This window comes from Musa acuminata, chromosome BXJ2-10 (genome assembly GCF_036884655.1).
Source record: "Musa acuminata AAA Group cultivar baxijiao chromosome BXJ2-10, Cavendish_Baxijiao_AAA, whole genome shotgun sequence".
Lineage (NCBI taxonomy): Eukaryota > Viridiplantae > Streptophyta > Magnoliopsida > Zingiberales > Musaceae > Musa > Musa acuminata.
The window spans coordinates 5,825,791-5,897,879 of NC_088347.1; the positions used below are offsets into that span (position 1 = coordinate 5,825,791).

The 72,089-nt window shown below is 37.6% G+C and overlaps 2 protein-coding genes across 2 annotated transcripts; one reads left to right on the top strand and one right to left on the bottom strand.

Annotated features, from left to right (window-relative positions):
- Positions 1–8,267: 8,267 nt before the first annotated feature.
- Positions 8,268–52,735, bottom strand: LOC135626006 (villin-2-like). The gene is made up of 22 exons (XM_065131197.1): positions 52,644–52,735; positions 46,432–46,513; positions 46,085–46,321; positions 45,813–45,990; positions 45,597–45,729; positions 37,899–38,058; positions 37,666–37,822; positions 37,476–37,576; positions 37,226–37,384; positions 36,468–36,536; positions 36,324–36,392; positions 36,062–36,199; positions 32,633–32,761; positions 29,127–29,274; positions 28,991–29,001; positions 28,753–28,893; positions 28,546–28,671; positions 27,623–27,688; positions 9,466–9,733; positions 8,852–9,084; positions 8,586–8,756; positions 8,268–8,505 (listed from the first exon to the last, which is right to left on the bottom strand). Exons 1-21 carry the CDS (start codon positions 52,733–52,735, stop codon positions 8,643–8,645), a joined length of 2,811 nt encoding a protein of 936 aa, XP_064987269.1. The 3' UTR covers positions 8,268–8,505; positions 8,586–8,642.
- Positions 52,736–64,834: 12,099 nt separating this feature from the next.
- Positions 64,835–67,464, top strand: LOC135625904 (caffeoyl-CoA O-methyltransferase-like). The gene is made up of 5 exons (XM_065131030.1): positions 64,835–65,018; positions 65,169–65,248; positions 66,507–66,651; positions 66,735–66,866; positions 67,054–67,464. The coding sequence occupies exons 1-5, from the start codon at positions 64,929–64,931 to the stop codon at positions 67,351–67,353; spliced, it is 747 nt and encodes a 248-aa protein (XP_064987102.1). The 5' UTR covers positions 64,835–64,928; the 3' UTR covers positions 67,354–67,464.
- The last annotated feature ends 4,625 nt before the right edge of the window (positions 67,465–72,089 follow it).

The following is a 72,089-nucleotide window of genomic DNA, read 5'->3' on the forward strand; positions in this document are numbered from 1 at the left end:
ACCACCTAGACTGACGATACCATTGCCTGACACAGTTTAGAATACTGTGTCTAGGAGGTACCACCACCTAAACTAGTGGTGCCACCACCTAACACTGGGCGGTACCACCGCCTAGTTTGGTGGTACTATCACCTGACATAGTCTCGGAGACTATGTCTTGGAGACGAAGCCTCTAATTGTGCCACCGCTTGACCCAACTTTTAGGTTATTGAATAGGCCTTTCTCTTGGCCCAAAATAGCCCATTTTGGGCCCAATTGGCCCCTAATTGAGTTTATTTAATTATATTATAAACCAACCCAATTACAACTAAAACTACTTCGATCTAAACAATTATTACAAAGAATTAATCACATATTGTCCAACATGTCATTGGTTCATCGGCGCTTCATCCAATCCTTCAGTGCATTGTCCTCTTTTACGGTCTTTTGCCCAATCGGCATGTTGACCTCCGTAACTCTAATCTCCTTGACCCAGTGTCTGCTCTTCTAGGCTCGACGCCTAAACTCATGACACAAAGCCTTCTACTGATATATCGATTGATCCTTCGGCTTAACGTCCAATCTTCTTATTAGGATCAAGGACGGCACTAAGAGGGGGGGTGAATTAGTGCGGTAGAAAACTTACATCAGTTTGAAAATCTTCGTACGATAAAACTATTTTCGACGAAAACCATTTGGGTTTACTTGAGTAAATTTGCAAGTGAGTAGAGAAGAGGGGATTTGATAGTTTTGTAACGTAGTAAAAAGAATAATCAGTAAAGAAAGAACACACCAGAATTTATAGTGGTTTGGTTGTTGTGACCTACATCCACTTCTGATTCCTCCTTCGTCAAGGTCACCGGCATCCACTAATGTTATTCCTTTAATAGGCAAAGACTAACCATCTATTTACAGTGCTTTTTCCTTTTCACGGGTTTAGGAGATAACCCTTACAAGCCTCACACCTCTTCTTAAATGATTGCAAAGCTAAAGAGAGGGAGGAGGAGGATTCTTCTCACTTTTACAACACTTTTAACACCCCAACACTTAGAGTTATTTTCACACTTTGATTGTACTTTGTTACCCTTTCATGCAGAAAAGAGTAGGGTATTTATAAGCCCCAATGGCTTCAAAATTGAAGCTAAAAACTGTCTCATCTCGGATTTATAAGGTATTGGCGGTACCACTGCTAGTACTGGGCGGTACCATCGCTTGACACTCTAATACTGGACAGTACCACCCCCCAATCTGACGGTACCACTGCTTGACAGGGTGGTACCACCACTTGGTAGTAATAACTACCGATGGTACCACCGCCTAGACCACCTGGGAGATCGTTCCCTAGGTGGTTCCACCACCTCAGTTTGGTGGTACCACCACCATACAGGGTCAGCAACTTGGTTGGGCCTTGAATCTAGCCCAAACTAATCCAATTATAGGCTCAATTGACCCCTAACTAAGTTAGTAGGATTATCTCCCAAACCTAACCCTAATTATGTGCTAACTATGATTCTTAAGGCATACACTAAGCAAAATAAGTCTTGTTAGTTTAGGTTTCTTTCGTCGAGCTTCCGGCGATCTTTCGATGAACTTCCGATGATCTCTCGGCAATGTTCCAGAGGACTCCCAGCAAGCTCCTGGACTTTACGACGATCTTCTTAGCAAGTTTCGATGAGCTTCTTTGGCAAGCTCCTAGACTTCTTGCAGAACTTCCAACGGACGTCCAGACTTCCAACGAACTCTCGAACTCCTAATGAAATCTCGATCTTGACTCTGGTACTTCGTTTTGCTTTATACCTTAATTGCTATCATAGTTAATCCTACACACTTTTCTCAATATATAGATTTGATCAAATAATTTATCAATTGATTTCATCATCAAAATCTAAGATTTAACACTTCTGACATGTTCCACTCCGGCCCAATATTAATTCTTCCTACTTTAATTGTCTATTCATGATCGAAGCTAGTTCTGCGTCACTCAAAACGTAAATTAGATCATAAACTCTATCAATTGATTTCATTATCAAAATCCGAGATTCAATAATAAAAAGTAATCTTGCCCTGTTACCAATTGTTAGGATCAAGTCGACACTAAGAAGGGGGGTAAATTAGTGCTTTTAGATAATTACACCGATCGTGAAAATTTGTATGATAAAACCATATCAGAAAGATATTCGAGCTTAAAGATGTTCATAGAAGAGTAATGAATATGTAAAGTAGTTGCAAAGTAAGTAAATAGAAAAGAAGAGAAGGCACACCACTTTTATAGTGGTTCGATCATCGTGACCTACGTCTACTCCCAATTCCTCCTCCGTCGAGGCTATCAGCATCCACTGCCAGTTTTTCTTCAATGAACAAAGACCAACTACCCTCTTACAACTTTCTCTTTTTTACAAGTTTAGGAGATAACATTTTACAAGCCTCACACCTCTCTTAGATTAATCACAAAACTAAAAAAGGAGGAGGATGACACTTAGCACTTTTTCAATACTTTTACAACCAAAATCTAAAGATTTTTATTTACACTTTTCATACTCTTTCATGCAGGAAAGAGTGGGGTATTTGTAGGCCCCAATGACTTCAAAAATGGAGCCAAAAAGTATCTCATCCTCAGTTTTTAAGATACTAATGGTACCACCACCATTATTGGGTGGTACCATGGTCTGCAAACTGACACTAGGCGATACCACCACTCTGTCTAGTAGTACTACTGCTTGACAAAGCCTTGGAGACTAGGCTCTAGCAGTACCATTGCTTGGCAGCATTAATGGCCGATGGTATCACCGCCCAGTTTGGGTGGTACCATCACTCAAACCACCTAGGAGGTCAAGCCTCAAGCGGTTTCACCACCCAATCCGGGTAGTGCCATCGTCTGACATGCTCCAAGTGGCTAAATGGGTCATCCAACTGGCCCAATTCAGCCCTATTTAGGACCTAGTTAGCTAGTAATTGAGTTAGTTGGATTTCTCCCAAAACTAACTCAAATTAAAGTCTAGCAAACTTCTGAACTTTCGAACTTTCAGACTTTAATTAAAATCCGACAAACTTTCGGACTTTAATTAGGGCCTAGTTGGCCCCTAATTGAGTTAGTAGGATTTCAACCGAACTCTCAGTGAACTTCCGATAAACTCTCGATGATCTTCCGGCGAACTTCCGACAAGCATTCGATGAACTCCCGGTGAACTTTCGGCGAGCTTTCACTACATCATCTAATCCTTCAATGTATCTCCCGATTCATCTAGCCCGATACCCGATCATTAGCTTCAGCCTAATATTTGATTCTTCTTTAATCGTTTTGCCTTTCTCACGATCATAGTTAGTCCTGCATCACTTATCTCAAGATATGGATTAGATCATTAATTCACCAATTGATTTCATAATCAAAATCCGAGATTCAACACGCATGTCATACTATATGTATGCATTTCCATAACACACATTATCATAATATATACATGTACTCCCACACCATACGTCATAATATATATGTGCACTCCTATACTACACATCATAATACATATACGTGTAATCCCACACCATACATTATAATATATACATACACTCTCACAATGCATGTCATTGAAAATATGTGCATTCCCACATTATACATCATCATATATACACGTATATAAGATATTTTTATCATAATCCATATATTTTTATGCTTATAAAATATATACATTCATATTTAGCTTATAACTATCTGATGATCATATCAATTGAAACATACTTTCCAAAATACCTTATGCATATGATAATTTATATGATCACTATTTTATAGTGAATTAAACTTAAACTTGATTAAACTCAAAAATAAAGATGTCAATGAAAGATCACATTCCTATCAAATTTGGAGCATATGGTCATGAAATGCCTTTATTAAAAACCCTACCTCTTGAATTATTGATTTATAATAATTCATTATAATAATTCATGGAAATAACTTGATAAAATCCCTCGTAAAATCAACTATACTTGACATAAAAAATTTATCCAAATTTCACCGTAAGTTTTCTAACAAGTCACTCTATAATCAAATGAACTAGCTAGCATCAATCGAACCATTGCATAATTCTGTGAAGAAATTTTGCTTTACTATTCTACCTGACCAAGTGATCTTGAATAATCATAAACTTTTGTATAAAACTCAAAGATATATAAGATGAAATACATATCAAATTCTAACTTAAAATAGAATCATTTAAAGGCTAAACTACTCTCCTAATTTGACTACTAACACCAATTATGTTTTGCTAAAACTGGGTTAGGATAATCTACACTTATAAACCTCATATCTTAGTATACAAAAGTGGTATTTACCTAATTCTAAATCTTATCAGATCCTAAAATATTTTTTTTTAATATATCAAAATGACATAATCTAATTATATATCTAAGAGAGTTACTTTAGATCAAATAGAATCCCATTTCAAAAAATAGGGGATTCTAAATATCTCATAGTAGGGTAATTATAATTGAATGCAACGATCATAGATTAAAGTTATACTAGAGGTTTTAGAATTATAAGATATTCATACAAAATATATCTAAAAATCATAGATAAATTTGAAGTTTAGATTAATTAAAAGTAGTTAAAAGTATTAGTCTATAATTTATAAAGCTGAAACCCTAAATATAACAAGAGAAGAATTAGGTTTTTCTTAGCTTCCATAAGAAAAGCTAAAAGAATGGCTAAAGAAGAAGAGGAAAGGTTATATGTTAGTGGTTGGTAAAGAGGATGATGCTAAAATAAATTAAAGGTGCTAAGAGATTATCTTGAGATCTAGAATTCAATCTCATTCTACCTCATTTAAAGTTTTTTTTTCAAAGTTATCGCAACCTTAATTAAATCTAATTTGGTTTGACAAAGGTGACATTTTTTGTTTAAACTCATCCTTCAATCTCATTTGTGTATCTTAACATTTAATATAATACTCCTCTTTGATTTGCATCTTCATTTAATTTTTAATTACACTATCCATGCCTAAGTAGCTTATGATCCTCCACATATATAATATTTAAAACCTAAAGTTGTTTGTGTTAATCATGGTCAAATTCATTCAAGCCTTGTGATTCACTTAAAACCGATTAAAATTCAATAATAACTTCTAGTCACTATATACATACTTATTATCATAACTTAACCTCATATTTAAGTCCATCAATATATTTTGATTTATTATACTATACTTAACATAAACATTAATGCTAATATTTTGTAAAACACTAAGAATTATATTTTTTTGTAAAGTATGTGCTTCAATCTTAAAAACCAAAAATATAAGCATATCATTTATCATATTTATGAAGCATAAACATTATAAATCATATTATGAAGTGAGGATAACATATATATTATTTATATTTCTATTGTCATACTAGTTATAGTTCAGAGTGTATATTTACTCCAAGAATTTTATATACTAATTCTTGCCACGAAGTAGTGATGTAGTGGAGACTCTTACGAGCCGACTATTTCAAAAAAGCATTGATTCATTCATCGAAGACGTGTAGCTATATAGTATCAATATAATATCAATCCCGGTAAGGGAAAGTAATACACCCATTTTTTATTATAAATTAAAATTGATATTAATGATGTTATAGTAAGAAAGGTCTATTTATATTTTTTTACAATTAAGTGGTTGTTACAATTTGGAGGGTCTACACTCAATTTAAGAATAATCATGGTCTATGTACTTTCATAAATGATAACATCGAGTGGTTATGAATATAGTTGGTCAACATTTATCTTGTTTCACTCGAAAGTCTACAACAGATTATCATATAGACAACTAGAGAAACATATATATGTCCAGTATAATATACGGTTAAGATTGTAGTGTGTCAAGATAAGAGAGATAAGGGGCCATAGGAATTAGGAACTGATCCGTTTGACCTCCAATAGTATAACAAAGATTCACAATTAATATTGGAATTGGTCAAAGCAACGAAGAACTAAGGAGATCCTTTACTTAATGAAATAGGAGATCCTCCACGTCTTTATTATTTTATTACCAAAATAATAGAAGAGGAGGAACAATATCCCTCAATAAAAGAAAAATCCACCTCAATCAAGATATAGTGGAAATAGCTAGACAATCTCAAATTATATTACTCAGAGGTCATGATGCTCAATTGTTACAGTCGTAGGCACAAGGAAGAAAGTAACATTAGCCAAATAATTGAAAAGAATTAAGTTGGACGATGAAATATCTACTCAAGTGTGACTTAAAAAAACCATTAGAAAGAATTCTAATGATATATGGGCAGGGTGGCAATGTTTTTGAATCTTTCAGTTTGGCCGCACATTAAGATTTTTTATTGAAAGCTCCGATTGTTAAAGCCTCGATAGGCTTGTTGCACTTGGAATTAGAGTCAATCCTGTTTGTGTTTGTTGTAATCGCTTCCATGAAACTATTGAACAACTCTTCCTTCAATGCACTTATGCCAAATATATGTGGGAGTTGGTCTCTAATTTTGATTGTTGGATAGATGGAGAGTGGCTTAGTCAGGGTCGACAGCTCGGATATATTGGCATGAAACGTGTTAGGGCCCTTATTGCTACGGCCCTATAGTTTCTTTGGAAGAAATTATTTTCTAACAGATATACAAATCCTTGTCCCTTCATTTGTAGGATTGTTGCTATATTTCATTCTAACGTGCTCACTAACTTGCTATATTTCATTCAAATCCTTATCACAATTAGTCGAGGGTTGTGGATTTATTCTGAGATATTCTTTGTGGGTGGAGGAAATAGACGAGTAGCAATGCTTCGTAGTGTGAAGCATAGGCAATTCTGAATGGGATGCAAAGGACTCTAGCATTACGAGTTACAAGACTAGCGACGGAGACTGATTCTCAAACTTTTGTGGATATTTTAATAATTGACTCAGTGCCAGCTTGGAACATATTTCTATTGTGATCAATAATATTTTATTCCTTACAAAGCATTTTTTGGATTCTGTTCATTTAATATATATCTGAAGGGATGGAAATCATCCAACTAATTGATTTGCCAACTTTGCTAGAAACTCAAGTCTTGATTGATTGTGTACTTGGCAAGGAGATATCTCCTCATCTATTTTTTTAATTGATAGTGATATGAACGGAGTTGGGTGCATTAGAGGTAGCTGATTTTTTTTAATTATAACATCTTATTTTCTTTGCAATATTATGGTCACTTAATATTAGATGGAGAATTCTTTCTTGAAAAATCTATAAATAACAACAACAATTTGGGATTAGCTTCGTTAATCTTTTACCACTACTAAGATAGATCTATAAAAAAAACTATATGTTTAGCTAAGTTAAAGTTAAGGGTAATTAAATATTTATTTATAATTTTTATTAAGATCTTTTCAGGACTTCCTTCCTCTACCGCTCCGCTCCTTATATCACTAATAGTATTCATCTTGCTTCTTCTAACTATTACATTTATACAAGTATATGTCAATATCATCTTAAATATTCTATTTTATTTTATCCTCTATCTAAATTTTATCTAATTATTTTCAAAAGCTATAGACTGAAAATAAGGAGCCACCTTCCCTAATCTACACTCCCTAAAAAAATATTTTAAAAAATCAACCAGGACATGCTATAACAAACTTTCCATGGATTTTCACATTGTATCAATTTGTAAAGGGTTCCTAATCCAATCCTAATAGCAATCTGAATGAGAATACTAGGTTGAATCAATTTTAACAGTAACCTAAGCAATTGAATTCATGTGGGAGCAGCTTCTTTCTTTTCCTTCAAGTGTGGGAAATTTTCTCCCCATGCAATCAAGAACAAGGCTTACTCGACATTGCGTGCTCTATAAAACAAGCTTACTCGACATTTTGGAAGACAAGGAAGACAGACTTGAGAGTTTTTACTCTTTTCCACAAAGAGGTTTCTGGGATGTGTATTAATTATGAAGATCAAGAGGAAGGCTAGGAGGATGTAGAAGGAAAGCCATAGGGTTTAGGCAAGGTATGCCGAACCATTGTTGCACTGTTATGGCTCTTATTATTGTTGTTCAATTTTCTTATTGTTTTATTTTGTCTTAGATATCATATATATTACTTCACGATTAATTTGACATTATAATTATATTCTTGATTGCAATTTTCAGAAAGGAGATCAGAAATTAATCCATATCCAATTTAATCCCGGGTGGATCCTAGGACAACACCACTGGGCTAACCAATATTAACATATCAATTTATCTTGTGAGATCTGGATCACCTGCTTTGGCATTTTAATTGGTGCACATTTGTTGGTCATTGCACTGATTGCACTAGAATAAAATAAAAGTTTAAGATCAAGAGTTTTTGTAGCAGTAATGTGTTCCACATTCTGAATACGTCATGGATAAATATGACATAGCCTAAGGGCAATCCATATGTATCAAACACAAATTATGTACATATGGACCATTACAGAAACAAACTATAACATACAAACTAATATTCTAAGAGTAGTCAGACTTGGATGATGGCTACAAATAAATGAATGCCTGGTGACCTTAAAACCCACCTGAAAAAATGAAGCATTGATGATCAATAAATAGCAAAGCAAAATCACTCAGTGAGATAAATCAACAAGGAGCCAAATACCAAAGCCGAAGCAGAATGAGCTGAATAGGTTGTGGCTCGAGGATGCAAAAAAAACGCTTAGAAGAGATCCACCTTTCTTTTCTGCATATCCTGTTTCCACTTGGGTTGTTGATAAAACGCCTCTTTAGTCATACCCAGAACCGTCTCAAACTCGGCATCAGATAAGTAGGCCTAAATATTTGAGAAGTTGAATAGAACCAAGATCACCTCTAAATCTCTTGTAGGCAAAGCATGTATGGAAGCAAAAGAAATTTGGTTTGCACTACCTCTCTTTGTTTGTAGTCAATTCCGCTGACAGGATCGCTAGACTTAGCTTTCAAGCGCTCATAACTGAATGTAGTTTCACCCCCGTTTTCATCTATCTTTGGTTCCTGTGTCACCTCAGAATCTGCATCATTGCTCTCTGATACAGAGCCATCTCCTTCTATGGGTTCCTTCTCTGGTGAAAGCTCAAAGGAATGTTCTGACTCCGAGCCCATCATTTTAATCTTTGTAGAATCTGCAGCAGGTAATGATGGTCAGAAATATTCTCAATTACAAACATTAGAGTTAAGAGTACATCTCTCATCTCATCTAGAAGGTCTTTGATCTCATCTAAAAACAAGGTTGGTTTTCCAGGCTTACTGATTCTATGGGACAATAAGCTATAATTTTCACCCAGGCAATTGGCGCATGTTCTCCATTACCTCACATCAAACGATAAGTTGTTTTTGAAAAAATGGCATACACTGTCTTGTGGAAAAAGAAAACAAAAAGCATTTAGGAGATGATCCATCTCTATGACCTTGTTCTTATACTCAGCATGCACTATAAAGCAGCCATTAGCAATCATCAATCATATAACCTACTTATACTACATGGGATGATTGATAGACATTACCATTCGCAGTCACATCTGGAGTAGGGGAAGGACTTCTGCTAATTGTTGTTGTGGAGGTTTCTGAATCCCCCCTCTTTTGTTCAGCAGTTAAAACAGAAGACAGCGCAGCAACAGCAGCTGCTCGCTGTGACCCTTGGTTTGACCGTGAAGGCTTTGGTGCTGTAGTTTTGGTGCCTGAAGATGGATTAAATGCAGATGATAGTGCCGCTAGGGCAGACGCCCTTTGAGTAGGTCCATCATGATGCACACCAGTAGACTTATCTTTAGACTGTAGTAAAACATAGGGAAGAACAATAAATTAAAATGAATCACTGAATATCTTCGTCTCTCAACTGTCAGAAGCATGTTCGTCAAACTACATGGTGTTAGATATGTTCTGCACTCAATTAAAACCCAACAAATAGTATGTTCAATTAACGTGCACAAAAAAATTCCCCATGAAAGTTGCAAGATAATAGGAATAGGAGAACCCAAGAAGGATAATATTCAAAATGGGAAGATTGATATTATTTGAGTGAAAGAAAGATGCACTTGATCTTTTTCTTGTTTCAAGCAATAACAAATATTGTTATTGCTAAGACCTAAGAATATGAAGACCACTAATACTGGAAATTATCATGAAGAATAAGACATGAGATCTCCAATAAACAAACAAAACTCAACTCAATTTAGTGCATCTAAACAAAAACAATTGCACGTTATTTTGCCAACATATTGAAATCAAGTGTAGATTCAGAGAGGTACAAGTTCCAAATGTTCTAAGAATTGTAAACATTGGACAAAAGTTAAAAAAGATGGATTTCTTGGATTCAAAGAATCATGTCAAAAAAGCCTTTCTTGATAATAACTGAAGAGATATTGTATATATGAGTTTATATTGATATCAAAAAACAAAGCAAAGAACACAATTTTTTCATAAGATAATTATATTTCTTTCCACATGATTTTCAGAAGTTACCAACCAAAGTATAAAAAGAAGTATAAGCTTTTATAGTTAGTGTTGATACTGCATGTTGTGTGTTAAAAATACTTGTCTTAGGACAGAAACCAAAGCTTTAAATACAAATGAGACTAGATAGCAGTACTGGTCAACACATAATGGTTGCAACAAAATCATCTTAGTCAGCCATGAAGATTAGAGATAAATTCAAATACTTCCATGCAGAATGCCCTGACAAACTGATAGTAACACAAATATACTATACATAAGAATAAAAAGATAAGCTAAATTCATGCTTAATGCCTTTTCTTTTCTTTAATTAGGGTTATGTCATCAATAAAAGGTCAACCCAGAACATGAGGCTTCAACAAAACATTACCCCAACACATTCATTTTGTATAACTAAACCTCCAGTTAAAGAGTAGCAGTGTACTATGCTTGCTTTGTTAACATGTTGAGATTGTTAAACATCTAAAGTAGCTCCACAGTGACTAATTCTGACACAGGATACAAGGTTTAGCCAGGCAATTATATTGCTGAGCTATGCTGGTGCCTATGCTAGTTATTTTATACCATGAACAGACTAAGTTTTTAAACAATTTTGGACACCATAAAGAGCATCCTATTGTTGATCCATATCACTCTGATATGGCTTGGTTTGTAACATAGGTGTAAACAATTTGAAACCAATGAGAGAGTCCAAGTAATTGCAATTGTGTCAACTTGCAATTCATTATTGGTTCTGATATCAACTACGATGGCAAGAATCACATCAAGGACAATTAACTTGTATTTGAGGAGTCCTTCAAGTCTACTTTTGTAACTATTTACACTTGGAAAGTTATAATACCAAGTGACAAACATGATAAAGAATTTTAAAAGTCATCCAAGTGGTCAATGATTAATGATTAAAAAGTTAACAAAACAGCAACAATAATAACAAAAGAATTGTAAGGTCCCAACTATATGGGGTCAGTTATATGGGTCTTCTGAGACATAAAAATTTATAAAAAGTCATATCTAAGTTAAGAGTATGTAAATCTTTGTTTACAATTTTTATTACGATCTTCTTAGGTCTTCCTTCACCTCTCCTCGCACTCTACTATTAATAGCAATCATTTCACTTTTCTAAGAACAATATTTGCAGGTATAGTGCATGTTCCTACTATCTTAAGCAATTCTCTTTCATTTGATACTCTACCAAGACTACACCTAATTATTTACAAATGAAAATAATTTTCTTTTATTATATTTCTTAGTAACTCCACGTATTCTCCAAAACGTCCTCATACCAATAACATAAAACTTTTATATTTGTTGTATTTTAATTGTTCAACACTTTGATCCATAAAGTATTGTTGGTCTAACAATTATCTAATAAAATTTTTATTTTGTTCTCAAATATACCCATTAATCACAAAAAACTCTCAACATGTTATTTTAATCATCTAATTTTTACTCTATGATTAACATATTCATCAATCTCTACATCTTATCCATCTAATTAGAAGTTCTTATAAAACACATAAAACTTTTACTTAAAAAAAGTTCTTATCCATCCAATTAATTATATCTTCAAGTCTATTCTTGGTATTTTTAAAATTATATCTCATATATTCAGTCCTAGTACTATGTAATCTATATTCAGTCCTTATACTACATAATATAATACCTTTAGTTTCTAAAGATTTTCTCTATAGCTCAAGTTTAAAATTAATTTCATTCAAACTTTCATCAAATAGAATAATATCATCCACAAATAACATATACTAGGGAGATCTAATTTATAAATGATGATCTATCTTTTAAATAACTAATAAGTTTATCCATTACCAATGAAAACATATAAGGATTTAATGTCGATTTTATGTCGTCCTATAGTATAAGGTAACTTACTAGACACTCTCCCAATAATTCTAATACTAATGACTTCACTATCATACATCATTTATAACATCAATATAATTAGTAGATACATCTTTCTTTTCTAACATTCACCATAATAAATCTCTAAGAAGTCTATCATAGTACTTTAAATCAAGGTTCGATATACCATACCATACCAACGTTTCGACCCGAGCTTGGTACGATACCGGTGTACCGGGCGGTACATTAGGGCATACCGAGCGGTACGTCCTGGTGTACATTAGGGCGTACTATAGCGGTACCGGGCGGTCCGCGTACCGATAACCTATCGGACCGGTACGTACCGCCCGGTATAGGCGGTATGCTTCGATACGGCAAACCTTGCTTTAAATTAATATAAACTATATATAAATCATTCTTTTTCTTTATATATTTTTCATTAATAGTCCTAATAATTAAATAACTTCTATTATTGCTATTCCTAGCATAAAACCAAATTTATTTTCAAAGACATTTGTTTCATATGTTATTTGATTTTTAATCACTCTTTCTCAAAGTTTTATATCAGTGATTTAAAAAGCGTTATGCGCCAAAAGGTGCCAAGGTCCCAAAATGCTTGAGGTGCCTAGGTACTCGCTCAAGTGAAGCTTAATGCTCTGAAATATTAAAATATAAAAATATATAATAAATTGATAAATATGATTATATAAATTAAAATACTATTAACAGTAGTTAGAGGGGGAGAAAAAAACTGTTAATAATAGTTAGAGAGGTAGAAAAGAGTCATCGACACTAGAAAGTGGAGAAGGAGAGGGCAGCGGTGATAGAGGAACTTTAAGACGATGGCAGCAACGGTGGAGGAAGTTGTGGATGGCAATAGCAAAGACGAAGGAAGTTGCGAATGGCAACAGCAACAGCGGAAACTACGGACGACATCAACAGTGGAAGCTACGAACGACAACGTCGTGGGCGAAGAAAGCTTCAAAGGTGTCCGTCGATGGTAGAGGAACTTGCGGTCCTCTCCCTCGATTATAGAAGGAGCTACACACGAAAGCAACAACAACGAAAGGAACTATGCATGAAGGCTAGGCTATCGAACCTCTCTGTCAATGACAGAGGAAGCATCAGTCTTGTGCGATGACGGTGGAGGCAATGACAAAGGAAGCATCAGTGACAACAACAGAAGTTACACTACGGTTGATGGCTTAGGGTCACGCAAGGGTGTAGGGGATGGGTTTTGCAGGTACAATTAAAGAAAGTAGCTAGTTGGTTCAATCAAACCAATTAACTTCTATTTAACCAAACTAGACTTAAAAGCCTGGTTTGATTGATGCATTTGAACTAAGCAGCTGCCCGAGGCGCCCGGCACCTAGGTTCAAGAGAGCACCTAGGTGTCACTGAAGCGTGTCGCTTGGTCGACACTTGAGATGCTTGGGCCTCATCTCACCTCACCCAAGCGCCTAGGCGAGCGCTTGGGTGGCTATTTAAACCATTGTTTCATATTCGACCTTCAATCATTTTTTCTCAACATTCATATTCAACTTTCAATCACTTTTTTAAATTTTCATAGGATGAATCATAATAACAGTTATGAATATAACCCTTATTCTTATAAATTGATACAAAAGAGCTTTTCCTCCATTCATCAGACACCTTTAAAAATCTTATAATCTTGTGAATAACTAGTTGGTCTCCTTAACTCTTCCATACCTCAATAGGGATACCATTATGCCTCACACTCTTATTTATTTTTATTTTTTTCAACCTACATTCACCTAAAACGCTCTAATTTTATAATAGATCTATTGATCACAAAATCTACGACAATTATGGAATATTTATTAAATAATTTATAAAAATAATTTCTTCATCTTTCCTTAATTTTATTATCATTAATAAGTATTCTTTGATTTTTCATCTTTAATGCATATAATATTACCTAAATCTTTACTTTTTTCCCCTAACCTTAGTAATTTGATATATCTATTCTCCCATTCTTACGTAAATTATCACTAGCCTTATATCCTACCATACTAGAAGCTCTATTAGTTTTCTTTATTTCTCCTTATTTTTATAATTTTATGAATTTTTAAAATATAAATTTTTAAGTAATAATTGCTTTTTGAACTTCCTCACACCACCACAATCTCTCTTTAAACCTACCACCACCAATCTTTTGTATATTCTCCAACAATCTCATTTGTTAAGCTCATAATCTTACTAGTCATCATCCCATATAACATTAATATATCCTAGCTAGCTTTCACACTGCCTACTACTATCTTTTTCTACTTTCATTTTCAACAGCAAATATATAATATTAGTATTGTGTTAAACCATAGCAAATGAAGATCTTTCCCAATAATACCATCCAATGTTTTAAATAGGCGCTCGCTTAAGCGCTTAAGTGACATGAGGCGAGGCGAGGTCCAAGCACCTCACACGACCTCCAAGTGATGCGATTCACTGAAGCACCGCCTTGTCACGAACGATCGTCGCGCACCCGCAACAACTCCGTTCAACGAACCGTTCGTCACTCACACCTGCATGTACAGTTGCTTGATAGTATGTTTTCTCTTAGTTTTGGGTCATTTTGCTTGTAAATATGTAAGTTCGAACAAGCTGCAGCGTTGCAAAGCGACCGCTCACCGAACCGAGCAAAACAGCCCCAAAACAGCTCAAAACAGCTCCGTTTTCGCATGCCGCGGGAGGTGAGCGGAGAACTGCCTCCGCTCACCAAAACGTCAGTCATCTCAGACCCCAGGAACCCCCCGGGTGGCACATGGCTGGATGGGGCTTCGGTTATATACCGGGCGTTGAACTCTCTTTCGCAAGTTCGCACGTGACCCTTGCGGGAACTTGTCTTCGCGCCCGGGACCAGGTGAGCGGCTGTTTGTGGGCTTGCAGCTATTCGTTCATCCTTGAAAGCCTTGTTTTTCTCCCTCTCCCTCTTTTCTCTTGTGCACACAGGGTGTTCGTCGAATTGCTTGTAAAGCTTCCCTTTTTGCGAGACTTCGGGACTTGTCCGTTGCTCGTTCTTTTGAACTAACTTATTTCTCTTTTACAGGTCCTTCGGGACCTGCAAGAGGTTACAAAGTGGGCTGATCCTTGCGGAGCAATATCGCAAGGGCGAAGCGCGACTTAGGCAACGCAAGCTAAGTTCGCGTCTTTGCCACAAGGGTAACTCGCGACTTAGGCAACGCAAGCTAAGTTCGCGTCTTTGGCCGCAAGGGTGCCTCACGCCTTAGGCAATTCCAGCTAAGGTCGTGACATTGTGGTATCAGAGCGGGCAAGCTCTTCGATCGAACAGCGAACGAACTTCGCAACTTCGCCATGGCAAAGCATCGTGGCGAATCAAGCAAGACGGGGCAAGCCGGACCCTTGCCCCAAACAGCCACAGGTGGGCTGCATGTGCACACTCGCTCGCATGTTGTTGGAGCCGCTCAAGAGGAGCACGACAGCGAACAGGACGAGCGAGAAGTTGGCAACTCTCCGCGAGCGGAGGAAGCGCAATCTGGTGCGCTAACTGGGAAAAAGAGTCATAAGGAGAGACTCACGACGACGGAGACCCACCTGGATGTTCTGGAAGCGAGCATGGAGGAACTCTACCATGACTAACAAAGACTTGTTGGGGTAGAGAGCTCGCAAGAGGAAGCGGAGTCTAGGATCGACAAGGTCGAGGCCCTAGTCGATCGACTGTCTGATGACACCAAAGACTCCGTGCAACACTTACAGGATGTTGTGGCGGAACTCACGGCAAAGGTGGCCATGCTTACAAGAACACTAAATGCGGGAGGAGGCAACACCCGCGCGGCACCGCCACAAAATTTGAGGGCACCTGAGCCTCATGGATATGGAGGGGCCAGAGATGCCAAGGAGCTCGAGAACTTTCTGTTCGACATGGAGCAATACTTCCGAGCTACAAGGCCCGATTCTGAAGATACCAAAGTTTCTATAGCAACAATGTATCTAAACGGAGATGCGAAACTTTGGTGGCGAACTCGTTGGGAGGAGATCCAACAAGGTCGGTGTCGAGTCGACACATGGGAAGACTTAAAGCGGGAGTTGAGAACTCAGTTCCTATCGGAGAACACAGAGTTCGTCGTAAGAAGGAAGTTGAGACAACTCCGCCAAAGTACCACCATCCGAGACTATGTGAAGCAGTTTTCTGCACTAATGCTGGACATACAGGACATGTCCGAGAAGGATAAGTTGTTCAGCTTCCTTGATGGTTTGAAACCATGGGCTCAACAGGAGCTGAATCGAAGGAATGTTACCGATGTGGTCGGGGCAATTGCAGCTGCAGAAAGGCTCACCGACTTTGTTTCCTCTAAAGACCCAGCGAGAAGGAAATAATCTTCAAGCAATCGCCCTCCAAAACATTCTCGAGGGAAGGAGCTCGGGGGCGAACAAAAAAAGAAGAGCTCCCACAAAGGGCCGAACCCTAAAGGCAAGGCCTCGAAACCTGGAGGATGCTTCTTGTGCGGAGGACCGCACATGGTAAGGGAGTGCCCACAGAAACAGGCACTCAATGCTTTGACGGCTTCCATCCACCCTCCCCGATCGGACAAGGGCAAAGCTGTTGCTCTTAGTTCGAGCAATTCAGAATCTAGCAGCGACGACAAGGAGTCGCAAGGACCCCGAATGGGAGCAATGCGTTTGTTGAACGCTATGCGGGGTCAAGTGGGGGAGAACACGAAGACGAAGGCACAAAAAGCAGGAAGTAGTGAACTGATGTATGTGGACATCAAGCTAAATGGCCAAACGACCCGTGCAATGGTGGATACGGGCGCTACCCACAACTTCATAGCCGATCGCGAAGCACAGCGACTTGGGTTGACCTTGGAGAAGAGCCCAAGCCGAATGAAAGCGGTGAACTCGGAGGCCAGACGAATCTCCGGGCTGGCGAAGGGAGTTCCCATCAAAATCGGGACTTGGAGCGGAAACACCAACATGATGGCCGTGCCACTGGACGACTTCCAAGTGATTCTTGGAATGGAGTTTATGCACGCGGCAAAGTTGGTGTCTATGTCGTTCCTGAACTCCCTATGTATCATGGGAGGCAATGACCCCTGTGTGGTTCCTGTCTCTCGGAGAGGAACCAAGGAGCCCCAACACATTTCGGCATTACAATTGAAGAAAGGGGTGCGAAAAGGCGAACTGACATTCGTGGCTGCTATGAAGCTAGAGCCACTCAACGAGGAGGCCATTCAAGAACCTGCTGTGGTGGCGAACGTCCTGAAAGAGTTCAAAGACGTCATGCCACCCGAGTTGCCGAAGACTCTTCCACCACGCAGAGGCGTGGATCACAGTATCGAGCTGGAGCCAGGAGTAAAGCCTCCAGCAAGACCACCCTACCGCATGCCTCCACCAGAGTTGGCAGAACTCAGGAAGCAGTTAGGTGAACTACTAAGCGGTGGTCTCATCCGCAGCTCTAAAGCACCTTTCGGAGCCCCAGTTCTCTTCCAGAAGAAACAAGATGGGAGCCTCCGATTATGCGTCGACTATCAAGCCCTCAACAAAGTGACAGTGAAGAACAAGTATCCCATCCCGCTCATTGCGGACTTGTTCGATCAATTGGGCAAGGCAAAGTATTTCTCAAAACTCGACCTTCGGTCGGGGTATTGGTAGGTGCGCATTGCTGAAGGCGACGAAGCAAAGACTACCTGTGTGACCAGATATGGAGCGTTTGAGTTCTTGGTGATGCCTTTCGGCTTAACCAACGCTCCGACCACATTTTGTACTCTCATGAACCAGCTATTCAAAGAGTATTTGGATAAGTTCGTGGTCGTCTACTTAGACGATATCGTCGTCTACAGCCAAACGCTCGAGGAGCACGTCAAGCACCTTCGGACGATTTTCAAGGTTCTCAGGGAGAACACTCTGTTCGTAAAAAGGGAGAAATGCTACTTTGCTCAGACTGAGATCCTATTCTTGGGGCATCGAATCGGTGATGGCTCCATTCGGATGGATAAGTCGAAGGTGCAAGTAGTTGCGGAATGGCAAACTCCAAAGAAGGTGCCAGAGTTGAGATCCTTCCTTGGTTTCGTCAACTACTATCGACGCTTCATTGCGGGATATTCGAAGCAGGCAACTCCACTAACGGAGTTGCTGAAGAAGGAGCAGCCTTGGAAGTGGTCTGACAAATGTGAGATAGCATTCCAAGATCTGAAGGCTGCTGTTCTAGAAGAACCAGTGCTCAAATTGCCAAACTATGGAGAGCCCTTTGAAGTCCATACAGATGCTTCGGACTTCGCTATTGGGGGAGTACTCATGCAGGAAGGTCATCCGGTGGCCTACGAGAGCCGCAAACTCAACGAGACCGAGAGGCGGTATCCAGTGCATGAGAAAGAGATGACAGCAGTGATCCACTGTCTGCGAGTTTGGCGACACTACCTCCTCGGGTCGCGATTTGTGCTGAGGACAGACAACATCGCCCTGAGCTATTTCCAAACTCAGAAGAAGCTCTCCCCAAAGCAGGCACGGTGGCAGGACTTCTTGGCTGAATTTGATATGGCGATGGAGTACAAGCCTAGGAAGGCGAATGTCATGGCCGATGCGCTGAGTCGGAAGGTGGAATGCGTGAATGCTGCACAGCTGGAGGGCAGAGGCCAAGCAAGTCAGTTGCACTCCAACTTCCTTTCCCGAATCAAAGATGGACTGTATAGTGATCCCCAAGCAGTTATCCTGATGCAGCTCATCAAAGAAGGCAAGGCACGACGATTTTGGGTCCAAGAGGGACTTGTTTACACAAAAGGGAATAGCGTCTATGTTCCCCGAGTGGACAATTTAAGGCGTGAACTCTTAAAAGAGTGTCACGATTCCCTTTGGGCTGGACACCCGGGCATTCACAGAACGTTGACTCTCATGGAGAGGGCCTTCTACTGGCCGAAGATGGGGATTGATGTGGAGGAATACGTTCGAACATGCCTTACTTGCCAACAAGACAAGGTGGAGCAGCGGAAGCCGGTGGGACTTTTGGAGCCGTTGCCCGTACTAGAAAGGCCGTGGGAGAGCATTTCCTTAGACTTCATATCAAGCTTGCCACCTGTAGGGGGACTCGGATCGATACTCGTGGTAGTCGATCGGTTTTCAAATTATGCAACTTTCATTGCTGCTCCCCTACACTGTTTAGCAGAAGAGGCGGCCAGACTGATGATGAAGAATGTAGTGAAGTATTGGGGAGTCCCGCACAATATCATTAGTGATCGAGACGCTCGGTTCCTGGGACGATTCTGGACCGAGCTATTCAAATTGTTGGGGTCAAAGTTATACTTATCTACAAGCCTCCACCCCCAGACGGATGGCCAGACTGAAAGAATAAACTCGCTCTTGGAACAATATCTTCGGCACTACGTGAGTGCCAATCAACGAGATTGGGTGAAGCTGTTGGACATTGCCCAATTCTCTTACAACTTGCAGCGGAGCTCTGCATCCAACAAGAGCCCCTTCGAGATTATCACAGGACAACAACCGTCGACTCCACACACCATGGCAATTGGGTATACTGGGAGCAGTCCATCAGCCTATCATTTTGCAAAGGAGTGGCATCGAAATGCAGATATTGCACGGGCTTACTTGGAGAAGGCGGCAAAACGGATGAAGAAGTGGGCGGACTTGGGAAGGCGACCACAAGAGTTCAAAGTTGGCGATTTGGTGTTGGTAAGGCTCCAACCAGCATCACTCCAATTCTTCAGGAACAAAGTCCACAAAGGATTGGTGCGTAAGTATGAAGGGCCCTTCCCAATTATCAGCAGGGTAGGCAATGTCTCTTACAAGTTGCAGCTGCCGGCGTGGTTCAAAATTCACAACGTTCTTCACGCTAGCAACCTAAAAGCCTACCACTCGGATATGCAAGATGCTTCCAGAAGTGTTCCAACTCGGCTACCTCCCATCACAGCCTCCTACGAGAAGCGAGTGGAAACCATTCTGGCGGATCGCAAGATGAAGCTACGATAAGTCTGTCACGACCTTAGGCAATTCCAGCTAAGATCGTGACAGCCTGGGAGCTTGTCTAAGCCCAAGTGTCAGTCGCCTTAGGCGAGCCCGAGTGAAAGTGGTGTAGCGTAAGAAATTGTAAGAGAAAGGATGAGATTGGAAGAGAAAGGGATCTAGGCGAAAAGGAGGGAATTGATCTGAAGGCGAATATAACGAAATCGATCAATGCTTAGCGATGAAGAATTGAACTATGCTCGACGATGGATGGGAGGGCAGAAAATATGATCTCGTTTTTAGGCAAAAAGATAGGGTTTTGAAGGCGAAATTGGATGGCAAAAGACGCAATGGATGGGAGGTTAGAAGTGATCTCGTTGGAAGATGAAAAGATAACATTTTGAAGGCGACAGATGGGAGGATAGAAGACTCGCTAGAAGACATAATCTCTTTACTTTATCTTTCATGGTATACCTTTTCTTAGCCCAAGATGCGATGCATGATGAACGTAAGAAGCAATTAGTGTGCTGTGAGAAGCAATAAATAGCATACTAAGTAGCAATAAGTAGTACACTAAGTAGTAATAAGTGCATTAAGTATTAACTCGCAATAAATAGCACTTTTATTCTAATTTCGTTGCGTCAAGATGCCAATTGACTCATCCATTTCTAGATTTGGGTCAGAAATCACCTATCAAATAGGATTGAGCTCAAATTATGAGTCAAATTAGGCATAGCAGTCAAAGAATTACCCTGTAATATATATTTCGAGTCAATTACATTATTTCAATTTGATGTGCCATTTTTATTTTTATCATCATATTTATTAATTATAATACATATTTTTTATATTATAATATTTTGGAGGGCCTCGCTTCCCTCAAGCGAGCGCCTAGCACCTCTGACGTTTTGAGATCTTGATGCCTTTTAGCGCCTAACACTTTTTAAACCATTGCTATCATCTAGTATGGAGCCGCTACAACCTCAAATTTAATATTCCATCTGGTATGAAATATAACCTCAAGCTTAATACAACCATCTGATATGAGGCCACTGCAACCACAAGCTTAATAATACCAATTGGTATGGAGACACCATAGACTACAGTTATGACTATGGTCTATCTTCATCTCATTTTTTATGTGAGTATTAACAATTACAACATCTAAAAAAATTTGAAGTCATACAATCCTCTTCATTTCTATCCTCATAAGTTCATAACAAAAGTCCTCATGTGCTCCTTTAAATTCACAACATATTTTTACTACATGTCCATGCATATCTCGTCTAATAATAAGTTTACAAATTGTTGATATCCATTGATCTCAAAATTCTCTTTTGGTTTAATCATCCAACCCAATTTGACGGGGCATAAGAACTTATAACATTCAAAATTTCTCCTCCTAAAACAAAGCTATAATTCTATCCCCAAATTTCTTCACATCTACAATATTTTCCTTTAGATTCTTCTTTACAACAATGCTTGCACTTCTATTTATTATTTTTCCAAGAGTGATCATGTTAGTTTGGCAAGTCCCATAGTCCCACATCGGGAAAATCAGACTTGTTGTCTCGTCTTGGAACTATAAATAAGGGCCTGAGCTTTGATGTTAGACACGACAGACACACCACGAGAAGTACCACAGACACCACAAGAAGTACAGCAGGCATCACAAGAAAACCTGCTTATGGTTTGAAGTCTTCTTGTTTAGGAAGCTGAAGGTGTTTTATGGCCTAGGAACATTTCCTAAGGCATTTGTAAGTGTCCCTCTTTTATAGTAGTAATTTGCTCCTCTTTCTTCCGTGGATGTAGGTCAAAGTCAATTGACCGAACCACGTATATCTGGTGTTCTGGTGTTTTGTTTGTTCTTGTCGCTTTATTCTTTCCGCTTTATTATCTTGTTGTGTTGCCAAAATTATCCTTTGGTAAATATCCTGGGGCTAGCTCTAACAAACTGGTATCAGAGCCTGGTTCTGGGATCTTTTGGCAACAATGACAATATCAAAGATCGTTGTCGAGAAATTCGATAGAAATGTCAACTTCGGCATGTGGCAACTCAAGATGGAGGCCATTCTGGTTCAAGACGGAGTTGATTTGGCACTTCAGGGTGCTGAGAACATTCCAGATGGTACGTTAAAAGAAGATCTTGCGGGTATGGATAAGAAGGCCCGATCCAGCATCATTCTAAATCTCTCTGATGAGGTTTTACGGGAGGTAGCTACGGAGACTACGGCTAAGAGCATGTGGGACAAACTTAAAGCCTTGTACATGAAGAGGACAGTGGAGAATCGTCTCTACTTGAAGCAGAGTCTGTATATGCTTCGGATGGTTGAAGGTACATCTATACTCTCGCATCTTGATAAGTTTGATTCTTTGGTTATGGATTTGGAGAATATAGATGCAAAAATTGATGATGAGGATAAGGCTTTGTTGCTCTTGTGTTCTCTTCCCCAATCTTTTAAGCATTTCCGTGATACTTTGATTTATGGAAAAGAAACAGTTTCGTATTAGGAAATTAAATCTGCACTAAAATCTAAGGAGCAAATAGACAGAGATATCACTGGGGAAAGTAAAGGAAATCAGGCTGAGGGTCTGGTTGTCAGGGATAAAATGGATAAAAGAGAATTTGACAGTAGTAGATCTAAATCTAGATCTAAATCCAGACATAGAAATTTGGAATGCAGATATTGTCATAAAATGGGGCACATTAAATCTGATTGCTTTAAATTGAAAAATAAATTAAAGCAAAAGGAAAAATTTGTTGAGAAAACTATTGAATCCGCTGAAGCTAGTGTAGCTTCTGATGAGAATTTTGGAAATATTTTCTTTGCTACTGATGACAGGACAAAGTCTAAAAATGAATGGATTTTAGATTCAGGTTGTTCTTATCACATGTGTCCCAATAGGGATTTGTTTTCCACATATGAATCTTGTAATGGTGGAATTGTTTTGATGGGCAATAATGCCGCATGTGATGTTGTTGGTAGAGGAACAATCCGAATTAAAATGCATGATGGTATTGTGAGGACGCTCACTAATGTTAGACATGTTCCTGATTTGAAAAAGAATCTCATCTCTTTAGGCACCCTAGAGGCCCTTGGGTGTAAATACACAGCTGAAGGTGGAGTTATGAAAGTTTCTAGAAGTGCTCTTATTGTTATGAAAGCTTGTAGGTCTGGTAGCTTGTATATTCTGCAGGGAACTACTGTCACAGGTTCAGTTGCAGTTTCGTCATCATCATTGTCTGATTCTGACATCACCAAATTATGGCATATACGTCATATGAGAAATATTCGACCACCACAAAGGTATGCAAATTTGGTTGCATATGCTTTGTCTGTTGCAGAAGAAACAAGTGAAGTTGGTGAGCCTACTTCCTATTCAGATGCAGTTTCTTGTGATAATTCCGCTAAGTGGTTGATTGCTGAGGGGAAAGTCCTTGTTCAGAGAATTCATACGAAGGACGATTCAGCTGATATGTTTACGAAGCCTCTTCCGGTTTACAAGTTCAAGCAGTGCTTGGACTTGGTTGGTGTTCATTGTTGGTGATTGCCCGTTGGGGCTTTTGTGAAGAAGGTGGAGCAAGTTTTGTTGGGACATGCCAAGGTGGAGATTTGTTAGTTTGGCAAGTCCCATAGTCCCACATCGGGAAAATCAGACTTGTTGTCTCGTCTTGGAACTATAAATAAGGGCCTGAGCTTTGATGTTAGACACGACAGACACACCACGAGAAGTACCACAGACACCACAAGAAGTACAGCAGGCATCACAAGAAAACCTGCTTATGGTTTGAAGTCTTCTTGTTTAGGAAGCTGAAGGTGTTTTATGGCCTAGGAACATTTCCTAAGGCATTTGTAAGTGTCCCTCTTTTATAGTAGTAATTTGCTCCTCTTTCTTCCGTGGATGTAGGTCAAAGTCAATTGACCGAACCACGTATATCTGGTGTTCTGGTGTTTTGTTTGTTCTTGTCGCTTTATTCTTTCCGCTTTATTATCTTGTTGTGTTGCCAAAATTATCCTTTGGTAAATATCCTGGGGCTAGCTCGATCAAACTCTAAATTTTTCTCTAGTATCCTTTAAAAAAATATTGTTTATTCTTCTAATCATTGTATCTATCAAATCTTGTCTTTTTCCTAAAAATATTCCTATATTCCAAGTTGTTATCTTAATCATATGATCTTGGACTAGACTCTTTACTTGCATCAATCCAAAAACATTGAGTAAAGAGGTCATCCAATCGTCCATGCAGTCTGGAAGATAAAGAAGCCTATAGTTGGTCATCTAAAAGATGATAGAACATAGACTGTTGCATCAACCGATTCTAATACTAAAACATTCAATCCATACAGGTATCATTCGAGGATGCTTCATTCTCCACCAATTTTTGAACCTTGTTGTGAGAAGTTAGTTGGAACAGAGTCAACAGACCAAATCAGTTAAACCAAAATAGAGGATCGAATTTGCTAAGAAGACAAAGAAGACGAGAAGAAGAAAGAGTAAAGGGTTAGTAGTTGCTACAATTGGCAACCATGAGGGGTAAAAAAAAATAGAGAAGGAAAGTGGAAACGACAAAAATCAAACATTGTAATACTGTGTTTTCAATTCCCATCGCCATGAGAACAGGATGCAACACTAGCACTTGATATAGTGTATGGTCTGACCACTAACGGATATCAATACTGGATAGAAATTTTAATTCTTGGTATGAACATTATTTATCTATTATAAGTCATCTTAATGAAATATTCTATAATTCCACACTACAATTCACTGTTAGCTTTTATACAATTTTTTTATCTATTATCTATCATAATTTTGAAGTTAAACATTTTACATATTATGAATGTAAAAGAATCTTTTAGCAGGTACTATTCTTTAACAGATTCAGTATTTGACCAAAAGTATGTCTTTCAATCATTTATTTACAAATAGAAATACTTAAAAAATCAAAAAACAAATATTTATTCATAAAGAGAGTATATGTGCATATCCAGTTTTGCTAATCAATCCAATCAAGCTTATCCAATCAAGTCTAGACAGTCTTGATTCTGTTTTAAATGTTTTTTAATAAAATAGAAACTGCAAAAACAACTAATTACCATCAAGGTCAGCTAATCCAACAAATTTAAGTTGAATGACACTGCCAATGAACAAACTGACAGAAACATAGATGATAAAAAAAAGAAAGAAAAGAAGTTGAAAAGAATAAGGAAGAAAAAGGAGGAAAGGATAAAGAGTATAATATAGAAAGAGGGAATTTCCTACAAAGTTTTATTAACCTCACTTGTTATCACTAATATGATGCTTGTTGTTATTGTTACTCAGTTGCCGTAACGAGAAGAGTGTGCGAGAAAAAAAAAAAGGTGTGAGGTGAGAGAAAAAGAAGAGAGAGAGATGGAGGATATTGAGATAGAGATAGAGGGAGTGAGAAAAATAGATATGAAAGGGTATGAGGATGACATCTAATGATATTATAAATTGGAATCCTCAATTTCTTGCATCTCAACAACCCATTGGTATAAACCCAAACTTATTAACTGCAGGGACCAACCTTCAACTCTAAATGGAAATTATTTGATCAAAAAATTTTTAAAATAATTGCACAAAATCCTAACCCATATATGGATTATGGATGGCCAGGCATCAAAAGATCCATATAACTGATGCCAAATAGTTGGATCTTTACAGGAAAATCCTAACTGATGATGGATGGAAAGAGGCCTGAAGATTTAACAACTGGCGATCACATTTTAATATTTTTAATTAGTTTTAAATATATCCTTCAATTTAATAAATTATATATATGATATAAAATTTACCATGTAGTAGTATTTGGCTTTTCTTTAAATTAGTGTTCCAATCAATCCTAGTCTAATTACATTGATCTAAGATGTCTAAGTACCAATAATCCCAAGAGCCCTTTATCAACCTAGAAAACTCAGTAGAAGCCATAACGTCATGCATCTATTGTTACTATACCCCACAACACTTATGTGGCTTCGTGGAGTCCTGATGCTTAAAAATAGTTAGATGATGACTCAATCATACTAGATTCAATTTAAGAATTGAGTTAAGATTCAAGTTAAGACTCAAATCAAGATCCAATTGAGCCCCAACTAACCCTTTTGCCTGAGGGGAGTAAATTTGTATTTTCATGCTAGTTAAAGCCAAATTAGTATCAAGAAGCTCTAATGTAGTATAGGTGAGGCTATATATTTTTTCTTATAAATGTCTGTGAGATTTGGGTATACAGGAATAACTTTTGATCCCTCAACTTGTATGGTGGTAAGCTCTATTATTTCCTACTTATGAGTAGAAGAGGAAAGGGATGAGAATCTACAATTAAAAATCTTAAAAGCACTAAAGAAAAACTAAAGTTATCAATGATAATCCCCTTAAATTCCTCTCTTCTTCTCTATTCCTTGTCTCATTCTCTTATCTATCTCTTCTCTCTTGTCCAACTCTCTCTATCTCTCATTTCTCTTCTTTTTCTCTCAAAATATTGAAGTTGTCAAGCTCTAAGAGTGATACCTTCTTCCTTCGAAGAAGAAGGCCCTTGCAAGAGAAAATTCTATCATATATATAAACATAAAAATCTATTTCACTACGATTAATTGAAAAACAAATGATACAAATTTTAAATTACTAATAACACAAACCTTAGTACACGCTAACGACACTTTTAAGCTGTTATTTAATTTTGTGTCAGCCAGCACTCCTGAGTCCTGATGATTGTTAATTGTCTGACATGACATCTTCAGATATGAAACCTTATCTTAAAATGATTTATGGATGAAAAAATATAAGTCAAAGACTCAAATTATATTTCAGTATACTGTATAGTTAGAGGAAAGAAAGAACCTACCATTACAGTATTAAGTATTAACTATCATATATATTGTGGCGCAACAGATGGCCAAATACCAACACAGCAAGTGATAGTTCCAAGTAATCATGGATTTATGTACAATCAGCACCCAGCAAGTCTTGCTAAACTCTAAAATCCAAATGTTAATAACTTAATATACATAGATAATGGATGGCTCAATCTGGTTAAGAAAACAAGTTAACATGGATATTTACAAATAGCAACATTAGAAAGTATATAATTATTTTGAGTTAAAGAAGAAAAGAAACCACTAGTTGCTTACAAAGAACTCACATGCAAGGAAGATTTTAGAACAAGTATGCAAACCTTTTCTTGCTGGAGGAGTAAAACAAAAAATACATAATTAAGATCTAGAAAGACAGGCTTTCAAATATCACTATTTTTTCTCTCTTCATTTTCTGGTTGCTTTTGCTAGCTTAACAGTTAATTTTAGTACAAGCAACTTCATAAGCTAATTTCTTATTTAAGTGATAAAGTTAAGCTTGATTATAGATGGGGTATAACTGTGTAAACTTGCTAATAAATATGTACCTCTGAAGCATGCATTCCAGTCCCAAATAGATGTGATAGTTTCTTCTGGAAAGAATTTCCTTGAACCTGTATCATATGTTACTATTCTTAGTTATGCTAATATAAAGTATATGCAGTACAAATCAGAAAATAAAAGGTTACTATTCTTATTATAACAAGAATTTGCATCAATAAAAGCTAGCAACATTGAGTCACAAATTTATCTTGACACCAAGAAAATACATAACCTTTTGCATATACTTAGTGCATAGTATAAACATCCATAGCTTTAGGAGATGATGCATGCATGACAAAAGAATTCAACATGATGGCTTCAAAAATACTCATGCCTTTCTCATTAAATAGGAAAAAAAGTATATCTACATCCAATAATTTACTCCCCCAAGTACAGGAGAAAGACAAGAAATAGCAAGATTGTTAAAGATCAGTAAAAGAGAAGGCATTTTTAGGTCCACATTATGGTTGGAAATCACCACAAGCAGATCCGGGACTGAGAGCAAAAGATGCAGCTGGGTTTGCTTATGTCAATTTACTTTTTAGTCTATTTTATTCATAATAAGTTTACATCAGAATTTTCTTTTCTTTTTTTTTTTGTATATAATCATATGATTTTTGCCATAAAATTTGCTATTAGAAATACTTAGAGAACACTCTATTTGAAGGCTCTTTTAAGCTGGGATATTTGTCCAACTAATTTGAAATCCTTTGTTCAACCTTCAGTTTACCAGCCAAGATCAGTCATTCCCTCTTTTCTTTGGGGCTCATAGTAAACTTCTCAATTTATTCAAGTTCTTGACAGTTACATCTACTATATCCAGATAGTCACACCAACTTGAGCATGTTTAATTTACTTGAGATTGAAGAGATAAGAAACAATTATTCAATAAAAATGATACAAGGTAAAGCTCAACCATAAAACATACCATAGCCTTTGCAGGGTCCCAAGAGAAATATGTCGTGAAGAAACAAGGTTCATTACCCTCTGTAATTTTATAAAGTGGTGCATGTGGGGATAAACCTTCTAGTGGCACTGCAAGCTCTATGTATTTCTGAAAAAAGAAGTTTGGTAGCTTTAATTGTTGCAACAGCAAACTCTAGTATGACAAATAAAAAGAAAGCTCTGCCAGTACCTGTCCTATATCAAATGCATTTTGCTTCTCATTGGAATCTACAGAATGTCCAATCCATACAAAGACCTCAGCGTGGGTGTCAAACAGCAACATGTCTTCAGTTAACAAATCATCTTGAGAATAATTGAAGACTTCATTAACCTGCAAGATGTACAGAGGAATATACAAGCAAGACTAGAGTGTTCACCAAATACATGAGAATTTCCATCAAACATTACAGTTGGAAGCATTCACTCACCTCTAGTTTTTCTGGTGAAGGTTGTTTGACCACAAATGAATAGAAGATATCAGAACATCAGATTGATGAAAAATAAATCAAAATAAATGTAGTCTTGGAAATTCATCAAAAGATATATTCCTAAAATTTATCAAACCTTTTTTAAACAAAAAGGTATACAAGTGGGGATCTCTAACAATATCTTGTTTGATCTTTTGGCTGGTATAACTTTGCTTCCCACCAAGAGCAAACCAGAAAGCAGAGCTTTCCGTTCCCTCCTTTACATGCTTTAGTGCAACACCTGGCTGCAGAAGAAAAAATAATTTTCTGTATTCATGGTGTTGGTAAGAAATTACTCTTATATATATATATATATATATATATATATATATATATATATATATATATATATACACACACACACACACACACATAAATGCTTATAGATATTCATACATATATGATATATCAATATGAGTGTATATATTTATAGATTTATAGATATAGTGATGCAGGCAAGGTACCTCAATAATGTAGAGGAATGATGTCAGTGACCATCAAAGTCCATAAAAAGCTTGCCTTTCCAAAACCAAAATTTGGCACACTAAAGCTAACCCATTCACAAATAGGTCAAAGCAAATTCATTCTATGATAAGCCAAAAATAAAAATGAGCAACCTTTCTACTTTCTTGTTTGTTGAAATTAAATGACAGTAGAAATAAACAATAATACAGTTATGCAAAGACCCAAACAGGAACCACCACAGAACAGATACAAAAAATTGGCTAGTTGTGAACCAACACCACAAGTCTTAAACAATTTGCACCAAGCTCTACCAAATTTAAACCATGCTCCAACACTGCAGCTACTTGGTTTTGAAATTTCCATCAAGCTTTTTTAGAAAGAAAGATTTCAAACACAATCCAATTTTCAATCAAAAGTTCCACTATGTGGTCATATCAATTGAAAAGGCAGTCAAAATCAAATCTATGCAAAATCAAAGCTATGTACTGCAACCTAGAAGAATGCCAGTGATGTTTTAGTTTATCCTCAAGTAATCCAAGTAAAACTTGTGCCTACTCTCACTGATGTTTATAAGACACCAGAAATAGGATTCCTAGGTACAGAATTTGGTTTCAAAAGATCTACAATAGTAAAAAGTAAAAAAAGAAACACTATTTCATACACATCAAAACACATGGTCATCTTGAGAACAGAAATTTCACCAGGTAAGAGCCAGATAAAAAATATAAAGAAGCTCAGTAATTAAACAAAGATATTCAACTTGAGATTGATTACTAATTTATTATTAGCTTTCTCTTCTGTTTGCAAAGATTTATACACTGTAATTCACACAAACCATGATGATACATTTCTGGCTTAGTACATACTGTGCAATGACAGTCCACAACCACCTATGCTGGTCAGCATAGACCAAAATGATCATCTTGACTCTGTATTGTCTTTTGTTCGCAAAAATAAGATAATGCTAGAACTTGGACCACACTAGCCAAGCTGGCGATCGTTGATTATAGTTATTACTCTACATGATATGCATGTATGTATGCATCATGCAGCTACTTATCTACTAGAATAAATAAACACAAAGGGAAAGACAAGAAAACAAAAAAAGAAAAATCATATAGAATACAATTATACTTAGTAACTTCCCATGATATGTAGCAAGATAATGATTCCCTAATAAGCAGAGATTTCTAAATTTGATTTTTTTAATCTTTTTACAACATTGGAGACATCTCTCTAATCAAGACAAGGTTGAAAGATTATTAGGAGTATTAAGTAAATTGATTTCATCAGTAAAATCATTTAGCTTTTGAGTGTTTATGCATAGTCTTGAGTGCCTAAACAACAACTTACAACAAGACTATTCCATGGCCTTCAAGCGAGTTGCAGCAATTTATAAGCTGATAATTTAGACAAATCTCTGACTTTAAAATCTAGAAGCAATCTCTGACTTTCATAAGGAACCTTTCTTTTATGATCTCATAAATTCTGGTCACACTGCCAACATATCACTGAGATATATACTGCATTTTTTGCAGCTGCCAGAACAGATATTTTGAAGTTCCAGAAATTTCATATAAGAAATGTTGGCATATTAGAAGCAAGGTATGCAGTTTCGAATAATACTGCCTGGTACACGGACCGCTCGTTACCGGACGGTATATATATATAATTTTTTTTTAAAGGCGACGTCGCCCAGAGAAGGAAAAAATAAAATTATATATATATATAATTTTTTTTTTTAAAGGCGACGTCACGTCGCCTCGACGACGTCGCCCGGACAAGGAAATATATATATATATAAAAAAGGCGACATGACGTCGCCTTTTATAAATATATTTTATATATATATAATATTTTTTATATAAATATTTTATATAAAAAAATCTTTTATATATAAATATTTTATATAAAAAAATCTTTTATATATATAAAATATTTAAAAAAAATATTTTATATATAAAAATGAGGCGACATCATCAAATTATATATATATATATATATATATATATATATATATATATATATATATATATATATATATATATATATATATATATATATACTGAGCGGTATACCGAATGATATATCGCTCGGTATACTGTATCATACCGTACCGAGTGAATGTCAAAACGCCGGTACGATACGATATTTCAAACCTTGATTAGAAGTATCCACTAACATTCTGGAACAGTGAAACAGAACAATTGGATTATAGATATTTTAAACAAAAAGGATGATTGTATTTACAAGCTCTAAAATGGGAACTGTGAAATGTGAATCATTCATAAAAAAAAATGGTTCCTTATGAAAGGATTCTTTAATTTACAATCTCTAAAACATGAACTGTGAATCATTTATGAAAGAGTGGTTTACCAGCTGTCCAGGAACAACCACTATGGAAATCAGCAATATGGATGTAAGCTAAATTTGAAAAAAACAAGGAATAAGTGCCTTTTTGTTTTAAATATTGCCTAAACAAGTTACCAATAATGATAAGGGCGGCATGCCAATCCGAATTGACAATAAACAAAAGCTACAGTTGAGTTCTTTTGAGTCAAATCAAATTGTCATTATTCAAAAGGGATACAAAATCCTATTTAGAGTTGTATTAATGCAAGTTGCAATGAAATCCTACCCTGGTTTGGAGAAACATAAATATTACTGTCCCATAAGTTATTTTAGTTTGCTTAGTATGTCTGTCTAAGAATGAACTGTTTACTTTTTTATTAAGTTCTCATATTCATACTACAACTAAGATTTAAGTTCAAATCTAGAGGTGGCTTTACATGGGAGTATGTGGAATTACAACTTCTCCAAAAGAACGAAAAGTTTCATTCCTTCAGTAAGTTTAGAAGTTGGGTCTATAAAGTCTTAAACAAATTTTAGAGATAATTGTAATAGGTTTTAATCTGAATAATGAAGTTCCATTGACTTTAATTTATCTCTTTTCTGACGTTCGTTCTCTTTCTCTATCCTCTTCTATTTTTTGCAAACTAAGTACTTTGTAGTTTGTACACTGTTAATTGTCTAATGACATGGTTCTCAAATGAAAGAAGTGTATGTTGGCTTGACATGAAACGATTAAAGATGATAACAAATCAACCCAGATATTATACAACATTTTGCATGCTTTACCTTTAGAAATTCTGCAATTTGTGCGGCCCATTGTTGTTGTTCAAAGGTACTTGAACTTCCATTCCAATTGAAAAGTGAATTCCCAGATTGCAAAATGAAACAATCTGTGGAACTTAATGATGTTGCCACCTAAAACAGAATGATTATCATTGTATTGTAGTGCTCATGCATCCAACTCAAATTCATATATGCATGTACAAAGAATCTTTCACAGAAATGCCAATCTAAGTGCAGATGATATTTTGTTAAATAAAAATGGAAAGGTTCCATGGTGCTCATCTGCCATTAAATGAGGACAATACTTTTGTTAAATAAAAATGAAAATGTTCCATGGTGATCATCTGCCATGATGGCTTATTAATGTGGCCTGAACAGCTTAAGAAGCTACTGAGGAAACCAAGATTGATTACTTGCAACCTTCTGGCATGTCAAGTGCCAGGTTAAGTCTTGTAGTGCCCCTCTTTGTTGAACTATACCTTCTATTATGCATATAGTGAGAAGTCCTGGTAGTTATTCATTAGTTGATGATCTATTAATATATTACTGGTAGAAGTCAGTTACAGAAATAGCTAAGCATGTTGCATTGGACGATCAACCAATAATAGAATATCCATAAGCCTCAATAACAAATTTTAGCTGCCATGTGAATTATTCTGTGCTCTTAAGCAAGGTATGTAATACCGTACCGTACCGATATTTTGAGGTTGACTCGGTATGGTACGGTACCGGTGTACCGAGCGGTACACCAGGACATACCGAACGATTTTAAATATTTTTTCCTCTACTGTAGTACTGTAGCACTGCTATAGCATAGCATCGTAATATGTTCCGTCCGGTAGTGGACAGTCCGTGTATCGGTATGTCATCGGACCAGTACGTACCACCCGTACCGAACGATACCATTTGAAATTGCATACCATGCTCTCAAGTAAGCATAAAACCCTTCAATGTCCCGAGATATTCCACGTATCGACTTAAGTTGGACAATAGAATCGGAAGAGCTTTCTTTATTATTTTTATGAATTGAGTCATATAAAAATGTTTAAAATTGTGAATTACTTCTAAACACCACTTAAATTTTCGTTTGACTACCGGCTTAATTTGTAATATGTGAGATGATAAGGTACCCAGAATGACAGGAAGTAAAGTTTTATCTCTCGTACTATATAAGCTAAGGATGGCACCAAGGAAAAATTCTGGGCTCAGACAGAATGATTTCATCACTTGCCCCTCCAATTGGTCTGTCATAATTCATCTGCTCAATCTTAATCTTCCTGAAGTTGCTTTTCTATCATAACTTTGCTACATAATAGTTCTTGTTTCAAGAAAGAGTTCAAATGGATAAAATGGGTCAAACATAGCAAGTAATCTACAAAAGATAACTTTATATTTGAGCAATTTTCGCTCAGGAAACAAGGGTAAGCACCATGGTTCTACATTCCACCCAGACCAGTACATACCATACCAGGAGGCATATACTGGTCCACCAGCTGACTGAGTCGCAGACCGCCCTGAACCAAGCAGTCCGGTAGTGGAACAGGGCTTACCGTGCTGGTAAGCATGGTGAATCAAGCAGTAAGCCCACCTAGGGGTAATTTACCTCAAAGAGAGGTGTAAAAGAGGACTTTTCAACCATATCTTCAATCACTTTGCCCAAACCTGCCTCTTATCTCTCTTTCCTTTCACTCAAATCTCTTTCAAATTGAAAAATTAGTTGAAGGAGAAGCCCAAATTCTCAAGGTGAATGTTGGAATTGAAGATCCAGCAGAATATTTCTTCAAAATTAGGTTAATCAGGTCCTTATTTCTTAGCCTGATAATCTAATTTTAGGCTTAATTAGGCCAATATTAGACAGAGTTCTAAGATCTATCTTCAATTTACACTTTAAATAGGGCATGATCCATAATAATAAACAATGCAGATCTTACCCTTGCAGATCTATCCCAAACATGAGCGTATAAAATTAGGTGAATCCTTGCATGGTGATAGTTGCTCAAGCATGGCTCAAGAGTACAATTGTGATAGACATGGCTCAAGAGTACAATTTTCAGAGACAAACATATCTTATGACATGCAACAAGAGTACAATTGTGATAGACATGGCTCAAGCATACTACAGCCTACATAGCCGCATTTGCCACGATCCTACTTGCCTGGGGAACATCCTACCACACAGAGTTCATGTGTTAAGTCATGGTACACTGTTTATCAGCATCAGATGTCATGGGAGCAGCTTCATACTTGAGTCCCATAGATATACTGTATTGATCTACAAATCTACCTGACCGACCCACCCTGCAATCGAACTGGTAGGATTAGGCATATGATTTCATCATAAAATCATTTACTACGTACCATGGTTTTCAATACTGTACCATACCGTTCGATACGGGTGGTATATACCGGTCCGATAGAGGACTAGTACGGGTGGTATATCGGTACATCTTAGTGTACCATGTGTTAGTACGCTTAATACAGCTCGGTATGTACCGTACCAATGGCTGATCGGTATACTGGTACGGTACGGTATTCAGAACCTTGCTTCATACAATGGCTTAGATGACTATTAACTTATTTGTGTATTGTGATGTCCGTATATTACAATGGCGTGTTCCAATGTAATATATGTTGTTTTACATACTTAAACCACTTGAATTATATGAATCTAGTTTTAATTAATCTTTAAAAGGTAGGAAACAACCATGAGCTGGGGTTATTTAGAATTTTTGACTGCCGAAATCCTTGAGTCCCACCATGGTACATAGTGACATATTAAGTACACAATATGTGTTGGTGTGCTGACACATATCAGACCCTTACCAATTTGGCTGAAGACCGGCATGGGTCCAGCACCCAAAACTGTAAACCATGGTAACCATCTCCAACTTCCACTACTCTATAGAGGTGGTTACCTTCTTTTTCTAGCCAAAATTGCAAAAATATCAAATTCATTATTAGTTGAGAATATTATATGGATTCCTATCAATATTTTCTTTTCCGACTTCCATTTTTCAGATTTCATTATTAAGTTGAGAATATTATACTATATTGTTATCCATTATAATAAAACTAGTTCGAGCAATTAAACTAGAGATCATGATGCCCGCTAACACAATCCAGCATGTGCTGGACTTTACCAAGCAATGGTGATGACATTGACACATGACCAGGGTAATTTATCCATGCGTTGGCCAACAAAGAGGGCATGTTAAGTTGCTAACCATATTGGTAGCAGCATATGTGCTCTCACCAGAAAACCAATTACTTCTTTACGTGCATGCATAATGACATAATTATGCAAAACAATTATTTATTTTATACTTCTGAGATATGCAGTTAACAGAGTTGTTTTGCTAATATGTCAATATTCAGAATGGACAAGCTTCAAATTAATAAAATGTACTAATAAGTAAGATTCACATATCATACCGCATCAACTTGAACTGCTTTATTGTTGTAGACTGATGCACCAGATACTTGCATTAGTGCAATGCCATCAGAAGTATAAGTTTCATCATTCAGATTCTTGTCTGCAATGAACTCTTTATAACCAGAGCTGATTCCACCCTATGCAACAAAAAGTTTTTACTCAACAAGATAGCTCCTGCTCTTTAGGCAATAAAAGAATGGCACTAACAGATTTTTTTTCTGTAATTTTGTATAAATAACATTAAAATTAGGGTATTGATACCTTCAAAACAACCATGGGCTGAAAGAGTGCAATGAACTGTGGCGGTTCTTTTCCTTGAAAAATGCGGCCCTGCAGGAGACATGGTTCAAATAAAGCTTCTTCTCCTTCTCATTTTCTGAGTAAAAGATTAAAAGTATGAAATACCTGCACTGGTCTTTCTTTTAAGGAACTCCACATTGTATTAGCCAGCTGAGTAGCCATCATTTGGTCATCCTAGAAAGAAATAATATCATATTATGGCACCAAGTACACCAAGCCTATTTAAAAAGCTGAGTGAATTGTTTTTGTGATATTAGTTATAACTCTTAAACCTAGACATGCAATTTTGGTTGGAATAAGAGCTTCCATCTGAAATAGCAAATTAATGTACATCTCTTGAGTTTGCATCACAAGTAGATTTCCAAGTTTCTTCATATGGTTGGTAGAGTGGTCATGACAGTTAAAGATGGTGAAATAAAAACACAGAATGTTAGGTTCAAACATGACAATGAAAAGGGGTTGAAGTTCTTTCAGGGTAAATCATAAATTGAAAATTTAGAGAGAAAAGAAACTATGGGGTTTGATTTGTAATGTAAATATTGTCATAGCCTAGCATTAACAGTTTAATCAGACTTGATCTTTGACCTTGTTGGACAAAGTTTAGGATGCTATTTCTTAGGCTGAAAGATGGTAAAATATGATGCAAAAATATATCATAAAATTGAATATACATGCAAAGATAAACAGAATATTTCATCAAAATTTGCTAATTAATGGATAATAAGCATACAAATTCTAACCCAGATCAATTAGTTTTTACAAGATGGTAGAGCATATTACAGTTAATCACATTATAATTCAAAGAACTGAGTTGAAAAACTCCTCTTTTCCTTCTTCAATGAGATTTGGTTGTAGCTATTTACCTGAATACTATCATTTCCCATCCAACAGGTTAAGCAGTAGTCTTCTTTCTTCTCACCAGAATGATACGTATAGAGCACAATATAACAATCTCCACTGTAAAATTTACCAATCTCTTCTTTTGGGATTGGACTTTTGGCACTGCTATTAATGCGCCAAACCTGAAAGTGCTTTTATAATTTAGAATTTCAAAAATCACTATCTAGCTTCACTTGCAGGTATCTATAAGATTAACAAAAATGAATAAGAAACCTCAAGTTTTCCACCGCCTTCAAGCAAAGGAGGAACTTCATCATTTAGAGGAGAGCCTTTTGAGAGTCCTTTGATATCAATACCTTGTTGCTTTAACAATGCTACCCAAGCATAACATGATACAAAATTATCCAGAATGAACAAAATCATAGTCAATGGTTCAGATCATTAACAAAATTGTTACTGATACCTGCAACTTTTCCTCGTCCTTCCTCTCCACCAGAGGTTCCTGTTGCTGTACCCGCAGGCCATGATTCAAAGTTGGATTTATATGAATGTGTTTCATAACCTTGAATAACTTGAGTAATGCGTGTTGTTTTTGGTCTATTTTGACTGATGATGAAGTCCTGAAAAGATTAAGGTCTTTAAGAGAACATATTTAAAAGCACACACCAGAATTGCAAAATAAAAAAGGAAAAAAACCTCTGCAACTTTGCTGGCAGCTTTTCTCTCATCAACTTGTGTCACCCGACCAACCCAAATGAATATCTCAGCCCCACAATCCAGCAAATAGCATTTATTGTTCTCCAACATTGCTTTAGAAAGTGTACCTTCTTCCAGCTTCAGTTGACCATCAACGATACTACAAAAAACTTCTATATAACACTTGATAGCAAAACTAACTTCAATATTTCTAGTAAACTAGTAAAACTTCAAATTAGAATAGATGAAAATTACATGCACGATATGTTTAGCATTATACACATACTGAGTATGTGTTTAAGTTTAACCAGAAAGATAACTTCAAGCAACAAAAAAAAATTAGCAATAATAAGTTTTCATGCATGTTTGCAAAAGCATAAACAAATAGTACAATGGACTCGAAGAAGATAAAACAAGGACAAGAGCACTGACAATCTATCACAGAAGTAAATCATGTTGCTCAGCTGGTATCCAAGATAAAAAAGTAAAAATATAATGCTAAGATCCATTTGCTAAGTAGTCATGGTTCTTACAAACTAAATTCTTTTCCCATCAGTTTGGCAAAGCAGGTAAAGAACAGAGCCATCATTATCTAGAACATTTGATATGGCATATGAACACATGATAATGCTCCCTTCTAATATTAGGAAAAAACTCATGGTGTTCAAAAGCATAATTTAACACTTGGAATAATCAAAAGCATATGTATCCAGAGAACGAGATTCTAAAATTAAGATTTGCTGTAAGTAAAAGACAATTGTGGTCTTCAATGTGAAACCATGCGTCATTTTCTACCAAAGAAACAGCTTTTTAACCAAGTAGAAAGAAGCACCCTTTCTTTCCTTCTTACTGTTTTCCCCCCTTGTGGTAACATTTGAGTCACAGTAATCCTCTTTCCTTCTTAACATCAATAAGTCAATAAACATGATTAAAAGAAAGCCGATCAAGGATTGTAATTTTGTACTGTACTGGAGTTTCGATCTTAGCTCGGTACGGTGTGGTATGCTTCGGCGTACCACTCGATATATGTGTATATATACAAGGTTCGCCGTACCGTACCATACCAACGTTTCGATCAGGGCTCGGTATGGTACGGTACCGGTGTACTGGGTAGTACATCAGGGTGTACCGCTCGGTACACCCTGGTCTACCGAACAATTTTATACTTTTTTCATATTGTAGCAGTGCTACAGTATAGTACTGTAGCATTGTAGCGGTACCGGGCGGTCCGCGTACCAATAACCTATCGGACCGATATGAGCGATACGCTTCGATATGACAGACCTTGTATATATATATATATATATATATATATGTGTATGTGTGTATAATATATATGTATATATATAATGATAAAAAGTTAAAAAATAATAAAAAAGGTGACGTCGTCTCGTTTCTTCTCCCCACACGGGGAGAAGAAACCGAGGAGAAGAATTGGTATACATATACACATATATATAATAAAAAAAGGTTAAAAAATAATAAAAAAGGGTGACGTTGCCTCGTTTCTTCTCTCTGTGTGGGGAGAAGAGGTTTCTTCTCTGGTTTTTTCTCCCTACACGAGGAGAAGAAACAGAGCGTTCTCCCCACGAAGCCTCGGTGACGTCGCCGAGGCTTCTTCTCCCCGCGCGGATGAGGAGAATTCGTCGAGGCCTCATCACCTCAGACGAGGAGGAGGCGACATCTCATTTGCCACATCCGGCGAGGGAGGGCAGCGACAGTTCGGGATCGTCGAGGGAAAGCGGTGTCAGGTCTTCAGGTTCTCCCTTTTCTTCTCCCTCTTCTTCCTTCTCCCTCGGCTAATACAGCCTGGTAGCGAGCTGTAACGGACAAACTTCTAAACAAGATGTTGGATGTAATGCTTATGTCTGTCCGTTGTCTGTTGGCATGTTCATGCCTTGTACAGCAGGTAGAGGGGCGGCCGAAGGCTTATAAGTCCCATTTTAGTTGGGTTGGTGGCCTCTTTAGGCTTGTAAATAAAGGTTGTGTCATGTGGACACATTCGAGAGCTTTTCGGTCTGTAATGGACCATTTTACCCTTTGTTGTGCAACTATTCAGAGCTTGTAAAGTCTGTTTGTAATTTGTATTGTCTATGAAGTGTTTTTCGGACATGTTTGCTTGTGGATCCCGATTGAGGCGTTCTCTTTAACCCGTTCTCTCTTTTGTTGGTCCTAAGGGACAATGGGAGGCTTCGGGGAGGCTGACCTTTGCGGACGGACGCGCGAGGGTGCCGCACGCCTTAGGCAAAACCAGCTAAGGTCGTGACAATATGGTATCAGAGCGGGACAAGCACTCATAGAAACACTTTACATGCAAACGTGGGGGACCTAGTGGGGCTGCATGGAGGGCAGTCAGCACACGCGCGACCGTTTGAGGGAAAACGGGCATGGAGATGTAGGGAAAAGAGTCGCTCAGAGGAGCGGGCATCTGACATTGGCATTCAGAGGAATGGCCAACCCTTCGCGCAAGAGGCACCACGAGAACAGGCAAGCTTGGAAGAATTTGGAGCGCACAAAGGCTGGGATGGCTGAGTTTGAGCTACGGCTCAACGTTGACAACTATACTTGATGGTGCTCTAGGCAGGCGAGGCGCTTGGCAAGAATGAGACCATCCAAGGTGGAATGAGTTGCTCAACGACCAAAAGAGTTATGCAAAGCTCACAGAGGTGAGGGGAATTGCTAACTCGAAGAATTTGGTACTCATGCATGGGCTTGTATGCGGACGATGGAATGTTCGTGGCCATCCCAAGGCGGCCGAGACTCGGCGCCAATGGAGCATTAAAACTTTCTCTTCGGCATGCAAAGGATACGTCCGTAGAAGGCTGAAGTGTGCAACGAGTTCAGCATGTTGCTAGGCCTTGAGGGGTGCAGTGGTGGCTGTATTGACGTGGAGGCGCAATCTAGCAAGTGCGTTTGCAAGAGGCAGAACAATGCACAGTTTGTTCAGCAGATCGGAGTAGTCCAAGGGGATGGTGGTCTCCAAAACGAAGAGAGATGTTGCTCCAACGAGACAGTTATCCAGGAGGGATAAGTCTCGGCACTCCAGAGGGAGAATCATGTGAGACGGACTTCACATGTTGAGGAGGAGTACCTCACGTGGAGTTGTCGCTTGATCTCGCTCGAGAGAATGCATTGGTGGATGCATTGCGAGATCAAGTGGGGGAGCGACCTGAAGCAACTTAAATGAAGGCACACTTAGAGTCGATATGGAGATCGGACTCAAGGGAGGGTTGACCCGTGGAATGGTGGGCGCGAGGGCCACCATCGACTCAATGCAAGAACGAGGAGCGGAGCAACTTGGGTGTAACTTGGCGAAGTACCCAAGCCGCATGAAGGGAGCCAGCAGTGAAGTTGGAACATGGAGCAGAAGCACAGTGCTTTCCTTAGACAGAGGTCAAAGACATGAACTCTTGCAGAGGCAAGGGTAGGATCATGTTGTTCCATGGGTCCTTCTTTCTGACGGAGCGGACTCATCTTGCATGGTGCCAAAGACGAAGGGAGTTTCGCGGCACATGCACCTTAACTCGGAAGAGCATTTGATGGAGGAACTAAGGCGACTCAACTTGCGGAGGCGAAGTTGGGTTCATAAGGCCTTAGCACGGGGCAAGAGGACGCAGAGGCGGGTACTCTTGAAGAATATGCCACAGTGTTGCCATTTGAGTTGCTATGAAGGAAGCAGTGCGCAGCGGAGATTGTGCTGGTAGGGGCAGAGGCCCAGGATCCAGGCAATGGTGCACAGATCAGTGAAGTCGGTGGACTTCGAGAGCTACTAGGCGACGGACTGTCCTAGAGCGGTGCTTCATCTAGGTGTGACCCAAGAGTGGGTGGATGAAGGTCGATTGCCAAAGGAGCGAACAAAATCGAAGGTGGAGGAGACCCTACGATGTATTGGCAGAGGCCATACATGGAGGGTTCAAAATTCGAGTTTATTCCACAAGGATCAGAATGCAATGGAGATGTCACCAGGAGGCGACATGGTGCAGCGGATCGTGGTGGAACAGTTCGTGGCAATGCGACACACACGACATAGTCCCGTGAGGGATGAGATCATATGGAGGTATGATCGGGAGCTACTGGGAGCTCCGCTTTGGTGAACAACACGACGGCAAGAAGGGCTATGGATTCAAGGAGTGAAGGCCATGGTACCGCAGAGGCGGGTCTTCCGGGCGTGCACCGAATTTTGCATCGGATGAAAACCTTGGCCATCAGCATATGGGGGCTGGGTTCCACCAAGGGAAAAGTTCGAATGCAAGTACCAGTGAGTTCCATGGGAGGGACTTGATCATACAGAGGTATGATCGAAGCAGCTGGAGAGTTGGACTGCTCCAGAGCTCATATTCGCTTAAGGGAGCCCGACAAGTCAGAGGACAAGGTCGAGTAAGCGAACGTTGCTACCAAGGAAGCTAAGGAGAACAGAATCGGTGCAAACTCTACAACGTGATGGCAGAGGCCATGCATGGGAGTTGCAGTCTGTCTTTCCATCGACCAAACAGACTGCTTGGAGAACACAGAGGTGTTGAAGCAGGGGGTCGAAAGGGGCGAGGAAGCGACGACGAGTCCAGAGGGACTTAGCTACCCAAAATCAAGCATCAGTTAGAATGGAGGTGGACTCAGAGGAGTGCCACGGAGACATCTCTACTGATTGTGAAGAAAAGGGATACAGAGGCGAGGCGACGGATAGTAGGGCCATGGGCATGGCAGCGCCATGGTACCGCAGAGGCGGGACTTCCGTGCAAGTCATTGATCCCTTGCTCCCATGGAGGGAGAGCGCTTGGTCGTGAAAGGGGCCGAGGAGGTGGAGCATGCAGAGGCAATCTCCAAGTACCGAGACAAGGCTGAAGGGCAGAGGCTAAGAAACTTCATAAGACCGGTGTCAACAAGTTTCTCATCAAGATAGCCGTAAGTGAAGGACTTCGGGTCACGCAAGAGTGCACGACCAAGGAACGAAGCAGGCAGTACACGGTGCTGTACCTTTGCTACTCAGTGGAGTAGGCGGCAGGGTTGATGGAGAAGACGGTACAATCCCAGAGGCGACCTTATCTATCAGAGAATTACTCCAAGTTGGGGTGAAAACTTCCCGCATTCCAGAAGTTCGATGGCATTGAGAAGGTGAATCACAGTAGCCAACTCAACGCAAGGAGTGCAAACACTTCAAGTGCTTCAGAAGTGTGAGCAAAGAGCAGGCGAAGACTAGTAACCAGCTCGATGCATGAAGTACAACCTCGAGGAGGCGGGCGAAGTCAAAGTAACCTTTGCCTTCTCAACTCTTAAGAGAATGGGCGAAACCGAGTACCCCAGTTCTCTTATCTATCCAGCAGAGGAGCTCTGCACAAGTTCAAAGACCCTTCGAAGATAATGGAAGACAATAGTTGTCAAATCCTCACCAACGGTGATCAGTGCTATTGAGAGTAGATCGTCCGCTTCATTTCCCAACGAAATGCCAATCGAAAGCGGAAGTGATGCGAACCTACTTGGATGCGACAACTAACTGAAAGAAGAGTCAATGAGCAAATTTTGTGGAGGAAGGACCCAAAACTTCAGAAGTTTGCGAGGCGATGCTCGTTAAAGCTCCAACAAGCATCCACCCAGTTCAAGCAGCATGTGGAAATTTTGAGAGACTGGCGCAGAAAAGATGGTCTTTTCCTTCATTTGGTGGATCCGCAAGAATCGACAAGGATCAACACAACTCAGCCAACCCCACACCAGAGTCAGAGTCATTGGCGAGTTGAAGCAGCATGGCGGATCAAAGGTTCGACTACTCAGAAACAGCAGCGGAGAGCAGCTGGGAGCCAGGAGGCACATTGCAGCTGGAGCAGAAGATTGAAGACTCAGCAAAGGCGAAGAGTTGCAGTGTTCACAAAGGCTTCGACGAGGACGTCGAAGGGATAAGTGGGGGAGAATGTAACGGACAAACTTCTAAACAAGATGTTGGATGTAATGCTTATGTCTGTCCGTTGTCTGTTGGCATGTTCATGCCTTGTACAGCAGGTAGAGGGGCGGCCGAAGGCTTATAAGTCCCATTTTAGTTGGGTTGGTGGCCTCTTTAGGCTTGTAAATAAAGGTTGTGTCATGTGGACACATTCGAGAGCTTTTCGGTCTGTAATGGACCATTTTACCCTTTGTTGTGCAACTATTCAGAGCTTGTAAAGTCTGTTTGTAATTTGTATTGTCTATGAAGTGTTTTTCGGACATGTTTGCTTGTGGATCCCGATTGAGGCGTTCTCTTTAACCCGTTCTCTCTTTTGTTGGTCCTAAGGGACAATGGGAGGCTTCGGGGAGGCTGACCTTTGCGGACGGACGCGCGAGGGTGCCGCACGCCTTAGGCAAAACCAGCTAAGGTCGTGACAGAGCGGCAACGATCAAAATCGACTGTTACCAACCGATTTTCGGGTAATAACAGGACAAAAACATCCCCAATCAATGGTACCGCCCGATAGCGGATGATCCACATATCAGTCTGTTGGCGGGCTGATACATACCGTCTGTATTCGAAATTAAAATCCTTGCTCTAGATAACGAGAGAATAAGAAAAATCTCCAAACAAATAATCATAGCAAGTCTAGTATGCATTTGCACTTCCAACCAATCTATGTAGAGCTTATAAACGAAAGAAGCCAGTTAACTCTTCCTGTTAGCCTCTCTAGTTTTGAGATCTTTATCAGACTTGATGATTCTTTTATCAAACCCCAAAATAATTTTCTCTTGCCATCATCAACCAGACAAGAATCTGAGATGTAGTACTCCATTTAATTTGAATGGTTTATTGAGACCAAGTTTCCAGAACCCTTCCCTCTCTAAGCAATTATAAAGCACACCAAACAGTGAAAATGCACAGGAAGATAAATTATGGTCAGACACATCGCCTAAGAGAGAAAACATTAAAAACTCATAGGTTATAAATTACCTTGAAATGATGATCACAGAAAGAAATCTAGGAAACTAAGCAATAAAAGATAATGTAAAATAAGCAAAGAAACCAATTTATTTAGGATATGTACTATTGTATTTTAAAGAAAAAACATCTTTCCCCTAGTAAGGGATATCCATAGATGAGAATATGCCCCCTGTTGATGGCTCTTCATAACTGATCTTTCTAAAGAAACTCATGGATGAGAGAGAATACAGAGAGAGAGAGAGAGAGAGAGAGAGAGAGAGAAAGAGAGAGTTTAAACTTGTAAGGTAAAAGATGAGCTAAATGACCCAAACAGAACTCCAATAAGCAAATTATTAAAAATCTGTATTTTTATTAGGTAGGCAGCTAATGAGCAAAAATATAATTATTTGAGGCAATTAAGATATGCTGATAATTTGAAACATAAATTAAACTATAAACCAACCCACCAGGCTCCCACCAATATGGGATCTAGGGAGAATCAATATAACCAGCCTTACCCTAACAAGAATATAGGTAATTTCTCTAAAAAAATATAATAACACTCGAAAAGTATACATGAAACACTGTTATGATTAAATTCATGTTCATATAATCTTAGACATTTCTACTAAAAGGTCACAATTGAATAGGAGGCATGATAACTTCCAATAATAATTTAGTCCAGTAGCAACTAGGTTACCTAACAAGCAACAATGATATATGTTGAAACTAGGAGTATCTATAACAAAATAAAGCATCACATACAGTATAAAAGTCATACATGCACTGTCATGCAAAGAGTAAAAATATATAATTATGTATACCTATAAAGCCTTGAAGGAGTGGTCTCTGGAACAACATCATCTTCACTGATAATCTTTTTGCCAATTGGTGCAAAGCCACCAAAAAGGACCCAGAATTCGCCAGAGTCTGACTCAGCTTGGAGCTTTCCATCATCTTATTCAGCAAAACACGTATTAGCAGAAAGAAAAAAAATGCTCACATGTACGGAATATTCCATAAGAAGCAGGTTCTCTCACCAATAATAGCAACATCACATTTTCCTTCATGGTAGGTGTCCTTCAAATATTGTACCACTTCTAAAGCTTTAGCCCTTTCTTGAATATTAGAGTTAGCACCATTGAACTGATATATTTTCTTTTCAGTATCCAAGATAAATACATCATCATGATTCAGTGATGACCGAGCAAATGGAACCTTTGAAATCAAAATTCTGGAAGTTACCACAAGCATGCAACACATGATTTTGCACATCAAAACTATCCAACAGATCATGGAAAAAATTTAGCACCTGTTTCATTCTGACAACTCGTTTTCCTCTACAAACATATAATCGTGTTTCAAACTTTTCCTCTTCTGGCTTTCTGAATCCAGAAGCAAACCCTCCTTCCAAAGGAATAATGCAAGGTTTGAAGTATGACAATAATTTGTCAGATTCAAAGCCTTGAAGCTCCCTGCGCTGAACAGCACGACCTCCAAGAATAGAATCAAGTTCAACTGTCTTGATTGCTGCAGTCCCAGATTCATCCTGTGATCAATCAAACAAAAAATAAATTTGAACATTGATCTCAACTTCCTCTTTGAATCAAATAAAATCATATATTACTTTTCTAGTCTCCTTAGGTACAATTGGCATACCTGGCTTGACTCTTTTCCGATCCAAAAGTGAATGTCATAAAGGTAGGCACCACCTTTGCCAGAAGTTGTCTGCCACAAGTAACTCACCACATAAAAAAATTGAAGCAGATAGCATTAATGAATACAGAGGTGTCGATGCACATTCACAGCTATATACATTACAGAAGATCCTCAGGAGAAATTTATTTCTGTAATAAAGCCAAATTTCCAACGTAAAAAGTGACATATTGATTTAATTCTAACAAGTAATAATTATTTTTTGCACTACAATGAACAAGAATATCTGTAATGCAGTTGCAGAAATAAAACATAGGATATTAAATGATTCCTTAATTATGATTTTAGTTAAAAGCTGTGAAATAATGTAGAAGAGATGGTTAATTCACCATATGAAAAAGAACTACTGGCACAAGCTGATATATTCAGTCATCTATTAACTTCAACAGGGCCTTATCTACATTGCTCCAAATGCTTAAGCTTAAGCAATTAGTAGTAGGCCCACTTGGTCATGCATACCACAGCACAGACCATCACCAATACACCACTGAGGTGTTACAATCTCCCTACTTGTAGGTCTAGCATCTTGTCAGCATAGTTCATTGTAGTAGCTAATCCTGACACAATACAACAATCTGTATTATCCAAGGCCAATCCGATTTCGCTGGTCTCTTGGTGATATGATTGGTAATTGGTGGGAAACATTTAGAATCAATGAACACAATTCGAGTTGACCAAATGTGCTAATTGTACAACCTGAAAGGAAGAAAGAGGGAAAGACAAGAAAGACAAGAACGAACACCAAGATAGCGGAAAGACAAGAAAAAAATCTGACTATGACCAAGAAATAGTGAATACTAGTATTTGCTTTATGTTACAACTATTAATTTGTCTTCTACAATCATGATTACAATATCTGCAATTTAACTTTATATAATATAGAGAAGAAAGGGTATAAAAAGAGTTAATGGGAGGATAAACAAAATAGGAATGATATCAGAGAGGGTGTAGATGATATATGATTCACACACAAGAAAATATTTGCATTATCCTATACTTCACTTCATGGTAATTAGAGAACCTCTGTGAGGATTACCATTATTTTGAAAACTAATGGTTGATAATTTTTAAATCTTTGCAATGGTATATAATAGTTTAAACTATCAATTCTTTATAATATAGTATAACTATTATTTATTTTCTAATAAACACTAGTCACTTTTTATGAGTCATTTTATTATTTATTTTATATTTATTTTATCTTTTATGTTTGATTCTCATTTTTTTCTGGAAAGAGAGAGATACTATGAAATATGAAGTTTTAAAGAATCTTTTATAACAGAATATTAAAATTGCATACATTTATGAAGGATATATTTCAAATATGAAGGATAACACTCACAACAATTCATTCTACGACAAGATATCAATTTGTAATTTATCAAATTAAGCTCTAGATGTCTTATCATAATGCAAACATTTCAAGTGTAAAATTGCATACATTTATCATCAATTTACCACATTTTTCTCCTCCTTTGTCATCAATAAAAAGGAGAATGATTCAACAATATATGCAAGTGTGGTAAAAATTCATGACATGGTATCATTCAAAAGTTCTCAACATTAAGGAGATAGCTTTCATTACTTCTTCCCTTTGAAAGTAAGGAAGGTAAAGCCATTGAGAACCAACTTTAAATGAAGTTAAGATCAATAAGAGAGTTTCATTATGCTTCATTATTCACAAGGATTAAAATATACATTTGAAAATAAATCCTTGCAAGTGTTCATCTCAAAAAAAAAATCTTCCTTCGTTGAGAAGGAATTCATATGAAAGAATCATTATATCAAATCCATTTCTTAATAAAAATTCACAAAAGATAAGTCCATAAGAGATGCATTTGTCAATTAATTCCATGTATCAAAAATCATTTAGTGATGGAGCATGGATATGAAATAAATTCGATATGGCATAGGCTCATGAAAGCTCCACTCAAGAAATATATTAAATCCGGAAGAGAAATACAACAAAATCATGCAATCGGATAATGTTTTGTTATAGCTTTTCAATTACAATCATGAAGGTAAACATGTTAATCATCATAGAAACTTTTAGCACCAAGGCACAAAATTTCCAACATTAAAGTAAACATGTAATTGAAGCATACAATCATGTCAAATTCATATCATAAATTTTTAGCATCGAATTTAAGTGAGTGATCAAAGAATCAAGAAAGTTCATAAATGAAGTTCAATCAACATTAATATTCCTAACTCCATAAATGCTCACCAAATAATACATCAAGTTGTAGATAACAATAGTTAAACATATCAAGGACTTGTGATCATCAAAGTAAGTGGCATTGCGATCAAAGTGAATAGCATAAAAAGTTTACAAAAACATAGTTTTACAACATGATACGAAGGAATTGTGTCCACTTTTTCTAAATACATACATATGCTCATTCAGGTGGTGGAAAGTTAAAATGTCTAAACAATGTGTTAAACTATCGGTGAATCTATTGCAGCTCAAATAGGATTTGATCTTGTCGATGTTCAAGCCGATCTTGTCTTTGTTCAAAGCGATCCATCTGAATCCCTATGTCTTCGATAGATGATGGAGGTGCTTGCTCTACTGAATGTGATTCCTCAAAGGGACCAATTGGAGGAGATAGATTACCCCTAAAGATTGGTGTTTCTGGTTCTGGTTCTAGTTAAGGGGGATCGGTTCTTTTAGGCATTCTAACCCACATACCATTTCTAAATATACATTTCATCCATCGTAATAGATTTTTATTTATGATGCTAAATCTATCTAGCTTTATAACTTCTTCGTGGAGTGGAATTGCAATATCGTAAGCATGGAGTATTCTAGTGATTATGCCACCATATAGAAGTATCATGTTCTTTTTAGATATTTCTATCATGTTTTGTTAGATACGGTAATCAAAACAGTTGTTATATCCTTTCATGATCCAATACATGGTACCTAGTTCCATTTACTTACTTCATCGTGATGGTATTGTTTCAGGAGAATGATACTAATCAAGATGTAATGAAGTATTTTGGTGCTTAATGGTAATAAATGTTCACAGCTTTTTGGAAGTTTCATTAAGTTGGGATTGCCAAAAATTGTTCCTAAGGCATCAACATATGTGGTACCAATTGTTTCATCATCCCATTGTCCTCTAAAATAACAACCTCTTTCTTTTACCGGGATGCCTATGATATCACAAATAGATCTATCCGTAATGGATATATGACGCCCTAAAAGATAGGTAGACACCCTTTCTTCTTCATGTACATGTAGATTGTTATAAAACAACCTAACAAACCATTGAATAAGATCTAAATCACTTAGTTCATCTAAATCAACATATTTTCCCTTATGAACATTCTTAAATTCAATGGATGCAAACTTTAGGGTATGCTGATTTGAATCAAAAAGTGTGGAATCATAATTTTCTTCTAATCTCCTCTTCCCTTTGTCCCCAAAGGATCTTCTAGAACACATAAATACTACTATTATGAAGATAAATAATGAGCAAGAGTAGATGATATAAAAGAGAAATCAAGGACTTTTAGAGAATACCTTAGTTGAGATCTTCAAGAAGATGTAGGATTGATCCTTGATCTTGTAGGAAATAGAGAGTTTTGGGCAGCTAGAGGGAGAGAATAGAGTTGAAGGAGGATTTAGAGCTACAAGGGGGAGTGGAAAAAAAGTTAGGGTCGATCCTACTGCTGGCCCTAGCTCGGTTTTAAAAGAGGGCAGATTGCGGGCGATGGCACCGTTGGCTGGGCGGTACAATCGCCTGCCACCCGTGACAACTAGCGGTTCTACCACCAATTGGGCGGTACCACCACCTATAGGCAGTAAGCACTGCTTACAGGGGTGTGTGGGCTAATGTGGGTGATTTCAATTTGAAGGGAGTGTTTGTTTGTGGAGCACACAACCCTAATTACATAATCATGTAAAGATTCACATCATAAGATAGAGAAAATTCATATGTTCATGATCGATCTTATGAAATGCATACTCTACTCAAATGTAATATAGAGCTTATATGTTTTAAATATGTTTATGACTCATCATGCAAGCATCGCAAGCTGTAAGTTCATGATCTTGTAAGATATAGTTGGATCCGGAAGAATTGAGGAATGTATCCGATAAATTCGAAAATCTGGAGGATATGTGAAGGGGAATTTATGCATAAGAGTTTACAAGTTTCAAAATTTTGAAGGATCAAACTTAAGTGTTTTACAAGATTCCATCATTAATGTATGGAATATAAGTATCATTTTGTAATTGATATTTTTAATTCTAGTGATCCTCTTTTTGTCATTTTAGTTAGAGAGCGTTATGAGTCATTTTGGATCTCTAGTCATAAATCTTGAGCACCCAAAATGCAAGATATCATCTCTTGCTTTTAACGGAAAATTTCTAAATAATTTATGGTAAGATAATATTATCCGTTTCTCTAAAGGATGGAAAGAGAGTGTGTGTGTGTGTGTGTGTTACTTTTGAGTGCTACGTTAATTCCTCATCAGCACAAGAACAAGTGTTTCGAGTGTGGTAGGTTTGTATGTGGTGGTATCTCTATTATTACGTTTCTACAAAAAGCAAAACGGATGCTTTGATTTCAATTAAGAATGACAATGGATAGTATCATGCCAAGCTTGGCTCAATTGGTTCTTTTTACCTATCAGTATTTGTCTCATATCCGACTAGTAACCATCTTAATTTTGATTCGACCTAAGAGGATTGGATAGGTGTTGGGTACCTCAGAAGACTCGACTGATTTATTCTCTAATATCAAAACTTGTGGGTTATTATGTTTGTTTTCCTCGTAAGGCCCAATTTTGATCCCTTTCATAATAGCTTAAGCTTACGAGGTTTATTGATCGTTCGATTCATAAGCTTTGACATGGTATCGGTGCAGGTAATAAGTTTAAATCACGTACTCTCTCCTAATAATTTAAGCTAAGAATTACTGATAACCCAATTCATTCCATCAATTTAAGCTTATGAGTGTTGTATCACGTGTCAAACCCATATGATCAGATCTCATGCAGACACAGAAGATAGGGTCCAGAGAAAGTCGATTAGTTTGTTATGACTTGAAATAATCTGTAATAGCTCAAATCTTCATAAAAAATGATGGCAAATTTCCTTGTTTCTTTACTAATCTGATTTTGATGTATCAATTTTTTGTGAGACTTGTCGATCTTGTCCATGAGTAGTCTTCTTCTAGTTGAGCCTCTCACCATTGTCAATTTTGATACCAATTATCACAATATAACATGATGACATAATTGACTTATTAATTTTTTTTGAAATTGAATCACTGACTCAAAATATTTAAGTCCAAGTTAACAGTAATATATCCACCTAATCCTTATATATCAATCCTAATATTAGCCATATCTAATATGATACTAAATCAGGATGTTACTAAGATTATAAGTACTTACTAAACCCAAGTTCTTGAAGGAATTTTTTTTATCACAAGTTTAATTCTTCAAATTATGTATGTCAAAATTAAGAGAGCTAATCTATATATAAACATCCTACTTCCTCCTCCTAAAAGCAGCTGATGACAGTTGAGCAGCATAGTACGAACAGCCAGCTTGCAGTCCGTTGCTGCTAATCCAAATCTGCAAGGAAGATGGTGATAAGTAGATAAGATTTCCTCAAGGCAGTTGAGGAAATCTCTAAGTAGTTGAGAAAGGTATAACCTCCCTGGTGAGTATGTATAAATAGCTATCAAGAGCTCACTATCAAATGTATTAACCAATTACATCTTATACATTTCATAGTTTCTTTTACAATTTTTATTTTTCTATCTTCTTCGTTTAATTCTTATCATGGTATCAGAGCAGTTTGCGTAGAGCAAGCCCTCTTCTCGCTGTTTGACTCCTCACAACGGCTTCTCGACCAGAGTCCACCGCCTCCCCTTGAGTCGCAGCCGTAGCCGCTCTACCATCCCTCTCGTGACGACGTCTCCGCCCCTCAGTCGTAGCCATTCACTGCAGCCTACTGCAGCACTTGCGGCTGCTAATATCAGATCCGTGGGCAACACTCCTAAAGGAAGCACAGTCACGGTCTTTGTTTCTACTATCGGCTGCTGCTCCCTTGCCAATCGAAGTCTTCCGCTGACAACTCCGCCGCTCTTCCGGCCACCAAACTCCAACACTGCATTACTACAACTATCTCCAACCTTGCAGATTTCTCCAGCATCGCTGCAGAAATCGCTGCAAGCTGCAGAGGTTTCTCCCACCTCGCTGCAACAATCTCTCTTGCATTCTGCATCGCGCTGCAGCCTCCTCTGCAGTTCATCACTGCAGCTTCATCGCTGCAGCCTCCTCTACAGCGCATTGATCTGCTTTTCTCCTCCTCTCTCCCTCCTATATCTTTACATCTTATCACTTAAACCGCCATAAAATATGGGATGTCTTCATTTTCCCCTTCTGATATTCTTATCCCTGTTTCTGCAGGAATTCTAAGTACTTCTTAAAGTCTTATCACCATCAATGCTGCAGCACTCATTCCCTTCAAATTATCCAAAGGCGGTAACTACGCATCTTGGCGGGCACAACTTTCTAATCTTCTATTTGGTTATGATCTCCTAGGTTACATTGATGGCTCTCTCCCATATCCACCTAACATGGTCACCTAACATGGTTAACATCACAGGCGAACCTAGTCTAGTGCCAAATCCAGCCCACAAACTATGGTTACGTCAAGATCGCCTCATCCTCCAAGTTATTCAAGCTACTGTTGCTAGATCCGTTGCCCCGCTGATATCCTCATGTACGACTGCTGCAGAAGCATGGTGCAAGTTACAAACAACTTTGGCAAATCGCTCATGTACTCATGCTCGGACTTCTCTCCAATTTGATGAAAACAAAACAAGAGGGAAGTACTATTGCTGATTATCTACAAACTATCAAAGTTATCATCGATGACTTGGCTTTGATAGGTCATTCTCTCAGTGATGAAGAAGTCCTAATCCATACCCTCAATGGCCTAGGAGGCGAGTACAAAGAACTGGCAGCAACTCTTCGGGCACGCGACTCACCAATATCATTCGAAGAACTTTATGATAAGTTGATCGACTATGAGACATATTTGAAGCGTGATGATATGTTGCCCGGACCACCTATTACAGCTCAGGTCAATCAAAAATCCAAGAGGAAGAGCAACCAGTATAATAAGCACGTCAACAACGGTCTGGCTAAGCTGCCTCCCAGCCCTATGGCACCTAGACCAAACCCCCCATATCAAGGTGGTAACTTTCATAATCCTCAGTTATCGCGTCCTGACTTCACAAGCCACCAACAAGTCGTTTGCCAACTATGTGATAAAGTCGGACACTCTGCAAAAGTTTGTCGATCTCGCCCTAGGCTCCCTACTCCATCACAGTGGCCTCAGGCGAATTTCATGGCTACTCCAACTCCTACCCAACCTAATTGGATTGTGGACTCGGGCGCCTCTCATCACATCACCTCTGATCTTCAAAACTTGTCCATCCACAACAACTATGACGGAAATGAAGATATCATCATCGGTGACGGTAAAAGAATTCCTATTACTCATTCTAGTTCCTCAACGCTTAGTTCACTTACCACAACTTTTACACTCGATGATGTTCTGTGTACACCTAACATTAAAAGAAACCTCATTTATGTTTCTCAATTCTGTAAACAAAATAATACCTCAATTGAATTATTTCCTAACTTTTTTCTTGTCAAGGATTTGAGCACGGGGGCATCCTTGGTCCAAGGCCAGAACAAATATAACATTTATGAGTGGCCATCTGCTTCGTAAATTACCCTTCCTACTGCTCACTCTTCAATCGTAGCTCCGGTTGATGTATGGCATCGTCGTCTTGGTCATCCCTCCCCTTTTATCCAGCAAAAATTACTTTCTTATTATTCTCTTCCTACCTTGAAAATCAATAGCACTGTCAGTCATTGCGATGCTTGTCTTTGCAATAAAAGTCATAAACTACCTTTTGGGACAACCTCCATTTCTTGCTCTAAACCATTTGAAATCATTTATACTGACGTATGGGGCCCTGCCCCAATTCCTTCTTTTGACAAGTTTCATTTTTATGTCATTTTTGTAGATTATTTTATTAAGTACACATGGTTATATCCTCTCCACCATAAGTCTGATGTTTCCATAGTATTTACCAACTTTCGAAAGTTGATCGAAATTTTTTTTCAATCTTCCATTAAAACGGTTTACTCTGATGGCGGAGGCAAATATCAAGCCCTCACATGTTGTCTCTCTGCTTGTGGTATACAACACCTCAAGTCACCCCCACATACTCCCCAATTGGTTGCCTCTGCCGAACGCAAACATCGGCATATTGTTGAAACTGGTCTCTCCCTTCTACATCAAGCATCCATGCCACCACCTTTTTGGTCAGTAGCCTTTCAAACTGCAGTTTATCTCATTAATCGTATGCTCACTCTAGTCTTACAATACCAATCACCATTTGAAAAATTATTCCACAAGCTTCCAAACCTTCATAAACTCAAAGTTTTTGGCTGTTTATGTTATCCATGGCTCCGTCCCTATGCGTCATATAAGCTAACACCACGATCTAAGCCTTGCACTTTTATAGGCTACTCCCTTGAACAAAATGCTTTTCGATGTTATGAACCCCAAACTAAAAAAATCTTTATATCACGTCATGTTATTTTTGAGGAGTCTGTCTTTCCTTTTCAAAATAATCCTACCATGCAAGCTACTCCGATAAACATACATCACTGGAATATCCCTCCGATCTCTTCACACGAACCTCCAATGACACAGTCCAGTCCTTACCCTCAAGATCCGCATACTACTATTACTCCTGTTCAACAGCTTCTCACTCCCTCTATTTCTCCACTTCTTTCCTCACAAGTTTCCCCTATTAATGAGGTAATACCCTCGGCAATATTGCCAATGACTTTACCTTCTCCTAGACCTAGTGATATAGTTGTGCCGACGGTTGGCCCGGTCCATGACAATGACTCGCCCTCGGCTATACCACCAACACAATCTACCACTTCCATTCCCCCTAGACATCCAATGACAACATGCTCCAAAAGTGGTATTTTCAAACCACGTCAGGTCCTTGACTTACATGCTATAACAAGTTCCTCCACTGAGGCCAGTGAACCTACTACAATCACTCAAGCCCAAAAATCTTCTCATTGGCGTAAAGCCATGTGTGACGAATACGATGCTCTCCTCCACAACTCTACATGGACCTTAGTACCCTTTCATCACACACAAAATATCATCAGGTGTAAATGGGTCTTTCGAATTAAGCGGAACCCAAACGGATCCGTTGCCAGATATAAAGCACGTCTAGTCGCCAAAGGGTTTCATCAACGACCTGGTGTCGACTTCACAAAGACATTTAGTCTCATTGTTAAACCCACAACAATCCGTCTTATCTTGAGTTTGGCCATCTCAAAGAGCTGGCACATACGACAATTGGATGTTAACAATGCCTTTTTACAGGGGTCACTTACTGAAGATGTCTTTATGCAGCAACCTCCTGGTTTTGTTCATCCTCAATATCTGAGGCATGTTTGCAAACTTCAAAAAGCTATTTATGGACTTCGTCAAGCTCCAAGGGCTTGGTATAACGAGCTTGGCTCGTTTTTTACCTCAATTGGCTTTATCAATTCCAAGTCTGATACCTCGTTATTCATTTGCTAGCAAAATGGAAGCATAATATATCTTTTAGTATATGTGGATGATATTATTGTCATAGGAAATGATCCTTTGAAGACTCAAGCATTTCTAAAGCACTTGGCCGATCGCTTCTCCCTCAAAGATCTAGGAACTTTAAGCTACTTTCTGGGAGTGGAAGCAACATTTACATCTTCGGATCTCTTCCTATCACAAAGAAAGTATATTCAAGATTTATTATCAAAGACAAACATGCAGGACGCGAAAGAGGTTACAACTCCTCTCTCTACCAGTGAATCACTTAAATTATGTGATGGAAGTCCTGCTACAGATTCGACTCAATATCGACAAGTCCTTGGCTCCTTACAGTACTTGGCTCTCACGCGTCCAGATATTTCATTTGCCGTCAATAAATTATCACAATTCATGCATCGACCATCTACTATGCATTGGTCTGCGATCAAACGAATTTTGTGGTATCTTAAAGGGACTCTTAATTATGGCATTTTTCTTCGCAAAAATACTTCACTCCATCTCCATGCCTTTGCTAATGCTGATTGGGCAGGGAACTTTGATGATAGAACATCTACATCAGGATACATTGTCTTCCTTAGAGCCACTCCAATCAGTTGGAGTTCTAAAAAACAACATATGGTTGCACGATCTACAACTGAAGCTGAATACCGTGCCATCGCCACCACCGCTGCTGAACTCAATTGGGTCACAAATCTACTCAAGGAACTCAACGTCAACTCCACGGTTATTCCTACAATATATTGTGACAATATTGGTGCTACCTACTTATGTGCCAATCTAGTGTTCCATTCCCGCATGAAATACATTACCATCGACTTCCACTTCGTGCGAGATCAAGTTGTCAGACACCAACTCCGTGTTTCTCACGTACATACAGCTGATCAACTAGCAGACTCACTCACAAAGCCTCTCACTCGGAAACCATTTTCATCTCATCGGTCCAAGATCGGCATGCTTGATGGAAGCTCAATCTTGCGGGGGCATGATAAGTAGATAAGATTTCCTCAAGGCAGTTGAGGAAATCTCTAAGTAGTTGAGAAAAATCCTCCCTGCTGAATGTGTATAACCTCCCTGCTGAGTGTGTATAAATAGCTATCAAGAGTTCACTATCAAATGTATTAGCCAATTACATCTTATACATTTCATAGTTTCTTTTATAATTTCTATCTTTCTATCTACTTCGTTTAATTCTTATCAGATGGTACTTTGGTTTGCGCTGCTGATGCATGCGATGGCTTGTCTCTACCCTCTCTGTGGAATCCAAGCAGGAGAGAAGAATGTCCATGGCACTATTGACTGTGCTGTGTGCCTTGAGACCTGCAAGTTACTCCCAGAATCATTGTCGACATTCACAGTGTTCACATGCTTTGCTGCTGCAAAGCAAGTAAGGCAAGAAATATGCCAAGGAGTTAGCTTGATGATTAGAGAATAATCAACGTGCAATATAAATGTTCTTGATCATGCATTGCGAGCTTTACATAATCCAAAACCTACACAACTGGAATGGATTAATTAGTGTTAGGACAAACATCCTTCAGAGAAGGCAAGTAACAATCCTAGGGGTCCACTTAGTTGGAAGGATAGTTTCAGAATCATTACTGTTAGTTTGGTAAGTTCCACAGTCCCACATCAGAAAAATCAGGCTTGTTATCTCCTATTGGAACTATAAATAAGGGTATGGGCTTTGAAGTCAAATGCACCATAAGAAAAACCTAAGTGCTTGTTTTGGATTTAAGTCCACACTCAGTTAAATAGTTTGGGCTTATAGTTTGGGTTTTTTCTTGTTTAGTATTTTCGGGTGTTTTATGGCCTAGGAACATCTTCCTAAGGCATTTGTAATAGTCTCTTTTATAATAGTGATTTGCTCCTCTTTCGTCCGTGGATGTATGTCAAGGTTAATTGACCGAACCACGTAAATCTGGTGTTCTTGTCGCTTTTATCTTTTCGCTTTATTGTCTTTGTTGGGTTGCCAAAATTACCCTTTGGTAAATTTCTTGGGGCTAGCTCTAATAAACTGGTATCAGAGCCTGGTTTCAGGATCTTTTGGCAACAATGACAATAACAAAGATCATTGTCGAGAAATTCGACGGCATGTGGCAACTTAAGATGGAGGCCATTCTGATTCAAGATGGAGTTGATTTGGCACTACAGGGGGCTAAGAACATTCCAAATGGTACGTCAAAAGAAGATTTTGTGGGTATGGATAAGAAGGCCCGACCCAACATTAATCTAAATCTCTCTGACGAGGTTTTACGAAAGGTAGCTACGGAGACTACGGCTAAGAACATGTGGGATAAGCTTAAAGCCTTGTATATGAAGAGGATAGTATATGAAGAGGACAGTAGAGAATCGTCTCTACTTAAAGTAGAGTTTGTATATGCTTCAAATGACTGAAGGTACATCTATACTCTTACATCTTGATAAATTTGATTCTTTGGTTATGAATTTAGAGAATATAGATGCAAAAATTGATGATGATGATAAGGCCCTGTTACTTTTGTGTTCTCTTCCCCAATCTTTTAAGCATTTCCGTGATACTATGATTTATGGAAAAGAAACAATTTCATATCAAGAAATTAAATCTATACTAAAATCTGAGTAGACAAATAGAGAGAATCAAGTTGAAGGTCTAGTTGTTAGGGGGAGAATAGATAAAAGAGAATTTGACAGTAGTAGATCTAAATCCAGACATAGAAATTTGGAATGCAAATATTGTCATAAAATAGGGCACATTAAGGCTGATTGCTTTAAATTGAAAATAAATTAAAGCAAAAGGAAAAAATTGTTAAGAAAACTACTGAATCCGCTAAAGCTAGTGTAGCAACTGATGAGAATGTTGGAAATATTTTCTCTGCTATTGATGACAGGACGAGGTCTAAAATTGAATGGATTTTAGATTCGGGTTGTTCTTATCATATGTGTCCTAATAAAGATTTGTTTTCCACGTATGAATCTTATAATGGTGGAATTGTTTTGATGGGCAATAATGCAGCATATGATGTTATTGGTAGAGGAACAATCCGAATTAAAATGCATGATAGTATTGTGAGGACGCTCACTAATGTTAGACATGTTCCTGATTTAAAAAAGAATCTCATCTCTTTAGGCACCCTAGAGGCCCTTGGGTGTAAATACACAGCTGAAGGTGGAGTTATGAAAGTTTCTAGAAGTGCCCTTATTGTTATGAAAGCTTGTAGGTCTGGTAGCTTATATATTTTGTAGGGAACTACTGTCACAGGCTCAGTTGCAGTCTCGTCATCATCATTATCTGATTCTGACATCACCAAGTTATGGCATATGCGTTTGGGTCATATGAGCGAAAAAGGTTTGAACATATTGAGCAAAAGGGCTACTTTACGGATAGAGTACTAGGCCATTGGATTTTTATGAACATTGCATTTTTGGAAAACAGAAAACAGTCAGCTTCAAATCTCCGACAGTTCACAAAACGAAAGGTACTCTTGACTATATTCATTCAGACCTTTAGGGTCCAGCTCATATTCAGTCTAAGGGTGGTGCTAGGTATATGTTGACTTTCATTGACGATTATTCTAGAAAAGTTTGGGTTTATTTTCTGAAGCATAAAAATGATGTTTTTCTAACCTTTAAACAATGGAAGGCTTTGATTGAGAAGTAAACAGGTAAACAGATTAAGCGGCTTCAAATAGATAATGGCATGAAATTTTGTGAAAGTGACTTTAATGAATTCTAAAAAAATGAAGGAATCGTTCGGCATCGCACTGTTAGGATGACGCCTCAACAAAATGGTATGACCGAACGTATGAACAGAACACACTTGGAGAGAGCAAGGTGTATGATCTCAAATGCAGGGTTAACAAAGGACTTTTGAGCAGAGGCGATTAATATGGCTTGTTACGTTGTCAACCACGCTCCTTCTATAGCACTTAACTTTAAAACTCCGGAGGAAGTTTGGTCAGGTACTCCTACTGATTACTCTGATTTAAAATTTTTTGGGTGTCCAGCATACATGCATGTAAATGAAGAAAAATTAGAGCCTCGAGCTAGAAAATACATTTTCCTTGGGTATGCTTCTAGGGTGAAAGGATACAGATTATGGTGTTCTAATCCCAAATCCCCAAAATTTGTAATCAGTAGAGATGTTACTTTTGATGAATTGTCTATATTATCTTCCAAAGAGGAATCTACTAGTTGTACAAATGATAGTGCACAGAAACAGGTGGAGCTTGAGATTGGTAGTTCAGATTCTTTTAAGTCGAACTCTTCTACTCAAAGAATGCTAGCAGATGGTCCCGAGTCTACTAACACATATGATCCAGAAGAGCAATATTCCATAGCCAAGGATAGACCACGGAGAAATATTCGACCACCACAAAGATATGCAAATTTGGTTGCATATGCTTTGTCTGTTGTAGAAGAAATAAGTGAAGTTGGTGAGCCTACTTCCTACTCAGATGTAGTTTCTTGTGATAATTTTGCTAAGTGGTTGATTGCGATGAATGAAGAAATAAAATCTCTCCATCGGAATAGAACTTGGGATCTTGTGAAGCCGCCTTCGGGTAAGAAAATTGTTGGATGCAAATGTGATACTATTGCTGAGGGAAAGGTCCTTGTTCAGAAAATTCATATGAAAGACAATCCAGCTGATATGCTTACGAAGCCTCTTCCGATTTACAAGTTCAAGCAGTGCTTGGACTTGGTTGGTGTTCATTGTTGGTGATTGCCCGTTGGGGTTTTTATGAAGAAGGTGGAGCAAGTTTTGTTGGGACATGCCAAGGTGGAGATTTGTTAGTTTGGCAAGTCGGAAAAATCAGGCTTGTTATCTCCTATTGGAACTATAAATAAGGGTCTAGGCTTTGAAGTCAGATGCACCACAAAATAACTTAAGTGTTTGTTTTGGGTTTAACTCCACACTCAATAAAATAGTTTGAGCTTATATTTTGGGTTTTTTTCTTGTTTATTATTTTCGGGTGTTTTATAACCTAGGAACATCTTCCTAAGGCATTTGTAATAGTCTCTTTTATAGTAGTGATTTGCTCCTCTTTCGTCCGTGGATGTAGGTAAGGTTAATTGATCGAACCACATAAATCTGGTGTTTTTATCGCTTTTATTTTTTACTTTATTATCTTTGTTGGGTTACAAAAAAATTACACGATAGCAATTCTTGCACGAAAGGGAGAATGAATTAGCGTAGTTTTTGCGGAAAAATGCGGTAGTTCGATTTCTCCGCAGCAACCACAGCCCACTTATTATTACTTCTTATGTGCTTCTCTTTAATCCAATTGTTAAAGAACAAAATATATATATTTAAGTTGGTTTGTACAGTGTCGTAGATCTCTAGATCTAGCAAAACTACTCAAGAACACGTCTAGAAGAATCATAAAAAAAAAGTTTGCACATGAGATATATGTCAACTCGAGAATAAAAAATTAATTTGGAACAACTAGATACCATATGACATTTCAGCCGACCAAGTAATTCTTCTTGTCATGTCATCAATTCAAAGTTTGAATTTGAATGTTCCATTAGAACAACTGTTCTGAAAATTCAACGTACTATTATTAATATTGAGAAAGATAGCATGTTGAAATGTATACTATCTAATCATGGGTGGATTTGAATATTATTATTGAGCCATTATCAATAAAATTATGCAACCCACCTTTTAGATTACTGAATATTTATTTGAATGGTGTGCTTGCAGGAGTTTTTACAGGAGGATTTGAGAAGAAAATTATTGTCCATATCCAGCAACCAACACCTTAATTCAGAAAAGGTTTTTCTTGTTAAGAAGATGGAGAATTTTTTTGATACTGCTAGTTATTTTTGCCAAATGAGATGAGATCTCTAATTTGCGAAGCCACCATCCACTTTAGGAGAAGAGATCCTATCTTAGCTTATGGGACTCATGTCGTTAGCATTAGAGGAGGGATACCAGAAAAATTGTGTAGGAACTCTTGTCATTTATCTAAGGATTTTTTCACAGACCCATGACTTGAAAAGATAATAAGTTGGAACTAAGTTAATCAATAAATTGATGAGGATAATTTTTCCACCCTATGAGAGGAAACCTTCTTTTTTTTTTTTTTTTTTGTCCCAACCTTTTGAATATGATATAAAGCTATATCGACTATCAAACTTGGATATTATTTTAGCTAAATAAAATATTAAAGTATTTCATACGTCATTTATTTTAAATGGAGTATTTTACAAAGTCAAGAGCTTTAGCAAGATTTAAAAATAATTTAAAATTGTCTCTCATGGTGAGAGGAAAATCATCAACATACATTAAATATGATATTTTTGGCACCTTTAAGACTAAAGAGACAATCTTCACAAAAGCATTAAGGATGTTGTATGAGACAAGGATATTATTTCCTAATTTCTTTGTGAATATGGAACTGGTTTGAAGATATATCATTGATAAGATAAGCAGAGAAGTGACAAACAAACCATAATAGGAGGAAAAATAACTTTTCTAATTGTTTTAAAACTGTCGAGAAAAAAGGAAAACACACAAACAGAAAGCGTCAAAAGCCTTTTTCTAAGTCCACCATGTCGATGAGGATGAGAGAAGAAGAAATATCAATGGAATTGGTCATAGAGTGGATAAGTGTATTCCTAAGGAGAATATTACCCTGTCTGTTACTATCGGAAAGGAGTTGACTATTCTTGTGAGATAAAAAGTCAATAATCGGATTGATTTTGTTCGATAGACTTTGACCATACAGATGACATTGCGTGAGACAATGTACCGAAGAGTCAACGACCATGCTGGAATTGACTTTCTTTTGTTTGAAGATCGGATGAGCCCTTCCCCAGCTAACTAGCGGAGTAGCTTCAGAGTGAAGCTAACTGGTGATCTGTGTTATGCGTTGCTGATCTGAATCCTTATTGATAACCGACAGATGTTGGCGAAGAAGTTCTTTGGGCTTTAGAATCTGTAGTCTGCTTTCTCACCAAATTAGCAGCTACAGTTTTTCTTTTTTTGGTTCCGAAAACCAAAGAAATAGCTTCAGCTAATCATACAATGACGTGTATAAATTCTTAGCATACAAGATGAAAACATGCAGTTTTCTTAGTGTGCAATAAAACTGCTGAGAGGTATTCTGAACAAAAAGGCTTCTGCTGATGACAAAATTTTCACAGTTCAAATCTATTCAATGCATCGATGATGATAACAACAGATTGCTTCAGTACGTTGTTATTTGTGGCCAAATGACAGCTCACTCAGAGTTTGGACAAGAACATATCATCGGCAGTCTGAAATGTCACTGCATCGGAAAACCATCATCCAGTATGTCAGATCGGTGTGAACACAAGAAAGATGCCGAGTGTAGTCAAAGAGGAAGTTGTTTTCGGGAGAACAAAGTTAGAATACGATTCCAGGATTTTTCATGAAGCACCATGACAAATATCGGGATTATCTTATTTAAAACACAAATATATATTAGTGGATGTTACTTCAGATATTTGAAGTGCTTCTTTTAATTCTTTGTAGATAGTGGGGTAAGAAACATTATCTTGAAGTGTTGGAAGCTGATTTCATCCTTTCTAAATTGCAATACTGTTTGACAGAGCATTCATTAGACACTGATATACTCTCCAGGGAGTTATTTCTATTAGTTGTGTGCCAACCATCTGAATGTCTTAATAGAGATTTTTCAGAGGAATTGTCACTGCAATAATATATATGACAGGAAAAAAAATATTTTCAATGTCATGGGAACTGTTTATGAATTACTATATGATAAATTATATAACAGTGATTAGGCTAATAATAGTGATCAATTTTTTTTTTCACATCATATGTTATCATGATATAATTGATGCAACTTAAGTGGATCCAGATACAAAATCCAACAAATTCGATCCACTATCATTAAAAAAAAAAGCATGATATTTTAGGTTATTTCCTTTTATTTTATGTTGATCTAATTATATAATGGGAACAATATTACACCTTAAATATTGGTTAATGGTGGTGCATAAGACTAATTTACAGAGGTTGAAAGTTTGAAATCTCATTGGACACTTTGATAATAAATACTTTGATAATTTATCACAAAGTCTTGAGTTTGAATTCCGTCTTCGTTGTTTATGTTTTAGGAAAAAATATAAATACTATTTATTTATTATTATAAAATTAAAATATTTTATTTTAGTAACTTTTTCAAAAAAAATAGTACTAAGTTATTATTTTATCAACCTTAAATTGAATTATTGGGTGAAATTAGAATTGTAATGTAAAGCTTCGGTCTTAATTCCAATATTTAAAAGGACATTCCATATTTTGACTTTATGAACCTCTCAAGTGGGAATCCTTAAAATTATTATTAAAATTTTGATGATGTTATGAAATATTATTGACATAACAGTCCGTTACTAAAGAATCGCCACTCTTTCATCTCTAAGACTCTTACAACATCTATGTCACCGAAATTGTCACATTGCCCTTATTATCATCTTAATGATAATTTTCGAACAAGTTGCAATAAATACAATTCATCGTCGGAGAAATAATTTAGTTTCCAAGTATCTTCTTCGTCACTAATGACGAAAAATTTCCTAGACAAAATTTTTTTTATTGGCCAAATGTGACTTTGTCATCTCGTCTAATATCATCGCAATCAAGTGGTACTTATAATAATGTACATGCAGTCCTTATATATCACGCCGGAATGGTGCTGTATTACTGGCCATCCGATACTTCAGCTCCTCGAGGACATCACCACCCAGCTCTCCTCGTCCTCGTATCACAAAGAGAGAAAGAAGTAGGTGAGGCAGAGCAGCTATGGCAGGATCATCTGAGGGAGTAGGAGACAAGGAACTGCCGCCGATCCTGGAACAAAGGTGCATCCTGCAGAGCGAGGCACTTTCCCAGGTTTATCCTTTTCTTTCTCGCTCTCTCCTCTATCCGAGATCTTTTTGTATACTTGTTCATGTACATATACACTCAGAAAAGGATAAATACTCTCTCTCTCTCTCTCTGATCTCTACCGGTATGTTTTGCCCTGTGCGGTGAACATTGTAGTACATTATGGAGACCAGTGTGTACCCTCGTGAGCCCGAGGCATTGAGGGAGCTCCGGCAAATGACAGCCACAGACCTCAGGCAAGCTCCGGCAATTCGTTTCTGGTTTTATTGAACATAATAATTAAGACACAATCATGTTGCTTTTTTTTTTTTTATCTTCGGTTTACGCCTTTGTTTTTTAGTGACGAACATGAATTTTTGCCTCTATTAATCTTAATTTATGGAAGAATAGAAAGTGCAGCTTTTGATGCTATTCGTTTTGTTTTTCTTTACAGTAAAGGTTAAAATATGTATTGCTTACGTAAAAATGAGTAAAAAATCATCCCTTGTGTAAGACTTCATTGACAAAAGAAGATATATTATTATCTGGAGTGATTAGTTAATCAGTTTGTGACTTTATTTTTCTCCCTAAATATATAAGAATGGAACTTCGAATTTCACAAAATGGTTAAGCAAAAAGAAATCATCTTTAATTCATCCAGTTTTCTAAATTAGCAATGTCTACTAAAAGCCTTCAGATCTGGTCCAATATATGTGTTCTCAACTCCCTCGCACGGTGCAATCCCGAGGCTTTTACTTACAATAAAATATGGACCGGTTCATATAAATATTGTTTGCATTACCCAGTAACCTCATCACTTTGCTTATCCGGATTACTCGACAGTAACAACAACATGCTGAGAGTTTGAAAAATTCAAGCTCGAGGGATACTTAGTCAAGGCTTCCATACATGTGTATATAGCTGCATTTTCTTTAGATCTTAGCAATTTAAGATTAATTCTTAGTCCGCATTCACATATGAAACTTTTCTTAACAAGTCATACGTCAAGTTAGTGAGAACTGACAAACATCATCCCAGAAGTTTTGCGGTGTAATTTAATCATCCTAATTGCATTTTGTCATCCTTTTCGAAATTAAAGAGCCATTTTACTCTAATATCGAATGGTTGCAACAGTTAAATTGAAGATTTCTCCCAAAATACGTAACAACTCGAGTACGTGGCCCTTTATATTTCTTATGATTGATTTTAACAGTTCAAACTTTTTTGGTTGCATGAGATCTAGTTTAGGAAGAGTCAGCATATTTTGGACTAGTATCACTTTCATGTCACTGCACCATATGTGCATCCCACATCATTAATTTCAGTGACTAATATTTTCTCAACCGCCGCCAGCATAATATACTCTTCACTATATACAAACCGTTTCTGTGATCTGCGCATGTTTGCTCTTCAAAGTTGGACTTTGAGTCTCATTGCCCATCCTCCTGTTGCCATTATACTTCCAGTTTCTGATGGTTCTATTAGTTGTTACGATTTGGGAATGATATTGACCAGGAACGTCATGGCAACGGGTCCAGATGAAATGCAATTCTTGAGCATGCTACTGAAGCTGATGAATGCCAAGAAGACGCTGGAGATCGGCGTGTTCACCGGCTACTCCCTCCTCGCCACCGCCCTCAGCCTCCCCCACGATGGCGAGGTAGAGTCCTTTCTATAACACGAACAGCTTTCTTGATCGATGCAATTGGTATTGAGATACAGCTCAGCTCTCCTCGTGTGTAGATCATAGCCATCGACACTAATCGTAAGAACTTTGAGCTCGGACTCCCCTTCTTCGAGAAGGCCGGGGTGGCACACAAGGTCGACTTCCGCGAGGGCCTTGCTCTACCCATCCTCAATGAACTAACGAAGGAGGTAAGAGAGAGAAAGCATTACAAACTCACTAGTGCGTTTTCCAATTTGATTTCAACCACTTATCGTACACATATTATGGTAAAAGAAATGATAAGAAAAAATGAGTACTAGGAAATAATCTTTGATATGTAGTGTTTGAATGGATTGAATCGAGATGTACATGGCCGGGTGTGTGTTTTACTTTCAGGAGAAATACAAGGGATGGTTCGACTTTGTGTTTGTGGACGCAGACAAGAGCAACTATATGAACTACCATGAGAGGGTGGTGGAAATGGTAAGGGTGGGGGGCATCATCGGGTACGACAACACGCTCTGGAATGGCTCGGTGGTGGCGGAGGCAATGGCGGAGCGACCATTCCCCTGGTACATCATGGAGAGCCGGGATGCCATCTTGGAATTCAATGCGTACCTCGCTGCCGACTCGCGGGTGGAGATCTGCCACCTCTCCATCGCCGACGGCCTCACTCTTTGTCGCCGTCTTCGTTGATGTCCTTCATGGCTATCGTGATTGAAGCAGCCTCTCATGAATAAATTGTACTTGTACAAGGACAAGGAATAAGGCTGCTGCTGAGCTTGATTGCAGATCCATTTACATCCATTCAAACAATTATTATTGGTCGATCTAATTCTCTAACCATTTCATTTCTAAGGAGTTCATCCCTTAGAAAATCACCGGTTAGAAAAATTCTTCATTTGATAAAATCAATATCGGAAAGATAACTTCAAATCTTGTTCATAAGCATAGTGAAAGCAGCAAGACAGTTTGTAATAAAGATAAATTGTAAGAATAAAAATGTAAATCAAATTTTATAGTAGTTCGGTCGTCGTGACCTACATCCACTCTTAATTCCTCTTCTGTCGAGGCCACCGGCATTCACTAACGATCTTCTTTCAATGGACGAAGATCAACTACCCTTACAACTCGATTCTCTTTTTGACAGGTTCAGGAGAGAACCTTTACACCCCCTTTATTCCTCTTTTAAACAAAACTAACACTTTGAGCTTAAAAGGAGTTCTCACAAGATTACAACATTATTTTTGTTTCTTTTTTACTCTCAGTTCTTGTGTGTGTTAATCAGGGATGAGAGAAGTATTTATAGGTCTCAAGTAAATTCAAACTTAGAGCCTAAAAGTGTCTCATCCTTGGTTTTCGAGGTACTAGTGGTACCATCGTCTGTGTTGGGCGATACTATCGCTTGTAGTATTAATACTGGGCGGTACCACCACCCAATCTGATGGTACCATCGCCCAAAAGATTATGTCGAGGCGGTACCATCGCCTGACATATTCTCAGAGACTATGCCTCGTAGATTGAGACATCGACGGTGTCACTTATTAGGTCACTATTTGGGCCTTTTACTTGGCCCAACATAGCCCAAACTTGAGCCCAATTGGCCCCTAATTGAGTTAGTTGAATTCTAACTCAATTATGTGCTAACTATGATTTTTAAGACATACACTAAGCAAATCAAGTCCAATTAGTCTAGGTTTCTTCCGGCGAGCTTCTGGCTATCTTTTAGCAAACTTCCGATGATCTCTCGATAATGTTCCAGCAAACTCTCAACAAGCTCTTGGACCTCATGATGATCTTTTTAGCGAGTTCTGACAAGCTTCTTTGGTAAGCTCTTGGACTTCTTAGTCAATTCCTATAGAACTTCCGACGAACGTCTGAACTTCCGACAAACTCTCGAACTCCCAACGAAATCTCATTCTTGACTCCGGGACTTCATTTTGCTTTATGCCTTAATCACTATCGTAGTTAATCCTACACACTTAAAACCTACTTCGATCTAGATAGTTATTATAAAGCTTGAATCAAATGTTATCCGACATGTCATTGGTTCATCGATGCTTCGTCCGATTCTTCGGCACATAGTCCTCTCTTGTGGTCTACTACCAAATTGGCCAGTTGATCTCCGCAACTCTGATTTCCTTGGCGCAATTTTCGCTCTTAGCCTAATGCTTGAACCCATGACTCGAAGCCTTCTACCGATACGTCGACCGATCCTTCGGCTTGATGTTCAATCTTCTGACATGTTCTACCCTGGCCCAACATGATTCTTCCTGCTTTCATTATCTCTCCCTGTTCGAAGCTTCCTGCATCACTCAAAACGCAGATCAGATCATAAACACATCAATTGATTTTATCTTCAAAATTTGAGATTCAACAATCTCCCCCTTTTTTATGATGACAATCAATTGATGACGGAGTTTAAACTAAACTCTTCCTATCAATATGGCATATTGATAGAACTCTTGAATTTAAAAATTCAAGCAATATGTTATCATAAAATCATGTATAACATCATCATACTTCTCCCCATTTATCATCAACAAAAATGAGAAGTACAACTATCAAGTATTTGAGATATGCAAGTTTTACAATATTTTAGAACATGCAAGCTACTGAGTCATTTCTTCTCTTTTGATAAGTGCAAGCTAGCAATTTTTTTGCTCCCTTTGCAATATTTGAGCTAGCAATTTTTGCTTCTTTTGCAATGCACAAGCTAGCAAGTTTTTTGAGAATGTGAAGTTTAGCAAAGTTTTTACTTCTCTTGAGATAGCAACTTTTTGCTTCTTACAATGTTCAAGATAACACCTTTTTGCTAATTTTTGAAATGTACAAGATAGCATGCTTTCTCATCTTTTTGAAATGTGTAAGTTAGCAAACATTGTTTTTCTTGAAATTTGCAAGATAGCACTCCTTGCTTCTCTTTTGAGATAGCAAGCTAGCAAGTTTTACAATTCTTTATGATATGCATGCTAGCAAATCTTTCTCTTTTGAGATATGCAGACTAGCAATTCTTTCTCCCCCTTTGTCATTGGCAAAAAGATGGAAAAACAATACAACGGTGCAATTCATTTCATCAATTTTTAAATTATGACAAAGATAAAGTGTCATTTTTATTTCAATATGTCATAATTGAGATAAACCTTGGATTCAAATTGAATTTAAGTCAAAGCAATTTGAATCATGATTCACATTATATGCAATACATTATATACATCATCATAATAAAATCATAAGTATTACATGCATCATTCCAAATCATAAATATTTCAAATCATGATGGTATCAAATTATCAAATTATATTACATCCTATCATGCATGATCATAACTTCTCATTTATATGCATCAACATAATATTATGAGTATTGCATAATTTATATCATCACATGAAGGATAACAAGAAAAATTTGATAATAAGATATACTTCATGAATACAAGGAATTATGAAAATCATATCATTAAAGATAAGATCATGTGAATACCAACAGACCATATGTTATTTTTTACAAATCTCTTCTTAAATAATCAAAAGGAAATCTTAAGAGATCACATAGTAAAATATCTTCAAAAGAAATTTTAAGTCATGAATTCCAAAAAAGATATTCTCTTTAGTAAATCACAAAAAGAAACATAGGAGAAAAAGATTTTAATTTATGCATAAGAAATCTTATGATTCATATAGAAGATATACCTTTTTTAAAAAAATCGATACAGTAGAGAAAAAAAAAAATCAAAGAGAAAGCTTTCCTCTTTTTAGTGTTTCAATTCATATGATTGATTTCATATAAGCATACCCAAATTTTTAGGCCAACTAAAAACATATATCAACATTTAAAATGGTAAAAGAACTTTCATTATGACAAAGATCGATAAGCCATTAATCACAAGAATCATTATGCATAATTTTGAAATATAAACTCATTAAGCATGATCATTATGCATCATTACTTTGGACATGATACCAAAACATGGTTTCAAGTTTTCAAGGTATAACATGCACAATTTCAAACTATAAACTCATTAAGTATGATATCAAACCTCTTAACAGTTTCATTAAAATATCAAGCATAGTTTCGTTGAACATAAGGCATCTTCAATCAAAATCGAAAAGTAATACGGAAATCAATATGATACCCATTATTACTTCTTAAAAACATACAAAAGATTAATCTTGTTAGGTGTACAAGCATTAGATTTATATCTAATATTTTATTATATTTTAATAAAACATGCAATTGTCATTATCATTTTCAAAATTACTAGCATGATCCTAATTTTTTATTTTTTATTAATAATTTACATATAATTTTTCTAATCTAATTTAAAAATAACTCATAAATAGCACTAACTAATTTCATGGTAAGGAAAAAGAGAATCGATTGAGTCGCTTACCTTGTTAACAAAAGTAATTAATGCGTAGTTCGTCACCTCGCCTTTGTTGGTTTGTTCTTCATCTTCGAATGAACTCGATTCGTCAAAAGCCATATTGAGTGTTTTCTTCTTCTTTTGTAGCTTCTTCTTTTTAGGTTCATTTTTGTTCTTTAATTCTAATTTTAAAAACTTCAAATTGTGAGAAGTTTAAAATCATCATCACTTGAGCTTTCGTTCGAGTGGTCATCTTGAGTTCTAAGTGTCAAATCCTTTATATTCTTCGGAAGGTTATTCTCGAGTTCTTTATGTGTATTGCACGTCATTTCATAGGTCATCAAAGATCCAATAAGTTCTTCAATTGAAAAATAGTTCAAGTTCTTTGATTCTTGAATAGCCGTTACTTTAGGATCCCAATTTTTAAGAAGAGATCGTAAAATTTTATTTAAATGTTCAAGGTTTGAAAAACTTTTACCAAGTGCTTTTAAACTATTAATGACATCCGTAAAATGGGTGTACATGTCAACAATAGTTTCACTTGGTTTCATATGAAATAACTCGAAATCATGCATCAAAAGATTAATTTTAGAGTCTTTAATTCGACTAGTGCCTTCGTGTGTGATTTAAAGAGTGCTAAATATTGAAATCAGTTTCGTAAATAGAAACATAATTAAATTTATTTTTGTCTAATGCACAAAATAGAGCATTCATAGCTCTAGCATTCCATTCAATCATTGGATTAGAAGACTTTTGAAAACTATTTTCAATGATATTCTTGTTGAATCTTGGATTTTGATGATAAAATCAATTGATAGTGTTTAGGATTCGATTTGTGTTTTGAGTGACGTAGGAAGCTTCAATTAGGGAGAGATAATTAAAGTAGGAAGAATCATGTTGGGCCGGAGAAAAACATGTCAGAAGATTAGACGTCGAGCCGAAGGATCGGTCGAGGTATCGGTAGAAGGCTTCAGGTCATGAGATCAGGCATCGGGTCAAGAAGAGCGAAAATTACACCAAGGAAATTGGAGTTGCGGAGGTCAACTAGCCGATTGGGCAATAGGTT

Coding starts and splice junctions, on each gene's coding strand:
- LOC135626006 (XM_065131197.1), bottom strand. CDS start 52,735: ATGCAGAATGCAAGAGAGATTGTTGCAGCGAGGTGGGAGAAACCTCTG. Junction 37,577..37,665: donor AGGACGAGGAAAAGTTGCAG/GTATCAGTAACA, acceptor ATGCTTGGGTAG/CATTGTTAAAGCAACAAGGT. Junction 36,537..37,225: donor TGGGAAATGATAGTATTCAG/GTAAATAGCTAC, acceptor ATTTCTTTCTAG/GATGACCAAATGATGGCTAC.
- LOC135625904 (XM_065131030.1), top strand. CDS start 64,929: ATGGCAGGATCATCTGAGGGAGTAGGAGACAAGGAACTGCCGCCGATC. Junction 65,019..65,168: donor AGAGCGAGGCACTTTCCCAG/GTTTATCCTTTT, acceptor TGAACATTGTAG/TACATTATGGAGACCAGTGT. Junction 65,249..66,506: donor ATGACAGCCACAGACCTCAG/GCAAGCTCCGGC, acceptor GATATTGACCAG/GAACGTCATGGCAACGGGTC.